The sequence below is a fragment of the Gymnogyps californianus genome, chromosome 2 (genome assembly GCF_018139145.2).
Source record: "Gymnogyps californianus isolate 813 chromosome 2, ASM1813914v2, whole genome shotgun sequence".
Taxonomy (NCBI): Eukaryota; Metazoa; Chordata; class Aves; order Accipitriformes; family Cathartidae; genus Gymnogyps; species Gymnogyps californianus.
Window position 1 is genome coordinate 74,689,787 of NC_059472.1, and position 72,089 is coordinate 74,761,875.

Below are 72,089 nucleotides of genomic sequence, written 5' to 3' on the forward strand. Positions count from 1 at the left end.
CTTCAGTGACATAGATAAGACTTCAGAAAAACATTAGATATAAAACTGCTGTATGTTATATCCCAAGTCTAGCACGATGCTGATGAAATCCATTTATATATACTTCTGTATTGCTTTTTTTTTTTAAATTCAGTATTTCTTTTTATTTTTTTCCTTATTCTTGAAGTAAACATTCTTGAGTTACATATGTGTGTTACTTATTCTCTGTAAATAGAGAACAGTTTTCTCTATTTAGTCATCAGTTAAGCATACATTAACATTACAGACAGGACAAAATATTGTCCTGAGAAGAACTTTGAAAAGAATTGATTCTTCACCAGATAAACTAACTCAGAAAACCAGTTTTCAACTGTCTTTATTCTCATTAAAGCAAGATGATATTTCAATTGTTTTTCTACCTTAAGCATATTTTAGAAAAGCAAAGCACTGTAGATTATGTAATCTGTATCTGTAGTTGTCATATATTTATAATGCATCTTCCCTGAAGTCACTCTTGTGAATGGCGCGTAATGACACTTGAACTAGGTTTAAAATGGTAGCAATGCAGGCATTCAGGACATTATCTATAGCAAGAAACAAGTGCTAAATCCCTTTTACCTTAATCACAACTGCTTTGGGATTCCTTAGGCAGAGAGTTCATAGCTCAGATATCTCCATTAGTTTAACTGCTTTCATCTTCTTCAATACAAAGATACCACCTCTGGGTTTGGAAGTCCCTGAGCTATGAACCCTTGGAGACTGGGACAATAGAATGGAGGAATATTGCTATAAGCTTGTCCTAGTCTGCTTTTCCCTAGACATGTGCTATCAGCCCCTGCTGGAGATACTGGCCTAAATGGATTTTTAGTCTGATTTAGCACAGCCATTCTTTTTTTTTTTTTCCTTCCTGCATGTTCATACCCGCCCTGGCACTCCACCTGTGCATCCTTACTTCTGGTTTTAATCTATATAAGAAACAACTTGGACTAGCTGTCTCTGGACCCTAGATCGGTAAAAACTCACCCAGTGGTACACAGTAAAATCCCTTTTTCTTGGCAGAAAAGAAGTCCCAAATGCAATGATGAGGGCAGAGAGTGGGTTTGTAGACTTAGGTCTTATTTTTAAGGATCTGATTTATCCAGCAATCAATGCTTAAGTTTCTGTGTTTTTTACTAGATGACAGACAACTCCACATAGAATCTATAGTTTTGCTCATTACAATGTATCTCAGGATTTGGCAGTTTGTGCAAGTTTGTATAGTCAATGATACCGCAAGCAGTTACCATTTTTACCTTGCTTGTATCGTCTTTTGGTAGCCTGACATTCACTCTCTTCAAATACATGAACTATGAGCCCGTCTTGCCACTGTGCTACTTGAGCTTATACCAGTGAAAATCAAGTTTGATACTTAAAATGCACTTGAAAAGTGCTTTCCTTTTTACCATCCTCCTATGTTATCTTTTCATGAGTATCACAGAACTCTTATTTTCCAAACACCTATGAGTTGTTTTTTGTGTCCTTTGCATTATTTCTAGCTCAGTTTTGCTGTTCTCCAGTCATTCATAATTTCACAGCTCAAGGACAGCCCCAAAGGAAAGCATATATTTCTGATCTCACATTAGCCAAATTCATACATGGAAAGTAGCATAAATGAGAGGGAGGGGAAAAAAGCGCCATAGATTTTCAGCTTGCCAGTCAATATTTTATGTATTTCTGTAATACCATATGAAAACGGCATATGACGTACTCAAGTATGAAACATTTCTGATCTCAGAAAGAGGCATGTAATTCCTTTATGTTTACTGCTTCAGTAGTGGTACCATAGTTATATGTAGCTGGCAATTTCCTATCAATCAAAACGTCTGTTTTGTTTGTCTGTTTGTAGAAACACATCAATTTCGACAAGAAATGCCACTGGGAAAGAGTTTTCAATACTAGGCTGAAATTTCTGGTTGTGTCTGTAAAAATAAATATTCCTGGAGGATGGTGGTTCTCCATCCCTCTTTTTCTTTTCTTCTCTTGGTTTGTTTTGTTGGTAGATTTTTGTTTATTTTGAGGAACGGGTCACTGAAAAATTAAAAACATCCTTATCTCATCCCATTGTGAACTAGAATTGCCAGTATTCTCTTATGTTTCATGGGATATGAAAACTAATTCTTAGCAAGCTACCATATTCCAATTGCAGAATTGGTTATTGTTGGGCCAAAGTGCTGTAAAGAATGACACAAGAAGCCTCAAAGACTAAAGATAACCTTTTTCTCCAAAATTTTTATACAAAAGTATTTATAGTATAATTAGTTAAATAAATTAATGGATGCTTAATTATTATGACATCTGAAGTTGGGTTACAGTAAATGTTTTTTGGTTAAAAAGACAAAAAAAGGAAACATTCAACTAATTGCACTTGAGAGAATTCAGATAGAAATGCGCTAATGGGCACTGGTATTCCTCAGTATCTTGAACAAGTATGATTGTATTGTTGGTATCACTTTTATACAAACCACAATCTTAAATAATTAACTTTCACATTTACTCACCTTAGTTTTTCCCTCAGTTTGTCATGAGTGAACAAGAACGCAGAATTTTGCAAATTCAAAATGTTTTAGCACAAGACAAAACTTGCTTCGTATATTATTGCAAGTTCTTGTTTTTTGTTGCTTGTCATAGAGTAGGGAATTACGTGAAACCACCAGAGCACGTTCCTGATAAATATCTTTTGTGGTCTTGCACCACACTCCAGTGTGAAAAAAGCCCAGTTGTTGTTTTGTTTGCTCCACCACATACACATTTCTCTTGATTATGCCCTATATTTGCTGACTAAAAGATACCATGTCAGAGCATGTGATCAGGAAGTAAACAGCAAATGATGCATTTAGATAAATATAGGTCTAACTTATTCAGTTACACCTGTAAAGGCTATCTTTAGTAATATTAAATCTCAGTATTTGTATCACTGATGCAATTTTAAAACAAAATAACTGCAGTATTTTGAACACAATTGCACAAAGAGTGTGAGAAGCACCAGCCTGAATTGCAAAGTATTTGTTCCAAACACAAGTACCAGATTGGAGTCACAACCCAGTATTTATAATTTAGAAATACAGTTTTAAAAGGCAGGCATTACTATGAAAAGCATATATACTTCAGCAGTAAATTTAGACCCTAATTCATAAAGATATTTAAGCATTCAAATACTGCAAAGTTATTTTAATCTGTTCAGCAAGAACCACTCAAGTGTTTAAAACTATTGATGTGTTTAACTATCTTGTTGAATTGGAGCATACAATGTAAATTTGAAATACCAGTAATTTGGGTTAGTAATACTTTAGAATTTGTAGAAGATAGTTAGATGTTTTTAACCTTAAAGCCAGCTATCTAGCTTTTGCCATGTCAAATAAAAAGTAACTTGATTTCAAAATTTATTTGTAATATGCTCTAACACTATCAGAAAACACATATCGTGTCTCCAGGATCCTTTAGAGTCATGAAGCCATTTTGAGAAATGTCACAAGAAGCATAGAACATAACTGATCCACAAGGTAATTTGAGTTCTACTCACTGGCTTCTGCTCTGTGTACATGGACATTCAGTGAGGGCAAAATTGAAACATGCTCTGAATACTAATATTTGTAGAAATATTATTGGGAAAGTCATCTTCTGGGAATGGTACCCATAAAGAGCTATTTCAGTAAAATGACAGAAAACAATAACATCTCATTCACTCTTATGGCAACCTTCATGAGGAGAAAAATGAAGAGAAGTATATAACTTTATCAGATGTCCTGAAAAATAGGACAATATTTTTATTTGAATTGTGTCTAGTGGTGGTGGAGGACTGATGAAAAATAGGAAAGCAGGAAATATACACGTAACAATTTTCATCTGGCTAAAGTCCTGAGTTGCAAATGTGAGAGATGCCTTAGAGAAATGCAAGGCAGCCAGATCAAGGTGACTTGTGAAGCCCTCAAGAAATCGGACGATTTGTGACAGGAAATATGAAGCTGATGTGATTGATTTAAAAACAATTGCGATGGTAGATTTAAAACTAATGTAAGTGATTTAGAAATAATTAGGAGGATGGTCATAATCAAATGATCCATATGACTGGTGTGATCAGAAGACCATAGCTATCAGCCTTAATTTTGCTTGTCCGTCCATTTTGTATCAGGGTGAAGCCTACCCACATTTGAAGGATTTACATCCTTATGATGGCTTCAGAGCACTGTCCAAACATAAATACTTATAATCGGCTACATTATATTATTTTTAAATGGTTTATTTTGTTTTCAGTTGCAGGACAAAGTCAGATTTTGCCTATGCTTACAGCTGCTGTTGCTTCAAATGGAAATTCCACCCTGATTACAAAATCAGGCCTTTCATTCCTTACAGGAAAATCATTTAAAATGTGCAATAATATTTTCACCCAAATATCTATGTTGAAAGGACTGTGATACAACATTATTCACAAACCAGCTATTGAAAAAGTTCTTGTTGGCTTCAGTCTCTCTGGGGATTTTTGCAGTACACACAAATCCTTCTTTCCCACACCATGGCTAAAAAACTGACTTAAATTTAAAATAACTTAGACTAATTGTTGTGGTTTAAGCCCAGCCGGCAACTAAACAGCACACAGTTGTTGGCTCACTCCCCCCCAGTGGGATGGGGGAGAGAATTGGAAGAGTAAAAATGAGAAAACTCATGGGTTGAGATAAAGACAGCTTAAGAGGGAAAGCAAAAGTCACGCACACAAGCAAAGTAAAACAAGAAATTCATTCACTACTTCTCATCGGCAGGCAGGTGTTCAGCCATCTCCAGGAAAGCAGGGCTCCATCAGACGTAATGGTTACTTGGGAAGACAAACATCGTCACTCTGATCCGAACGTCCCCCCCTTCCTTCTTCTTCCTCCAGCTTTATATGCTGAGCATGACGTCATATGACATGGAATATCCCTTTGGTCAGTTGGGGTCAGCTGTCCCCTCCCAACTCCTTGTGCACCCCCAGCCTCCTCACTGGTGGGGTGGTGTGAGAAGCAGGAAAGGCCTTGACTCTGTGTAAGCACTGCTCAGCAATAAGGAAAACATCTCTGTATTGTCAACACTGTTTCCAGCACAAATCCAAAACACAGCCCCATACTAGCTACTGTGAATTAACTCTACCCCAGCCAAAACCAGCACACTAATCTAAATTCTAATAACTTCAGCCTCTTGTGTTTTCTGATTCTATGTACTACCATAGCAACAAGTAGTTCTTTTATGAGGCAGAAAAATGATTTCACTCAAGCGGTAGTGTACATGTAAGTGCCTGGCAGTAAGTACATTTGTGCAGATGACCACACACATTATCTCCCCAACAGGTATTGTTCATTACTAGCTGAACAGAAACACTGCAATTGATTTTTTGCTTTTCCACCTTTCTGTAAATGGTTTCAAAATGACACCACTGTGCAGTGGCCTACCTCTGCTGCTGACCATCCTCAACAGCCACAAGCCACAGCAGAGCAGTCCCAGGACTGGAAGAACATCATGTGTTAGATCTTTTCTTCAGTGTGTTTACCAACAGTGTAGTGGAGAGGTGGGTGTGTTGCACTGCCATGATGAGCAATTACTCCTTGCTGCTCCACTACGGCTGCGTATACTAACATCATCAGAGAAACCACGGGAGTGCAATGCATAGCAGAGTGCCTAATATTGCAAAGTAATGCAACACTGCAATATGTCTCACAGTTACGACAGTGGTTCACTTTCTGTCTTAAAGGCGATATTATTTGTGTCAACAGCAATGAAATCAAGCAAATGTGCATGAAGCAAAACATATGAAGTCATCACTGTCTAGCAGTCAAAGAAATTCTGCTCCCTCAGCCCCACTGTGTCTCATTCTGGCTGTGTTGTAATGCAGAAGTGTGCCTAATCTAAGGCCATCTGACACATCAAAGCAGCCACAGTAGTGTTAGGTTCTTTCCACCAGAAAAAAATGTTGCACAACATAACTTGTGCATGACAAGGCACTTGCGTCTGCTTCAGTTCTGCTGAGCTCCTTCACCAATCTTTTCCATAGTGAGAGTGAATGGAGAAGGAGATAACTGACCTCCTCATATCAGCAAAGATTTCCAATGGAAAGGATTCCCCTCTCCACCTCTTTAGAGAACAAGCATCCCTGTCAGACTGGCATCTTTCCCATTAGTTAAAGCTCTTGGAGACTGGGAGAGAGAGAGATCATTGTCCACTGCTTAGCTACTTCAGCTGATGATGGGCAAAAAAATATACATGATAAAACATTTTTCAGTCACTGTGCTATGTCATAGTCATAACTGAAAAACTTGGGGACGGAACTGAGCAACAAGAAATTTTTCTCCCTTCCAAATGTTGCAAATATTTGAAAGCATAAAGGTTTCAAAGATCTTCCTCTTGTGCGGCTGGTCAGCTCTAAGGCTTTGTACCATGGTCAAACCACTTTCCTTGTATTGCAGACTGTGGAGTGTGAGCTTAAAGCTATTTCTTTAGTCATTGCCAAAAACATGGCTGAATTTCTTTTCCATCCTGGGCCAGGGCCATCAAAACTGTCACATTCTAATGGGGAAAAAAAGAAAATTATTTCTTCAGAATTGACCTTTTCTGTTCAGAAAAGTCAAAAGCATTTTCACTGGAATGTTTTGTCTAGCTCTGGTTTCCAGTACTGTATTTTTGTTTATAAAATATGATTTTAAAGTGTATGATAATATTGTCTTTATATTAGCAGGTTTGAGTTTTAATTCTCTAGACTTGTCAAGGGGGCTGATTTAGTTTTTCATTTCCTACAGTTCTGTGTGAGTGAGTCTCATTAAATGGAATAGCTGTTCTGCATGCAAATCAGAGAAAACAGATCTGTTAGTTTTGGTGGACTGTTCTAGCTTAGCTTAAGTTGAATACACCACCATGCTTGCTAAACACTATTGTTTGTGCAAGGAGTGCAAATGTCCATTTTGCATGTCTTTTGTTGCATTTTTTTCTGAAATGCCACCTAATCTTATCTGTCATTTTGACCAAATTACAACCTGCCTATCACTCTCTGCTTGTTTTTGCACAGGAATAATATAAATAATTCCGGTCTGATATCTGTGAGCTAAAACACTAAGCTCTTAAAATGACTCTCATCTTGACATCTCAGAAGATCTTGGCCAACCTTTCAGTAACACCAGGGAATATTATTGGCCAGAACCATTTATTTTTTTTCTTCTTTCAGAGTTTTGGTATTCTTTAAAAATGAGATCTTGTTCAACCAAACCTGCAGCGTATCATTGTGAATATGCAAATATGAGGGCGGGGGGGGGGGGGGAGTTCTTCCCTAAAATTTGGCCTGAAAGAGATTGTCAGCTGCAAAAACAGTGGAGTAGATAAGTTTGCCACAATAAATCATATCTATCCCAAAGCTAGACAGTTTGGGAGGACCTTTGCACTTATCTGTGAAAAGGGATACCAGTCACCTAACCTGATCAGAGGTAAGGCTTGCTGTTTGCTCAGTATGCCATCCTGTTCCTTGTGTGTACGCTCCTGAGGTGAAAAGGTACAGCCATATATCTGCAGCTGCTGCGTGCTCAAAATTCTCCCCTTTGAAGAAGTTCTGAAAAGGGTCATCTTCCTAAGGGTTTGATGCATATACAGCTTTACTTCATTTTATAAAACTGCTTTTACTTAGAGATCATATCAAATAACATTTAAAAAACATCCAACAAACAAGTAGAAGAAATCTGAAATGTCTTGAGATTATTTTCCCTTGTGATATCTTATTGCCTCTCCCACAATTACGGTGATCAAGTTGCCTCCACTCTGCAAGTGAAGGATGCGTTTTCTTTTACTATTGTTTAAATCATTTTGGGATGCCTTTATGACTGTAATACAGAATGACTGATCTGTGTGACAGCTCCTGAAACCTTGAGACTTCGTGGGACCTGCTTTGTTGTAATATTCAGGGTATTATTTCATCATCCTGCACTCAACAAACCATCAATCATTGTGAGCAATATATAATTATGTATTGCTTAAGAGAAAAAAATGTTTTTTAACCTCAAGGTAACGTAAAACACTTAAAAGTAATTGCAAGGGGCATGACATTTTAAATAGAGATGCTGTCTCAGATGCAAACAGTTCAACTGTAAAATAAGTAAAAGATAATAAAAACAAAGCAAAAGCAAAACTAAGTACCACTTAAATATCACCAAAGAATATGTTTAATACCACTACAAGCAGAGTGTCATGAGGTGAACAAAGCAAAGCAAAGTGCATTTATCACTTTTCCCATGGGAACAAGAATAAGGTAGGAAGTTGACATTGTACCGCTTTTATATTGTAGATGATACAACTCTTTCTGTCACTCTAGTGGTGGAAATGAGACATGAATTATTCCAGCAAAACATCTGTGTGAAGTTGGGATGTGGTTTTTGCATAGCTGTGTGTTTTCTGCTCTGATCCTGGCTCTCACCATGCCATAGGAGGCATTTTGTTATGGGCCAGAGCTGAGGAGTTTCAAGACACAGCAGTGCACAATATCCCACCTCTCCTGTGGCAATGTTAGTGCCCACAGAAGTCTATTGTAAGTGATAAAAGTTCAAAGAAGCCCTGAGGATGTTAAAAAAAGAGGTTTAAAGATGTTTTCCTCAGAGCTGGAGCTGGCTGTAGAAAGTGTAGTTGTGCTTACCTCACCTTCAATCTAAACAAAGTGTTGAAACGCAATGAAAGACTATCCAGGTTTGATTTTGCAATATGAAGAAGCAAGTTAGGCAGAACACAACTTTTTCTGAGGCATTTCGAGGTGGTCATTTTGGATACCATTTGTCTGAATTTTAATTGGCTAAAATGCAGGCATAAATCAGCTGAGGCTTGTTCCACAGCCTGTAGGGAGAGCAAAGTCCACTGTGAGGGTGCTGTTTATTTGAACAATGTAGATCTCTGCGTTAGGATGAGATGAAGTGTGCTTTAGACATCACTGTCTGGGTCTCAGTGCCGCAAAGGGGCCTTGGGTGACTTGATAAAATGCAGAGAACTGCAATCCAGACATCTTCATTCAGTAAGATGAATGGTAGTCTTGGCATCTGGTTATCATACAGGTGGAGGGAGAGGGCGATTGGAGCAATCTCTGATTTACTCCAAGACCTTTTTACAGTTGTATTGTGTCACTTTCTGCAATAGCCCTATCCTTTCACTCCCCGGGGAAGGCTAATTTACCCCATTCTGGTTCACTGTGAGTGCAAGGCTCTGGCCCCTTGTTTTGCTCTCATTGTGCTGCGCTTGTCTTTCAGCCTCTCATGATCCCCAGAGCCATATTTCCAGCTCTTCAAGTTCTGGCCTCAGTTATTTTTCTGTTTATTGTTCACCCTCCCACAGCATAGACCTACTCTGTCAGTGGAGTAAAAATCCATTTCTACGACAATATGTTGACCCCGTAACATACAATCTGTTACACTAGCAGGTATGATTAGGTATTCAGAACAAACTGACACTTCCAACGTCTGTCTTCCAGGAATAACAACATTAAGGTCTACAAAAATTTCTCACCTAGCAGTTAAGCTCTGTTCTCATTGTCTGTAAGCCACCACCTACAAAAAGAAATGCTAACTTGGATGAACCTCCTAACTTACAGATAGCAAGTCTAGCCATGAAAGACTGAATGCCAAAGGGTACACTCTTTTAGAGGCAAAATTAATGTATTCAACTGGTGCTGAGCTGTGCCAAAGAAGTTATCCTCATGTTCAATTCAACATGCCATTAAGGGAAAGAAACAAGGCATCTTGCAAGATGTGGACTATGTCCTTTCTTTCTAAACTTTCACTTTCCTCCGTTAGCTAGGAGAAGAGTGACTCTTGGAACCTGCTGATATGAATACAGGGGTAAAAGTGTTGCTTGAACTTGGCCATGAATAAATTGGGTTTGTGAGGAGAATTTCATGTTTGTGTCTATTATATTGCCAAGAAAGATGTAAACTCCCCAGTGTTTTGTCTGAAAAAAGAACTTTCTTTTTTTTTAATTAATTTTAACTTTTTCCATTTTATAAGGTTGTGTTTTGTTTGGTTGTTTTTTGTCTCATTGGAGCAGTCCATTGGGGAAAGTAAAAAAAAATAATTATACCATACCAGTTAATACCCAACCTCACAAGATCTGGAACTACTTATGTGCCAACATTTTATTGAATCTTATAAGTGCTAGGTTTCCTTGCTTTCCTTTCTCTTACTTTCTTCTTCCCTTTCCTGCCTCAGTCCTACTTCTACTTGAATTATAGTGGCTGAGGGATATAGCCTTATGAGAAGGGAGTAGTGATAAAGTAAGAATTGTGAACTGTGTTTGAAGGCTATGAAAAACACAGCCAAACTATTCTTACTGACTGAAAGGCATTATGAGTTTATCACCTTTTCTTTTATAGAGAAGAATTTGTAAACTGTTCCTCTTTTTCATCTGACAAACCCACAGCTGATGTCAACAGAAACTCAGTTAAAAGGAATTGGCATCTCTAGTCATCAAGTCTTCAGTGAATAATTCAGTTAAATAATTTTGAAATCTGAAGTCACTCAAACTATTCACCTGCTTATAGTACTTCTTTCTTCTAATTTGGGAAGTGGGGCTGCATATCTAAGTTAAAAGGCGTAGTATTTATTCTGCTATTATAGATCAGAGAGAGCTTTAAGAAAACAGAAGTACACCGAAGTTCTTGCCGTATTGATGAATACCTGTTTATTTTCTCCACTGAACGTCTATTTTCAAAATTACAGCTTCTTGAAACAATGTGAAAAACCCTGCTACTGTCCTGAAAACTCCCCATCTTTGTGCACTCAGATACAGCTTCACTTCCTTCCATTTTTGCCTAACAGACTCCTTGACACTTCTCCTTCTGCCTTTCTTTCATAAAAATATTATAGCAAAGAACTAAAAAACTCTTTTAATCTAAAATTATATTTTTAATGACATCCTAAAAAAAGGATAGTTTAGCCTTTTTTTTTTTTTCCCTTGAAGTTTGCCTGTCAGATAAGTAGAAGGAAAAATGAGAGCTTTTTGATAACATTAGTACTCTTTCTGAAATGCAGAAAAACACCTCCAACGTTTAACAAAAATCCTGTATGTGGTAACCAGCTTTCACTGACAAGCTCTAAACTGGTTCTTGCTCACTCTCCTTGGAGATGGCAGTCAAGCCACACTGCTCTAAGTAGAGCTCTCTAAGAGATGGTTTATTTCACGAGGAATCCCTCTAAGCAGAATGGAAATTTTAATATTGACTCATGATATTGCCCAGAAAGACTATAGCAGTGGCTGACAGCTGTGCAGATGTAAAATGGAAAAGAAGTGGCCTGGAACAATCTGGCCAAGAAAGAAGAGGCTATTCCTCAGTATAATTAAATTTATATGAAAATTTCCTGTAGAAAGAGAAGAATTCCCTAGAAATACTTTACAATTACTCTTCCTGAGCTTTCTGTGTTTGGAAAGGGATTTTGAAGCTGGAGAGAACAAGTAGAGGAAAAGAAAAGAAGAAAGCAAGGAAGATAGGGGGGGAAAGGGAGGAAGCAGACAAGATGCATGTTTGGAAATGAGTAATAATTTTCCATTGAGTAAGAAGACGCTAATATTTTATGAGCAGGGTGGACACTGGTGAGGAACAGAGGGTAAGCAGGGATTATAGCGTCTTTCTTGCAGCCTGGGAAAACACCTGTTTACTCTGCATCAAACACATGCTGTCTGCAAGCTGCCAGACTTTCAGCCATCATATATTCCCAGGCTGTAGATTCTGCCTTGTAGAGGAGGTCCTCCTCATGTGATCACCGAAATGATCATTCCTGGCATACGTGGATATTTCCCATGATCCCTCCGCTCCCTCCGCAGGAGCAACAGCGGCACTCCTGTGTGCGTGATGTAGCAGTGGCTCACCACTGCTCACACAAGCAGTGGCTTGTGTGGCTGTCACCCACACCGATGGTGCCAGGGACGAGGCAGCAGAGTCACCCCAGAGCCCCATTAGCTGCAGACGGTGCAGTGAGGAGTTCCTCGAGTTTGACATTACCAAGTCACAGCTGGTGGTTTACTGGTCTGAATGCCAGCCTGAAACTGAGCCCCTGGGAGCCCTCGTCGTTGCCCACTGGTGAATCATTCCGGCAGCTCCCACTTCTCTCAGCTCACAGAAAGGACTGTGTGTCAGCTTTCAGCATGTGGGGCACCCTTATAAATTTTTAGTAGGGTGAAGGAAGCAGTAAAAATAGCAAAAGTGTCTCTCCAATATCCTACACTTTTATATCTATCTAAATCAACAGTTCCTGTGCACACATACAACACATTCTGTAATGCTAACAAGCACTCAAATACACCACAAAACAGACAATAAACATTAACACAGTCTTGTTTATAGTTGCCATGCAATATAACATAAAACTAGAATTAATTCTGCCACAGTTCCATTTTTTCTTTAAAGATTAGTTAACAGGTTGCAGTAAAAAAAACCAGTGTTTTGGTGTTTGCTAATATAACAACTACAGTCAGCTGAAAAGTTCTGGTTTTCCTCTCCTTCAATTAAAGGCAAAATAAAAGGAAATCTGAAAAAAAATCATCACTCTCTCAGATTAAAGTAACACTCAGATGTCAAAGGCAAAGCACTTCTTAAAATTTATTTAGGATAAGCAAGCAGAGACTCTGCTGTGAGGCTATGGCTGTCTCCAGGGGAAAAAGAAGCAACAAATATTTTAAAAAGTCAGTCTGGTACATTACTTCACCTGTAAGAATCTTATTATGATTATATTAAAGATTACTTGATTCTTCCCTTACGTCAATCAAAGGTCAACCCAAAGCAAGTTTTCTTCCTGCTTCAAACTGACTAAGTTTCAATGGTTTGCCTGACTTATCAACCTAAAGAACTCTCTGCTTTCAGTCCAGAAAATAAGACAGTCTTCACTATTTTCTAATTATAAAAATCTATTTCAGAACACCTGCATTTAAGTATAGTCATAGAGAAGGAAGGAAGGAAGCAGGGCATCAGGGGAGACTTGTTGCAACACATGCAAAGCAAATATGCAAAAAGGAACTCTTTGAAAGAAGACAACAAAGAGCAACAATCAATTCAGGAGTCATCTTTTAAGAATGGTTAAGAAAACATTAATATAGGAATTACAAAACAAAAAACTAAGTTTAAAGAAAGGGAATTATAATTTGCATAGCATGAAAAACAAATATTCTTTTATCCAGGCACATAATTCATAATATTGTGTTTTCTCTCATATCAAAGATCAATTCTCTCATTACTCAAAGGGGAATTATATTTTAAAAATTATCTCCATATCTACTCAATTATGTCTTTTGGCAGAAATTGTTGACTGAGAGATCCAAAGTCAAATGCCCAGCCACACTGAAGTTAATTAAATGTGTTCATTGTTTTTAACAAAGTTATTATTCCATTTACCCTTGTCCCACAGAAAAAAATCGACTTTGCACTAGTAGTTTATTTTGTTCAGTACAAAATGAGACAGAACTCAAGGGACAGAGTAAGCAAGGCAGAATCATCATCTTTAACATGTTGCATGATATAGAAACCATCTTATGCTAAATTATATTGCATCATCAGAAATCTATTATATAGATTTTTGTGTTAGCATATATTCCTACAGAAGTCAGTAAATACCAAGTACTCAGCACTTCTCAGTAGATGTTTAGCAAGTTTGAGGATTAAGTCCCTTATTCCCATACCACAAGAGCATAGCATAAGTCCAGCTCACACTGGAAGTCATTAGATATCGTAGTTGAATCCCTAGTTGCTGGGATTTGCACTGTTCCAGATAACTATTGGTATTGGGTTTTTTTCTGATGACTACAGAGTTTCTATTATGAGCGCCATCTTCAGAAACAGTGTTTTGAAATTGTGGGATATTTTCTCTCCATGCAGAGTCATAGTGAGCTATTGAGCTGTGAAGGAGACGAATGCAGTGATTTACTTGTGATCCACCTGCTCAGCATCTGGGATCAAACCCAAGCTGCGCCTGTCATCATTTTAGTCTGACAGGGGAGTCAGTTGGGCATACCCATACAGCTTCACCGCTTTCCATCAGATTGATTGTAGGAGGAAGTTCTGGGGTGAGTTGCAGGAAAGAATGCTCCCTGGAGCAGAGACATTCATGAGTGAACCCCATACTCACATTTATGAGGGAAAAAATGGTTTTTACCAAAATTATGTCCCTTTTTTGAGACATAAGTATGTCTCAAATCTCTGCTCAAAAATGCTCTTTTTCTGGAGTGTGAACATAGCTTTTGGTGCTATATTTGAGTCTAAGCAGGACTATGGAGCTGCACTTGTAGCCATTGGCAGTGAGAATCAAATGGGTACTTTATCTAGTATATCTGTACGGCGGTATGAACGGAGCCGTGTATGTCTGGCTGAACAGAGCACTGCCGTCACTCCCTGAGCACTCCCCTAGAGGAGTGGACACTTCTTCCTTCTCCCTTTGGCCGACCATGGTGTCACCCATGCTTGCAGCATGTTGCACCCATTCGTACACAGAAAGCGGTGGAGGCAGAGGCCACACATGCAGGGCTTCTTCCTTGGTGACGTGTCTCTGCACTGCCCTCTGGCAAGGGTGGTAGCTCATGAGTTTCTGGCTCACCCAGAGTTTGTATTCAATACCTGAGAAAGTATAAGCTGCTTTATTCCCCTCAGTCAGCAGCCTGGAAACCCTACAGTTGCATTTACAAAGTGAAGGGGAAATTCGAGTTGTAACTGCTCAGCAGTGGTGATATGTGACCAAGGAATTATCTGGCATGGAGGGCAAGACAACCCAACTGCAGAAGGGGTTAAACTGGCTGGAAGCAGGGATGCCAGAGAGAGAAGGACTCCTTGCAAGGGAGTGAAGTTTCCATTGGTGATGAGATAAGAAACAGCCTCAGCATTGTCTTGTAGCTGTGCTGGAATGGGAGCACTTAGGGGTCCAAGCTCAGGGGACAACTTTGGGCAGCAGAGCTGGGCTGGGGGATGGACCCAAGGCTGGGCTAAGGTGGCCCATGCAACCTCTCTCAGAACTGGTGCTGGTGCAAGTTTATGTAAGGAATTGGCTCATGACACAACTTTGCAGGCTCATCATAGAATCTCTTATGGTCACAGGATTCTCTCCAATGCATTGTTCATTAATATTTTTCTTTCTATATTTAAGCACAAACATTTGTTTAATTTGCCTCAAGGGGTACAATAAAAATTCTTCTACAATGGAGTCCAGCGTTCTCCCACGGTGTTCCTAAGTATAACATTTCCATCATGACCTCAATGATTTTTCCTCTGCCAGGTATCCGATATTGCACCTTCCACCTACCTGCCCTGCCAGCACCTGCTTGTAATCTTCAAGAGTTCACATTCCTCGTGCTCTTCCACTGAAGCAAGCAAGCAACCAATCCCTGCTCATGCTCCCTCCCTTGGCTGCACTAGGGGATGTCCAGTCTTTGCTGGTCTTCTCTCTGTAACCATAAGGATGAGTCACATTCACATTTACTAACACTTAACGAAAGGGAGAAAAGAAGAATGTGATTGTAACTCCCTGAAACCTGTTTCTAACTTCATACTTTCCATTACTGATAGCAAACTAATTAAAACAAATTAAAATCAAACCAAACTCCAGAATATCCAGATTGCCATAAAGCCCATAGAAAGAAATAAATAATTTTAGAAAGTATGTAAAAATGCATATCCATGAAGCTCGATTGGTAATGTTATCTCTATTATAAGAGCAGCTTCATTTTATTCAATCAGAAGATGGGCACAACCTGATCACCAAGAACTGTATTCTGTCATTGTAATACTTTGCACCACAGGTAGTCTGATTGATTGTGTTGGCCATTAATAGCTGGCTTTTTTCTTTCGGGATGTAATAGAGTAGGCTGAAGCAAATTTATACTTTATATTTTATTATTTTTTAATTTCTTGGAAAAGCTAGGAAGCAAAGCATAAAATAGTATATAACTGAAGCATTAAAATCAAGTAAAATATATAAATATAACAGAAAACTGTACCAAATATTTCCTTCACTCACAAGGCAAAACATTTTAATGAGTGAAAGTATTTCAATCACATTGCGAAAGAGCTTTCAGAGGCTGTTTCTTCCTTGAATGTATTACTTTAGAGAACATGTAACGATTAGGAAAAGCACTTTTGAAAAAAACCCCAGACCTGAATCTGCAAAGTTCATCCAATAAAAAGTCATGCAGCCTCCAAAACAGCTGACATAATAAGAGCTGCAAAATAACAAGCAAATGATTCATATCCAGGGGAAGGAGATCTTGGTGGTTCAGGGTTTTTTTTTCCCTTTTTTTGATAAAGGTACAAATGGGAATTGCAGCCAGCACTTTACACTTCTGTTCCAACTCTGCTACAGTCCTTCCTGTGATATTGAGGCAGTCTCTTAAGAGTGCAGTTAGTCAGCACGTATTGCTTTGGTCAACTACAAAAATGTTTGCAGAACTAGTTACTTCTGGCAACATGGTGCAACTGAAAAATAGAGTTTGATTTATTTTGTCTGAAGCAAAGGTAGTGAGGGGTTTGAGATGCAAAGAAAAAGTTGAAAGCTTTTAGTTTTCTGAAGGTGAAGTTGCTTTGTTTTTTTTTTAATCTTTGGTTGCAGAAAATAGCTAATAATTTGACAGACATTTCAACAAAACTAAACTAAAGAAAAATCTTTGAGAGATTAATGCTGAGCTTTAGAAGGGACTGCCAATGTGTTAAAAAAAGAACTTCACCCCCTCACCCTTGAGGATGAAACAACTTAGGCAGCATGCCATGAAGCACAGAAAGTGTAATCCTCACTTTAGGGAATTTATAATTTAAGACCAGAGACTACAAATTACAACTTTATTATCTTACGTGTTTTTTGTTGTTTCTCTCAATCTGAGGAACCCCAGCTGAAGACCAAGATCTCAGTTTCCCTTGACACTGTGTAAACACAGCAAAGCTGTAATGGGCATAATTCAGCCCAGTTCAACTGCACCGGCTGTTAAAAACACATCCATTTCCCAAACTCTGTTCATAACATGCCTATCCCCTGTGGCATGGATATCGACAGGCCAAGACACCTCTGAAATGCATACACTACAACCCATTCCCCTTTTCAGCCCAGGGCCCCTTGTGCGCCCAGCACAGGTGAGGCAGCACTGGGATGGTATAAGGTCACTTTAGTCGCCACAACCAGCAGCAATGCTTACCAGCACGCTTGCAGCCCATCACTGCTGCTTAACGCCAACTAGACAGTGTGGAGACAAGGTGGACATGGGTGCCAGGGCACTTCAATCACAGATATGTGCAATGGCGTTCACGTGTTAATGCTATAGACGGGCAGGTCCAGCGCATGCCAACAACAACACCCAGCTGGTACTGGGTGTTTCTTAGGCATCCAGAAGATGTATAGGAAGAGTTTTAGGGAAGGATTTGAAGAGTGAGTGTAAAGTACTTTTCTTTTCCCTAAATATATCATAGGAATGTCAAAAATCACTCGATGTGGCACGTTTGCAAATGTTCCTGTGGCTTTACCAGCCCTCGGTCACTAACAGAGGTTGTCACAGATCCTGAATAACAGGAGTGGAAATCAGCCACTTGACTCTCTTTAAAATTGGGAGCATACACACACATTTCATCCAGGTTGGTGGAAAACAGGTCAGTAACAAGATTCATCTTTGATTTATTATTTGTTAAGTGGCTTTCCTCTGACCATGTCTTAAGTCTGACCAACATATTAGGGAGAAATGCACCCCCCCACAGAGAGTGCCAGCACAAGATTAAATCCTACTCCAGCATTACTGAAGTCCACAGAGTAGCTTTAAAATGTGAGGGGCTTCTGCTCCACAGTGGTGTCCATTTCACCCGGACAATCTATTTGAGCCCTGGCAGAGAGATGGCCACCATTCCCAACCCTGGAGCTGAAACTGCACGCACCACTTTCGGCTGCCGTCTGCGCGCAGCATATTTCGGGCTGAGGGGAATGGCATCCTGAATACTACTGTGTAGGCTAACATGGCTAGCCTCTACAAACAGGAATACCATTTTATTAGGATTATTAATTGGACAGCAAAAGTAGATGACATGCAGGTCTGGTTTATGTGTGGGTTTATTGCGTTCTGCATAAGCAGGAACGAATGCTGGCTTAAACTGGGATTACTGGGTGCTAGAAGTTACTACGGGGTAGCTGTTACTTTGGCCCTCCAGGGCACATTGGTTGTGGGCTTACAATATTGCTAGTAGGTTTTTTTTTTTTGGGGGGGGGGGGGTTGTCAAGAGGGCATTTCAAACTTATTATAACTCCGTGAAAAGACAGTAGGAAAAAATAAAAAATATAAAGGCTAAAACACCTTTAGGTGATGCAGAAATTCTTATTAAAAGGACAGTTTTTCATTTCTTTCTTCAAAGATTTTATAATGCATTTCTCCCTGTCTGGGCTCTTCTGATCTTTAGTTGTCCAACTCCCTCGTCTTTCACTGATCTTAGACATCTGCTCTTACCTACCATTAATTCTTGGAAGGCTGAAGCAGTGTGTATATTCATCGAGAGCTATTTCACTCCCACTCTTTTACAAATAGCGTACATCTGCTCCTTCTCCATCCACATGCCTGTAGAAGGCCCAGTCCTTTGGCTTTTCGAGTAACTGTATTAACTGGCCTGCTGTTTTTCATTTCCAACTTTCTTCACCGAGGTGCCTGGCTCTGTCATGTCATGTAATACTTTTGTCTGCATACGCGAAGTAAATACATTAATCAGTAAATAGGGGAAAAAGTAACCCAAAGCATATTAGTGATTAAAGACAGGCATATTTTCAGCAACCCGAGGTAATACTTAATGCTATGATAAAATGTCAATGTTTTAAAATTACAGACTTTCCTCTTCCCTAGTCTTAATTTTGCTCATTTAATAAAATTTGCATTCCAAACTGCTCCATCCTAAAATCACGTTTAAGGAAGAGTATACTTTTTGTAGGGTGACTTAGTATGTCTTCTAGCCAACCTCACCAATGTAAATGATATTCCTCTCCCCACGGAAATCTATCCCTGCTTTTAGTGAACTGATTTTCATCCCCCAAAATAGAAAAAATAATCTGTTTCTTGCTCTACGAGAAAGCAGTTTGACTCACCTTCTGTATAACAATCAATGCTTTGTTTTACAAATTAATTTAATATATTAATGATAAACCATTAATAAAGTAATTAATATTTCCATCTTTATACTGCATGGTTCTACACACAGTGTTGCTTGGATAGCCTGTGACAAAAAGGAGCTAATGGCAGGCTGCCTTGCTTTGTACTTATCTCAGATACTTCGTGGTTTGATCCTAGGAGCCGTATTCCTCCTTATATCTTCTTTATATTCTCCTTGAAAATAACAGTTCAGATTCTCAGCCTCTGTTGTTCCCTGAGCCTAAGAATATTTTCTTTCTTTCTGTGCAGGCATAAACTGACAATTTCTTTAATAAGGAAGATTATAAATTGGATTTTGTTTTGTTTTGTTTTGACAACAAGACATAATGTATCCTGTTGTTTCAATTTTAATCTTCCTTTTGCCCATGGGTGATTAAGCTCTTTTCAGAACTTTGTTTGTTAAATACATATTTAGCTAATTTAGAAATGAATGGTGGAAATTAATTATATTAACATATCATATATTATTTACCAGAGACATCTATTATCCTATAAATATGTATTTACTAAACACAAATTGTTTCCTCAATAATAGTAATTGTCTGGACAAACTGTAGATAGCATTCATTTTCTCATCTGAGGATCTCAGATTGTCTTTTGTATGAAGATGCATATGAAGTCTGTTAAAATCATTTGAAACATTCTTATTACTGAGAATGCATGGTTCATTTTTCATTTGACTCAGCTGCTAAAAAACCTCAATTTTTTTCTTCAAAAATAAACAAATATGTTTATACTGTGAAGAGATCATGGCCAAATCCCAAGACTTGCTCCTATTTTCTCTGAAAGGAAGAGAGAGATCAAGCGTGCCTCCTCTTATGTGTCAAGCGTTTATTTGACCATGGTGATTTTTCTTAGCACAGCAAGGTGACAGTTCCTCTGAGCTTTCACTATATTTAGTCATTGAGATTCAACTAATTGAGTCACTTACAGGAAAAGTTAGCTAGTCAAAATTTGTTAAGAGGCTGTGACTAAACTGACTTGAGAATAATAGTCAGGTATATGTATCCTGTGATATTTTCATTGCTTTCTTTCTATCCCACCCTTCTGCTTTTTCCTTCCACAGATTTTGTCACTGATGAGATACCTCTAAAACCTAACAATGCGGTATTTTGTTATTTTAGGTGATACAAATCATTAATAACATCAGAGACCATATATTCTTATATCCTGGAAAGATATACCAATTATTTTCTTTATTATTATAATTATGATTATTATTTCTTATGTTAGGAACTATCCCAATTACCAGATGGTCATGAGGCCACAAGAAAACAACATAACATACTTTACAAAATTGTCTCTTTAGTCATACTGCTGGATATGCATTTGGGCCTAACAGCGACAGAAGCAATTTAAGAAATAAATAAAACTATCTTATTTCCAAATAAGTTTCAGTAAACATTGTCATGATCTAAATCCTCCAGACTACATAAATATCATTTTTCTTGGCATCTGAATGTTTCACCAAATACCATTTTTTCTGTATTCTAACGAGGTGTGAGAACGGCATCAAATGAGGTTTTAAAAACTCCCATGATCCTGACCTATCTGAATTGTAATTCTGAAATTTTTCCTCTAGGTCTTTGGGTGAAATTCTTGACAGCAACAAAGAAATGGGTTTTTTGAGTGTTGTATAAAGCATTTAAAAATCACCTGGAATGTCTCATGGAAAGAATGCTGAATAAACTATATGACACACATGCCTGCCAGAAGTCTCAGTCTTGGTTTGAGATTAAAACCACACACAATAGAAAACTCAATAGATTTTTGGAGAAAATATCCAATTTTAGATGGAAAGCATCTGATTTTAATCTTTATCAGAATTATTCACTTGCCTGGGCCAAAATTTTGCAAGTAAACTCCAAGGTACTACGATACTCCTTGAAAATAAGGTTCCCTTTTCTTCACACCAGTTGTACACTGATGCCATTAACCTGACTCTGCAGAGTTACCCCAGGTAACAGTGTTCTTCCAAGTTTCTCTTAGAATATTTTCAGTTTTACATGGCCAGATACACAGGGATTGCTAGAAGGCAAGAGAAAAGTAAAAAACTTTTGAATGGAAGGCAGGGGCTTTCAAGAATAATTTCAATGAAAAAGAAAGGTCCGTTATATAAATTTGGGATTCAGGTGTCCTTCTGCACACAGTTGTGAGCTGGCAGCTGCCCACACTGTAAGCTGATCAGATGTGAGCCACCTCTGACTGTGAGCCACCTGAGCTTTATAAATGGTTCTTTTCATCTCAGACCAAGTTTGTGTCCATCCAGTTCAGAGTGCAGACAGATTAAGTTTATATCCACCTGCAAAGGAGCATTGAGCTAGAAAAATGGAGAGAATATGGCTCCAAAGAAGGTAAGAAGATAACAGCAATGACTTTGGGTTTGCTCTAGATATGTCTGACAGATTACTCACTGAATAGTGTTACATTTATTAAATAATCTTTCTGGGTAAGGTTGCCAAAGCAACACTCTAAAAGGATGCATTGGGAGCTGGATTGGGCCCATAACCTCATTAAAAAAAGTAAAAAAAAGAGTTTTCGTGCATATCACACCTGAAGCTATCATTCAAAGCAATTATAAAAATTAACATTTTGAAAACAAAACTCAAAGAACAACACAAGAAATTAAGCTGTTCCTTACAGTAGTGAGCTTATTGGTTGATTTATATATTCAGTTGCTAATTATATCTGTCTCCCAGGAACAGGCCTATTGAGATAGATATCTTCTTCAAGACATCCTGGGGCTAACAAGACACAAGGCACACATTTTTCCATCAGAGCATTCATCAGTATATTTTCTTAACAAAATGAAAAGACACATTTCCTGGAGCATCATGAACCTCCAGGGGCTAAAGAAATCCTTGTAGAAGAATAACCAAAGCTAAATTACACATCAAATATTATGATCACTCTTTGTGCAGTAACTTTAATGCCAAAACAATATTAGTTCTGGTTTATACGTATTGTTAGACTTTTCAACGTCATCTGAAATAGATGGAGCCAGCAAATCACAGAGACGTAATGGGTAAAAGACATTCCCCTGGCTTTAATGAATCCCACCACAGTCTTTAGAAAAGTTCACAGTATTGAGTTATCTTGTCATTATTAGTTACACAGCTAATGAAAACTTGTACACTGCTGAAGTTTGAGTTAGAAAGAAGGTAGATCCTGCAATGTTTAGGGGTATTCTGCATATATGTTTCTTTGTGATCTTCATTAACACAGCTTTTTAGACTCCAGCAGAACTTTTAAGGAGTAAATTTAAGTAAGGAGTAAATCCCAAGCCATTCCTTGGGATTTCCATATTCTCAGAGTGTTCTCATCCCTTTCCTAGCCATACCCCAATATCATGGGTGCAGAAGACAGCTGCCATTGGAGGAGACTCTACCACCTTCATCAGAGAAAATTTCATTTTTGTCAGTGTTATTCTCCATTGACTATTTCTAGCACTATAAATAAAGCAAATTTGTCTTCATGGACTGGAGAAAGTGACCATATAGGTAAAGGATTCTTAGTGTTATATTCTTTACTCTATTGCATTCCTGCAACTTACCTGTTTCAATTACATTTCCTGGATGTAAATGAGATCATGGTTTCCTACTTGATACCTTAAAATATTACTTATGCTGCTACCAAAACTTTTCATTATAAAAATAGTTGAGACATTCTACATGAACTGTATTCTCACTTCCTTGTTTTGTGCGTTGTATGGTAACACAGAACATAGGCCAAGACCATATCCTCGGCTCGTTTAAATATATTTGGCCTTGTTGACTTCATTTTAGGTCATCTGGGCATATGGCTGCTATGCCTATGTCCTTCAACAGATCCTTCAATGGGATGAATTTTTAATGTAATGAAGAACATTCTTTTTCTTTTTCTAAGACTCAGATCAACAGATATCACAGAAAAAGGTAAAATTTATCTTTTCATTGATCAATAATTGATGTTTATTTTCTTTAAACAATGTCCAGATACAAGTTAACTGCAGTTACACTGTTCATCATCTACTAAATTTCCTTTTATTAATTTTCCTGAGATTAATTCTGAAGGTTCAGATATTTAGACACTGGTGATATTTTTCCTTTTCTATCACAAAAAATCCATAGGTTTTTTTACCCCCTTTAAAACAAATTTTTTACAAACAAATTTGCTATAAACACTATTACATAGCAAAAGATAAGGTTTTTTTTATTCTATTAAAAATTCCCATTTATGTCACATTTTTGTAAAACATTATACAAAAAAGTAATTTCCCACTAACTGATGGAATTTTATCTATGTGCTGTACTTAAAAAAAAAGGTAGTTTACTTTGTGAAATAAAATTTTAAAAAGATAGGCGTCTAAGCTGCATTTTCAGATCCTTATGGAAAGCCTCCAGTTTCCAGTTCCCTAAAACTGAGGGCAGAGAACTTTCTGAAGGCAGACATAAGAACACAAAATAACACTGATATTTTTACCCTACAGTCTTTTGTAAGGAGACACTACACTTATAGAGAAACTCTGTTCTCATTGTGTATTTATGGTAACAGATTGGTTGCTCTTGCACTTCTCATACCATTGTAACAGTCATCTTTTTTAAATCTAGGGGAAACATCACAATATTCTCAGTTTTTCTATTAACATACCAATGTATTAGTATAGCAGCAATATGCCAATCCAGCTAGTCATATGGAATCATACAAAAAGAAGACTTCCATGCAAATCAATAGTTGTTGGGTGATGACTCAGCATGATTACACTAGTCCTGGCAAGGCCACCCAGTATTAGCATCTTAGAATGCAGTTTTAGTATTAAAAAATGCCCAACATTTTCACCTATGTATGACATTAAGTGTCTACCGTTTCACAGGAAGGAATGAAAATCCCTATCAGTCCTGCATCTGCTCAAATATCCCTCATTCACTAATTCCTTTTATTATTCTGATGTTAAGCTACAACATGCCTTGTATAAAATTTGCATTCCAAAAATCCCAAACAGTCCATGAGCTAGAAGATGCTGCATTTCCCAAATACATTATTCTGCTAACTCTGAAGATAAGAGATCCATCCTGACCCAAAGCCCATTGAAATCAAGGTCGCAAATCTCACTGAGTACAAGGGATACTGTGCAAAGCTTTCCTAGACAGTGTCCCTTAAATGTTACTGTCTCATTTACCATCTTTGGAGAAAAATGTGATGATGGATGAGGCATCAAGGTGATGTGCCAGCCCTATTATAAATGTATCTGTAAAGTCATGAGAGTGGTTGCTAGATGGTCCAGTTTCAGCCTTAAGAGACAGTTCAGACAAAGAAAAGCAAAAGAGGTCCCTCATCTTTCAGACCAGAGACCAGGGAGAGGGATGAAACTGTAATTTTTTGAAATTCTATAGATCATGGCAAGCTCAATTTCTCTATTTATGCATTAATACATTAGCATTACATACTGGGTACAATTTTGTTAATTATACAGAGACCTCTGAAGACAAAGTTCTAGTTTAAAGTTCTAGCACGGGGGGCTTTACCAGAATCCTAGCAATTTTTCCTGCAACATCAAACAATATTATCATCCATCAGCTTCCTTTTGCCAAGAAAAAAAAAATCATTTCAGTTGTATTTCTCACATGTCACTTTTCATTATACCTGTTATATAAGTAAGGAAGTACCATAAAAATCCCCAGAAACTAAACTAACAATAAAAAGAAAGAAATGAAATTACAAACAACATTTTAAGATTCTGCCTTAAAAACAATCTCAAAGCTATTATTTTTATTTCTTTTTTTTTCTATAGGTAAAATCTATTTTTTTTGTTGAAATTGACATTTTTTTAATTAACATTTTAAACTCCAAACTTTTTGCCCAGCTCTGCTAGAATGAGAGCAGGGCAACAAAGAAGGTTATTCCCCAGCCTGACCATTGAAAAAAGACCGCGGCTTAAAAAAAAAAAGTCCAAAAATTATTACACAAGTCAGAAGCAAAGACCACATGAAAGTACAAATGCCATCTTTCCATCCTGACCCTGAAATAATTTTTCCTTCCCTCTTTCTCAGGATTTATCTAACTAAAACAGGGAGAAGAAGAAAGTTTGGAAATGCAGTTTTTTGGTTTTGGTTTTGTTGGGTTTTTTTTCCCAACCACAAAATAGAAGTCTTTGAGGAGAAAAAAAAGCCTCACTACTTTGAATGTAAATGCTCCTATCCTTTGTATTCAACTTACTGAAATGAGTTATGCAGCTTATTGAAATACTGACAGATGCTTTTACCAAAAATCTACTTCAGTGAATATGCCAGGAGTCAACGGGTTACAAATTATTTTATTTAAAGCACTGGGATGCAGCATCTCAACTGCTTTGCACAGTCAAATGTTATACAGAGGTTTAATGTCTAAGATTCTGTCTGATTTTTTTTTAACCATTCCTATCTATTTATAACTTTGAAAGCCACTTTACCAAGACACTGAAGTCCAGATTCCACTATGAATCCCAGAGGCTGCTGTGTTGGTGATGCCATTTGATACATGACAACTTTAAAGTCACCACCATACTTTACTTATTCTTTTGCAATACCCTTTGCAGCCTGAGGACAATATAACCTTTTTTTCTGTGTTGTCTGGTGGCCCCATCTACAACTAAACTGTCATTTCAACCTAAGGCAGACCCTTCCACAGCCCTGGTTCATGGGATGCACTCCCTCACCTTTGTTCTGTATCAAAGTATGGGTTGCCCTCAGTTTCCTTTGGAAGAAAACTAGGTGGTAAATGAGAAAGAACCTACCTAACGGAGCAGGTGATTGCCGAACGATGAATACTGAGCACACTGGCCTTGCTCTGAAGAAACAGTGCAAAAGCTCCTAGCAAACATTGCAAATTGGAGCAGGCTTCTGGCTTCTCTGTAGTACACTAGAGAAATGACGTAATGAATGTGTTAGCATGTAAATCTAATTTTAGACTCAGTCATATTAACACATGAAAACATATGTTCCCAGATGTTAAACAGGAGAAGCAGACTTGTCTGAAAAAAGAGCAAGTAGGACTTGCTGGAAAGCCCTAATGATGCCTCACTGAAACTAAAATCTTGCACAAAATGTAATCAATTTCCTTGCTAGTAGTTAGAATTAAATCACCAATGGGAAATATTTTTAAATACTGAGAAAGCCCTGCACATCAACATTTTGAAAATAAACATTTTTATTTGATTTCCATTTTTAATTTTTTGTTGTTGTGGTTAGCTTTGGGATAATTTTTCATTTTCAAAATTAATGTGCCAGAAATAATGAAAAAGACAGAACAAAGAACACAGTTTCACTAACCTTAAATGATTCATATTTAATGTTTATAATTAGATTTTTTTTAATTAAAAAAGATTTTTTTACTCTGATTCAGGGAAGTTTATTTCAAAGTCTCAACATTTTTTTACTGAACCAAAAGTCTGGTTTACATCCACCTCTACAACAAACTGATCTCTATCTTTGGAAGTTATTGTTTCTAACACCTAAATAAGGAATAAAGCAGAATTATTCTAAATACACTTAAATCAGAGAGTCTGTAGAAAGTTTAAGAAATATCACAAATAATTCTTCTCCTTTCAGGGAAAACTCTTTTCAAAATATTGAAGCTAAAAATCAATCATGAGATTAAATACATGCTAAGGAAAGAGAGGATATAAGCAGCTAATGGATTAAAAGCGGAAAGAAATAGTGCACTAAGTTTACATAAATAAAAAAATAAAAACAATGATTAAATATAAACCCACACATCTATGCAACTGAAGAAAATCAAGCCATCCATTGCTGAATTTCTTTGAGTATTAAATAGTGTGTAATTAGGAAAGAAACAAATAGATGAGGAAATTGCATTTTAATGCCTTTCTGTGTTAATAAATAATAGATATGACAGTCAGAGTAACTATGGAGCTCAGACACATGGGAAAATGAAAGGCGATGACAGGAATGAAGCTGTGATGCCCTCATTATTGGCAGTGATTTTGCATATTAGCATGAGTGTGTGGGAAAGCTATACATTCTTTTTCTTTCAGCAGTGCACTTTAAAAAAGTGAGTCTGATTAGTGATTTTGTTTTAAAGTCAAGTGCAATAAAAAAGATTGAAAAGTCTTCCTGATTTTTCTCCCCTAATAAGAGAAGCCTTATATATTTACAGCAGTGGAACACAAGATTCCAGGAACTCATAGGTTGAAGGGAGGTTTTCATAGTGCCCAACTTCAGGCACCTAACTTCGGCACTTAGATTAGCATGATAGGCTTCCTAGATTCCCTGTGTAATTAATGGAGATAGACAGGCTCCTCCAGAGGGTAATTCAGAGCAAGAACCTGACCAAGGTGACCTGAATTGTTCTCCACAGGAGCATCTTTCTCTGACTACAAGAGGGAGTTCAGGTCATTTCCCAGTCAACTTCTCTGGATCATTAAGGTACCTAAAGTTAAGATCCTTGAATATCTCCCCCCCACACCCTAGATGACCAGACACTGGGCTGTAGGACAGAGGAGCAGTATGCACCTGCCTACAAACACACAAAAAGGAGCAAGAGGGCAAGGTTAGGGAAGGGATTAGAGCAAAACTTGCTGCAAGGGATCAAGTGAATTCCCAGACTAAATTGTTTTCTTTGGGTCTTCTTTTCATCCAGGAAGGAACAAACCAGAGAGATTAATTGAGGGCTGCCTTGAGATTCCTGTTGTCAGGGGGCAAGGGGAGAGGGACTGTGTTAGAAGTCAGATGCTCTACAGGGATGCCTGGGATTCCTGGAGATGGATGGCATCTGGAGGCTCAGCTGCGTGCTGCCAGCTTGCTGCGCCAAACCACCTGTGAAAGGGACATTCCTAAAAAAAATTTACCTTGGCCCATTAAATAAAATCTATGTCCCAGAGAAGGGTCTCACAGACTGTAGAATCTATTTGCTTGTGTACCCATTTAAAACACACATGTTTCCCACACTTGTAACCAAGAGTGAGGACATTTCATTTGGTAAATAAGCTTAGGCTAGATGCATTCTCTGAAACTGTTTGCAGTTTGTTCCTGTAACTATTGTAGCACGATGTTTAACTTAGGGCATCTTTAAATGCAAGTGAAGACATCCTAAAATGACCTGGGGATTTTCTTCCCTGGGAAGTATTTAAAATTTACTTGCCAAGTGCTGCAATCAGCAGCATTTTCTTTGCTCGTATATTGGTATGAAACACGGGGATAAACCAGCTCTGGCAGGGATGATGGAGCATTCTCTAGAGAAGGCATAAAATAGAAAAATCTGCTCAAATCTCACCCACCATTCCCTTTCAGTTCAATTGCAGAAGCTCCCTAGAGCACTGTAGGCCAATTCTATACTGCTACTTCAGCAGCGGCGCCAAGTTCAGATCCAGCTTTGCCAGCTAAGCAGCTTGAGACAGTTGCATCTGCATTGCCTTAGCCCGTCTCTGGCTCTCATTAGCTGTGCCCCCTCTGTGCATCAGTTGGAGCAACTTGACCTCTCCAAATATCCTACAATTCATGTCCTCTACCTGTCTGACAGGCTCTCCTAGCAGATATATGTTCCAACCTGACTTGTCCCAGGAGCCTTGCCTGCCTCAGCCTATTAGCATCCACACAAAATATGCTGCTCAGGAAGCCTGATATTTGCAGAAATGTGGAGCTGGACCGTAACAGTTATTTTAGAGCACCTGGTTGCTTCTGTGCTCAGGTCTGACACACCGGGAGTTGGAGGTCCCTTGTTTTTTTCTCTATTTTTGCCGTTAAGAACCACTGTAGTGTCCCCAGGTGGGAGACATCCTACTTAAACCGGTGACAAACCTTTAGGAAGTTGCCCCATATAACCAGATTATAGCCAGAGTCTTCTTTTAGCAGTGAGAAGGGACGGGTCTCTGCAGTCTGATCTAGCTTCCACCACTGGCAAGGCACCAGCTTGGAGAGAGGAAAGCTACTGTCAATGTCACAGTAACAGAACGAGGCAATCAGTCGTGTGCTCTTCCTATACAGAGAACATAAAATGTATTGTTATTTGTTCAGTGCAGTTGGCCTGAGGGTTGCTGCATCTCTGACAGAGCTTCTTGGAGAAGGGAAGAGCATGCTGAAGTGATTCTAAGGGATCCTGACCATCTGGCAGCTTTGTAGGCCTTTGCTAGAAATCTTCTCTCACTAACAGACTCACTGAAATCTCCTGATCTCTGTTCTTGATCTATGGAAAAAGCCTGGCTTGAGGGCTCATAAGGACACAGATTTTTGAATACCATCTTCGGAACAGTATTCCAGCATGGACTTTCTATCCAGCCCTCCTGCACCATCCTTGGGGCACAAAGTAGATGCTGTCTTCAAGGCCTGACTCTCAGGCTCTAGCGCTCAGCTATGTTTCTCTCACCTCCAATGACATCTCCTGGGGATCATGGTCTTCCTTGCTGTCTCATCAAATAAAGACAGCTGGAACACATCTGCAGTATGATAGGTCTGGCTCTTAAGGTAGGTCATCCTGAGTTTCTAACTTTTCAACACCTGTGTTCTCCCCATCTTGATCTTGACTAAGTACCGGAAGAAGATTCTTTCTCACCCTCAAGATTTTTAATGAGAACTGTGGTGTCTTTGGTGCCCACTGTAGCTGTCCAGCTCCTATAAACTAGAGTGGTCCCTGAGAAATTAAAGGCCTGGCACCTAAAGGTGGCAGAGGATGAAGTAGCTGAGCAGTGGAGGAGGAGATGCAAGGACAGTGGCATTTAGTAGGACTGCATGGCTGCAGGAGTATCTTTGGAGGAGAAACAAGCTAGTAGGGTACCAGTCACCTCTGTACTACTGATAAGGAGAAGACTGAATTAAGAGTACCGGCCAAGGGAACCAGCTTCCTCACTCCAGAGTGAAAGGGTAACACAACACATAACTTCATATCTAAGCTAATGTGATTACATAGCTATGTCAATAGGTTTCCTTCCTGGTTGCCACCCCAAGAGGCCTACTTGTAACTTCAGTTTTGAAATGTCAGAGAAAAACACTCTTCCACTGTGACTATTGACTAAACTGATAATTTTTTTGGATGTCACATCTTTATCTTGCCTTCACTCTCTTAAAACATAAGCCCTTCATAGCAGAGAACTGCCTACCTTTTATTTCTTCTTCCCTTTTTTCCCCCCCTGCATTTTTCCCACTGCAGGTGAGACAGAAACAATATAGATAATTGTGGTGGGTTAGCCTTTGCAAACAAATGCACACCCAGCTGCTCACTCACTCCCCCTTCTCAGTGGGGTAGGGGGAGAAAAAAAGATAAGAAAGCTCATAGGTCGAGATAAAGACAGGAATATCACTTACCAATTACCATCATGGGCAAAACAGACTCAACTTGTGGAAAAATAATTTAATTTATTGCCAATTTAAATTGAGTCCATTGTGGAGCCAGCTGGAACTGGCTATGTCCGCCACAGGGCAGCCCCTAACCTCATCCCGCAGAGGTGATCTCTGCAGCCCCTCTGGTACCAAAACCTTGCCACATAAACCCCATACAATAGTACTAAAATAAGAATTAACACTGCAACTTGCATGTTAAGTTGAATGCATTCAGGTCTGATATACCTACCTAGATGCACCTACCTTAGGGTTTTAATTTAGATTATCTGCTGATCTAAGAAAATCTCCATCTGGTTCCCACACTATTTTTTGGTGTGCATCACAGACTGGTATCAGAGAACATGAACTGGATTCCTTTTGGATGAGACTGAACTGAAATATGATCTTTAGCAGCAAAAAAAATACACTCCAGCTGCAAGTGGGCATTCAGTCTATGCAAACAGTCCAGAGCTGGTCTGAAGGAAAAATGTCCTGAAAGATATATAGTGCAGGAATCAAATCTCCAGCACCAACTCTCTTGTCCTCCACATCTGCTCTTACTAGCCTACACTACTTGACAATGTAGGTATAGCCTATGTTGTGTGCTATGTGTAATATATTATTATTATTATTAATATTTTAAAGTTTATTTCTAATCTTTTGGCTTTAGCTTTTCCCTTATCACAGTATTTTGAGACTGTTATTTCCCTCTCTCACCTATATAAACAGAACAGCCTCTATGAGTTTACTCAAGAGTCACACTGCAGGAAATTTAAACAGGATGCTTCTCTCTTCTTTGTTTATAATACATGTCATTGTCACATCTGTGTCGACCAGGCATATGCATTGGAAGTTAGGAAATGGAGGTACTAGGAAATCGGTAATACAATTTAAATTATGTTTCCTAGTCATTACTGTAGGAGAGAGACAGACACTGCTGAGGAAGGAAATTTCCTTCTGCACTAGAACACACTAGAATTCCCTATACATCTTTCCCTAAAACTATAGCATAGTGTAGCATTTAGGGAGTGATGGATCAATATTCTCATTATGCTCCACATGTATGTACAGGAGACATCCACAGTCCATGGAAGAGACTAAATTAGTTTGCTAAGTAAATGAGTGTTTATAATACAATAGCACCTGGAGGTCTCTCTAATTATCTCTCTTAATTATCTCTGTTGTGTTACGCACTGTATGAACTCACTGTAAAACACAGTTCTTATCTTAAATACCTTAAAGGAAGATTCTGCAGCATCTTTTCTGTTGTCTTAATTTCTCTTCCACTCAAGCTGGAAGGCACAGAAGTAAGCCAAAACTAAATTCTGAAAATCTGACCCTGTGCCTTCTCTAATAAAAAGAAAAGAAAAAGGAAAAATTATCAAAATTGTCAGAAACCCTTGTGTCCTGTCTCCCAGTACTAATACTGTAGCCATCAACTCAGAGTAGGGCATTTCACAATAAGAAAAGTGGTATGAATACTTTGTAGGCAGAGGTTTCCTGAGAAGGCTTTTCAAAGGCTTTTTCATTCGATACAGTCTTTAGCTTTCCTGGATAAAAAGACATTTATGTTACAGAAGCATTTTAATGAATTGCAAAGATACTCCATCTTTGAATGAAGAGACTGTTTAGCAATGTCCAAAAGGGATGGGAACTAGATGTGAGATATAGAAATGATCCTAATTCTCTGTTTTGTATAGTGACATGTTTTGTTCAAGGGATACCTAGAAACCCCTGAAAGCACTGCTGCTGCTCCTGTCAGTGAAACAACCAAACCAACTGAAACCAAAACAAGTTGCCTACAGGAAAAAAATAAATGTGGAGTACATGAATGCATAACAAAATATATGGCAATAATTACCTGACTATCTAAAGATGAGGAAAGGAAAAGTATTCACAGCTGCAGATGCTGACAAATCTAGTCAAAACAAATTCAAATCATCGTTGTCTGTAATGGACTCATCGCTAGCCTCGAATTAAGCCTTTTATTATCCCAGTTTCTATTTCACATTTAAACTCATTTATAAAACCTGGTGTGTTCTGACACTTTCCCCACACTAAACCAGCAACCTGCTCTGCCTGTAGCCCTTGCTGTAAGCTTCCCTCCCCTGCCAGGGGTTTGGCAGTCCTGGGCTCCCAGAGAGGCCAGGAGCCTTTCAGGAGCAGCATAATGGGAAGATGGGTCACTTCAGCACGGCTGCTGGTGGCCGCTGATGCCACCAGGAAATCTTGGGAGTGCTGAACAATTTTCCAGTACAGTGTATGGGATTTTCTTCACAGTCAAGGGATTTTCTCTGCATGGTGATTCCCAGGCTGGAGACAGAAAAAGGATTCGACCTTTTGTTGGGAAGTGATGCAAGAGAACCTTTTAACATTTTAAGGCACTTTAATTTTAGTCAAAAGGAAAAGAAGGGGAAAACAGCCATCTGTGTCTACTACATTGCGTAGAACATCATTTTCAGAGAGGCTTCTTAAAGAGCTCACTCTTCCCATCAGAAATTTGAATCCAAGGTTAAATAACATTCTAAATTTAAAAGGTCTTTTATGTCTTACTAAGGCAGGCAGCCTTTCTTGGCCTATGTTTTTGAGTGGTATAGCCCTTAGTGGGTTCAGACAGAACTCTTTCATTAGTCTCCAGCTCTAGTATCCCAATTAGACCTAAAAGTTAGGCGAAAAGTAAAAGGAATACTGGTCCTCCCTTTGCAGAAACCCTTTCTTTAAAATCCTCTGCTAAGAATATAAACACACTTGGATTTCCTGATAATTAAGGGTTTTTTTGTTTGGTTTTTTTTTTTTACAAAAGGGCTGCAACACACCTCTGCTCCCATTCCTCTTACAGCAAGCATTTTACTTTTTCTTAAGTCAAAATAAAAACCAGGGAGAGCTGGACCACAACCTCAAAGACAGGGCCTATAATTTCTCGCATATATGGATCATTTATGTCTAGACCTGTACCAAACATGTACATTTCAAAGCAGTTGGTGAGACTTTGTGAGCTTAAGCACAAAGATGGACGCCCAGGCAAGCAAGTCTTTCTCATACAGGAAAAAAAAAAAAATTGCTGAAAATCAAGTAGAGAAAGTTGGTCATTATGAAGAATTTTTACAGGAGACATGAATATAAGAATATGACAAGAGCCATTAACACACTTCACACATGAATTACTCCACAAGGTAACTCAATATAATACAGTTGATTTCAGCAGAGTTATGCTAGGTTATGACAGCTGCAGAGTCAGCCCTGCAGGTTGGCTTACCAACTCAGTGCAAATGATAACCTTATCAGAAACATGATAATGCATTTAGAGAGATATAATAATCATTTAGGGACATAATCCTTCTCTCCTTCAGTGAAGGAAATGCAAGTCCTGGGAGCTTTCTGAAGCCAGGATATTGAGGGAGGGCAGCAGAGCCAATGCGATGGAAAGCTGTGAGATGACACTGGTGGCATCATGGCATTAACATTTTACATTAGCTTACAGCAACAAAACTATTGTTAGTCAGTGTATAAAGGCTTGGGCAGACTGCTCAGAATTGTACCTTTATATTATCCATTGCATTTGTCAGATAGCGAGTGTCCAAGATCTTTGCTATTTTGAGAGTAAGTGGAAACATAATGATGGGCAAATGGGACACTAGGACAGCATGGATATGGTATATTAGAGCTTTATTTTGATGTACTTATTCATCTTCTATCTTTGGCATATTACTGGAAACAAGCAAGACAGCGCTATGATGGTATCATAGCAGCACAGGAGCAGAGAGTTCACTGCAGGTTGCGGATTAATGATTGGGGAAAGGGAGGAGAACAAATGTGTATCACTCACACAACTGACAGAGCAGAAATGCAGACCTTAGCCAAAACTTGAAGGCAAGACCAAGTAGGTGAGTCAGTATAGTGTAATCTGAGCACAGCATATGCTGATGTCCTCTGGATTCTTCAGAGGTGGCAGATGTCTTTTGTCTAGGTCAAGCAAATACCACTAGGGCAACAAGAAAGGACTCAGATGGAAAAAAGGCAAAATTTAGTTACGTTTTATTGCTTATACACTATTTCTTTGTTTTACAGCTTTTATTCTGCACCTCAGTATTCCTTCATGTTTTCCTTTGTGTGTCATAGCAAATAACTCATGTACTTCAAAATGCTTACATTTCGTTATCTGTGTGGTTTATTTTGTGATCTAAAGTGAAGAGGAAGCATTAAAGTATCACTGCTACATGCAATTTTTCAATGATAAAAAAAGATAAATTCAAAAAATGGCGAAACCACTGCTTCAGATAAAAAAAAAATTCAGAAATATAAAACCACGAGGCTGGAAGAATTTACTTTAAGCTCATGGCTATCTATATTCTGTAAGACATCATCTTCCCTCCAAAATCAAGTAATCAGTGGTGCCTAGTGCAGCGCTACTACTCCCATGTAGTTATAAATGATGTTCCCTTACTAAAAAATCCCTCCCCATGCCCTATAAGTCATCTGCGCATCCTCAAAAAGGGATGAGGATGCATTCTATTACATTGTTACATGGAATTTAGAACTCCTTATTGGTGAAATGCATGAACTATGATGCTTGCAGCTATGATAGAGAATAGAAACTATATGACTAAAAGGGAAAATAAACTGAAGGCTAATACAAATTTATTGCAAGTAAGTTGCAACATATTCTATTCCATCTTGTTTTGAAAACTTGACCAGAGTTTCTACCAAGGAAGCAGAATGCATAGAAGACATCTGATTGTTCAAGCCTGGACAGTGTTTTCCATGAGGAAAAGAAACTTCAACATTTTACACATACTTTTGGGATATGTGTATCATTACCTAGATTTGTCCAATCAAATACCTAGGACCTGATAAACATGTATATAGGCTTTGGCCCAATTTCCCAGAAAACCAAACCAAACCAAACCAAAACAAAACAAAACAAAACAAACCAAAACAAAACAAAACAAATCAAACAGCTTCCTTCTTTCCCTAAAAACAACAGCAACAAGCAAGACAGATTTTTGTCAAAATAATCAAAGTGCCAAAAATGACAATAGATCATATTGACATTCTGATAGTTTTAAAGAATTTCTTTCAGATATCAGTTTACACTAGATGTGTTTTGGCAATAGATTATAGGTTTGCTTTGGAAATATTTAAGCATATGAATGTGTCTACCTGAATAACTACAAAGAAGAGGAATGATCAGGAGACCACACACTTAAAAGTACTGTGCAGATGACTAGGCAGGCCTATCATGCAGATGACGAGTTAATTGCTACTAGTTGAATCAGATTATAGATTTTGACACAGGCACTTGTCACTTCTCCTGAGTGGTAAGGGCCAATGAGTATACAAAATTAACATCTCTTGAAACTTGTGTTGTCAGTAGTGACAACTAAAGAACATGTCAAAAGTTGCCTATCAGAATAGAAGTTTCCTGTATATGCTTCATATAGACGCAGCTAACACTTCAATGAAGGCATTCAAGAAGCAGACCCAAAATGCTGGATTTTACCAAATGTATAGTAAATTGAATCCTAAAAGAAAAAGTTGCTAAAGAATCCACTATCTTCATTATTTTAACTAACATTGTTAGCTATTATTACAATATTTTAGAGTACCCCATCAAGTGCTGGCATACTGGTGGAAAGAAGTAGTTATATACCAGATAATACTACTGTTTCCTGATATGGCACTTGGCGTTAACAACATGCCACCAGATGGCATGGGACAAAAACATACAGGTGTGGTTTTGATAGCTTTGGTTGCAGAACTCAAGATGGGCTGTGCACACACTTTTTCTGCATTAGAAGACATTGGTGAAGCTCAGAGGTTGTTAGAAGCTTGGAAAACAGTTTTGTTTTGCTTTCTGTAGTTGTGAAGGCAGCAATCTCAATCCAATTCTGCTGGTGAAATTATTATAAAAACCCAACAACAACAAACTAAAAGACTTGGCTCTGCAAAGAAAATCATCCACTTTGTTAAAACTGAATCTCCAAATGTTCTGAGTCTATTGCTTCTCTATTTCTCTTACAGAGGGATGAATGAAGCACACAAGTACTGATGATTGGCTGGACTTGTTTGCAACAGCTGCAGGAGGAGTTGCCAAATCTGGTTTCATATAAGATAGCCTAAGTGCCTGATAAGCATTAAAATTCATTTCCATTCTTTAGCACACATAAAAGTACACTATTGCCATAGAAAATATGACTAAATCCTTAAATGCAGTATGCTTTTCTTGGTCAACTTGCTTCATGCTGCAGCAAGAGCTTAATCGACGAATGTCACCTCCTTTGTGGCTCACTTGACCTTACTGTCAGATATTTTCCATGAACAATTGCCAACATTTTTTTTTCATAATATGCTGCTAGAATCCTTCAAAAGCTCAGTGGTAAATACATCTAAATGTGTATGGTAGTGGAATAATACTTTCTTTTGAATACAATCTTCCATAGAAATCCCTCTCAGAATTAAAACTGAAAAAAAAAAACCCTCACCTCAAACTAAATGCTCAGCTAAGAGGAAGATTGTATCGCAGCTGTTATTTCCCTGTTTTATTCACCATTGCTTTTCTCCCTTCAGCCAACTGCTCTTCCTTTAGGGTAGAAAAATCTACTATTGAAAGATGGCCATTTCTGTCTTTGAAACTGAGGGCCAAACAACAGCACTTAACCCCTTGGCAGGAAGCCCATGAGCTGCTGTCTATTAAGACATAGGAGCCAGAGCTATTGTTCTTTGTTCTTGCTCTATAAAAAGAAAGAAAATGCAGGCTGTGTAACACTTTGCATGACGCAGCCTTCTCCCACCTAAATGCCAATACAATCCGCTGTTCTTTTCCCACATGCTTCGGAGTACATTGTATTTTTCAGGCATTCAAACAGGGTCATTCAGAGCAAGCAAACTTGTCAGATGGTAAAGATGTCTGAGAACCCTTTATGTCCTATTCTGATTCTTTCACCGCATTTTTCATTGTAGTAGCTGAATGCTTCCCAGTACTGTATGAAGAGATACGATGAACTTTTTTTTTACTCCTATCCAGTGTATAGAGCGTGTTGGATTTTTCTTTGAACATGATGTATACACACACCTACATCCACCCACATGTATGATATCAGAGAAGATAAAATCAAGGAAATGTGCCTTTCACTTAAAGCAGAAGATAAGCTGCAAAAGTCCTTATTTCTTGCAGAAGGCCTTTGCAGTACCCCACAAAGGAAAAATCCCTACTGTAGAAAGTTTCTTTCTTCTAGGGGAAAGAAATTTGTCACTGTGGTTCACTATCCTGGTTAACTATTTCGGTGCCTTAGTTCTTCAGTTAGGCAATCTGAACATAAGGTTTTGAGTGTTTTGAATGAGGAGTGGAGGGCTGGGCATAACCTGGTGCTCTGCAGGATGCTGTTCTGGGAGGCAGAAGACAAAACCTCCATGTCTGAGTTTCTGAGAAGAGCTACGTGTTTCCTATGCTCTAGGCTTCCTGCCTGAGTATGCTAGAGTCATTCTGTTCTCCACTGTTGCCTGCTCAAATGCTGCTAATTCAGAGATAATTCCCTTTTACATGTTTCTCCATCACTAGCTCCCTGGATATTTCCATGAAAGTTGAACTGCTGTTGCTAGGGAGATAATCCATTTCTGCTGATTAGTCACCCTCTGCCGTCATAAGTGACTTTAGAGCTAAGTAGTTCACCTGGCTGCAGGTTCTGATGTCACAAGGACTGGGGCCCCATAGCAGAGCAAGTTGAAATCAAGCAAAACAACAGTGCCCATAAAAACAAGACAATTCTTTCAAAATTATGGTGAATTCTTTGGGAAAATAAGTGTAGAAATAAAAAAATGGGATTTTTAAAAAATCTCTGAGTCATTTAACGATTTTTTAAACTAAATCCAACCTTTACTGACATTTAAAAGCACTAAGGAAATGAATTCATTTTTTGGATGGGTAGAATCCTTTCTATGGTACAAATTATTTTTCGGACTGATTTTCTATTAACACACTCTCACAAAATGAATTTCTAGTTTTATTTTAAAATCTATTCAGTTTTGAATGAGTCACTCAGTGCCTACACATAAGGGAATCTTGCAGTCCAAATACTATTTAAGACTCGAAATGAAACCATATTTTATGTCTGAATAGTGAACTATAATTACCTCAGTTTATAACTGTCAAGAAAAAAAAAAAAGAAAAAGGAAAGGAAAAGCAAAGCAAAGCAAAGCAGCAGACTTTATTCATCCACACAGCGGATACTATTCACCCTGTGTTTGGAAATATACAGACTGACCCCCAAAACTAAACAGGAAATCCAGAATTCAGGAATGACAAGACAGCAGAAGATGGAAGCACATTCTGCTTCCCACAGACAACATCATTCATGCTTTTATGAACTCATTTAACAAGTTTAGCTATAGGGTATATGTTACTCTCTGTGTTAGACTATATATCTGGATCTCTGTCTCATTTAGACAGACAGAACGAGGTGACCTGTAAACTAAGAAATCATTTTTCTCCAAACCAGACAAATTAATTTCAATAACCTGACAGCAATGCGTTTATACAGTGTAGTGTTTTACAAGAATCCACATGTGCATGGTGAGTAGAAGGTAAATAGAAATATGATAAATCTCAGGGCATAAGTATTGCTTTGGTCAAGAGTAAAGTATTTTCCTTTTACCTTGTTTGTAATTCTGGGAATTTTCAGTTCAACCCCTTTTTACAAAGTAAAAAACGTGTTTTTATTAATTTTATTATTTGTAATCCCATCATAACTTTCTGCTCTCCTAAGACAAAGGGCAGCAGAATATAACCCTCACTGTAGAGATGCTGTTATATTAAGCAGAAGTATTACTTTGCTAGGTGAAGGATAGGATTCTTCACAGTACTGAGAATGTTGCCCTAAGATTTCTAGATTGATCTATTTTATCCATCCTTTTGGTATTTTAGGAAAAGTTCACAGGGATCAGCATCTACCCAGCAGGTAAGATGTTTAGGAGTTTAGCATATGTAGCTTTGCTTTAAAGCCATCTTATAGTCCCTGGAAAGCAATATGCATATCACTTTCCTCTCCGTATCGATCTGATGTTAAACTCCATTGACAGCAGTAGGAATAGCTACAGAAATATCTGTTCTTCTGCTTTATTTAGGTGCCCTTGCATTGACATTTAATCTTAGTCAATCAAATGGGATAAGGAAAAATTTCATATGGAAGACACTTGTGACAATTGCTCCACAATGAGGTTAAAGTAAAACAGATGACACATTTTCCTAGTGAAGCATGATGCCATGTTTTATGATAATCCATTTTGCCACATTTCTTTTTCATACGGAACAGTATGAATAGAAAGTCTTAATTTTTTAATCTCCTTCCACTTTAGCCATGTACACTGACAGAAAGAAGCATATTTGATGATTTTTTACAAAATAATAATTAAGCAAGAGGGAAAATGTGTTTATATTTTTTATGCCTAGTCTGAGAAAGCCAGTTAGATAAAGTCAGCATTTAAAGCTTCAGTAAGCGTATATGTGAGATATCAAGAACGCATTTGCAGACAGGCATGTCAGTTTACACAGTTAGTAATGATTACAGTATTTCTTCAGAGTCAGGAAAAAAAATTGTGACAGGAAAAGAGAACACTTCATTAAACATTAGAGGAGGAGGTATGACAAAGCTTAGGAGGTCTGTGTAGTAGTGACACACTACAAACAAGAAAGGGTTAATTCTGATTAAATACAAATAATAGAGCCTTATTGCCTGCCAGTAATTCTAGTCCTGTTAAGAAGATGCTGGAATTGTTTCTTAACCCTTTGACTTTATCTGCCATTTCAAAGTGCATGTATATAATAGACTGGAAGAATGATCTAGCTTATTTCTATATGTTTTGCCAGGACAAACATAAAGCGATTACTTGAAGGAACAGAAAGAAATGCCTGCTATGTAAGTCTTAAAGGATATTTTTTTCTGATTAAAAAGAAAACAAGACTGAGAAATATTGGCAGGGGAAGATGTGTTCAAGTGATGTGTTCAAGTAATGTGTTTAATTTCTGTTTCCCCAGCTCAAACGACTGTGCATTTTAAACACTGTTAGGAGGTCCATCAGCGTGACATTGGAATTCAGTGTAATGAGTGAAGGTTTCCAGTGCTGTCCCCATGAATGACCTCCATTATCACCTTAGGCGAGTTCCCACCTCCCATCATTTATCTGGCCAATTAATAAACCATACAGGCCAGGGACCGTCTCTCACTCTGTGTGCCTACTACGAGGGGGCCCTGTCTCAGTGGGAGGCAATATATCTTACTGGAATACAAATGACAATAATTCAATAAAAAACAGTTGAAGAAGCAAAGGGAAACACTTATCTGACAAGACTGTGAACAGATTCTTGAATGGTTTATTTGCAAAAAAGCCACTTTACATCAGGTAAACCGGTTGGCAAATTTGGATCAAATTTAACAGATAGTACCAGCCGATTATTGAAAAAGAAGAAACTATACTGAAATTTTCAAGTATGGGGAACATTTCATTTACTGGGAAAACTGTCAGGGAAATTCATGTGTCATTCATAAGTCCAGGGGAAATTCGTCCTTTTCACTAGCTTATGAATTCACAATGGATGTGGGAGGCCCCAGTTCCAATATATAAATTTCCAGAGTGAATTTACAGCAACTTGAACCACAAACCCTAGTCTTGCATGAAGTAACAGGACGCTCCTTAAGGGAGTTATGGACAATGCTTGTGAATATATATATATATGCTCTTATTTAAAAGGGACAAAAATAAAATTAAAAGTTTATTTCTTGAAAAAAAATTGTGTTGCTTATCAAGGTATCATTCAAAATTTGTTGATTTTCAAATTGACAAGCTATCAATTTTTATTTGTTTATTGTTGTTGTTATTGTTTTTGAACAGGGAAACTAGGAAATCCCCAAGAACAAAATTTTTCCCAATTTTTTCAAACACATGCAAAAATAAAAACATTGATAGAAAGAATCTTTGAATTTGTTATCATTTTTAATTGCATGTGAAAGACTTACAGTTGGGTGATTTCTACTCTTTTCATGGAAATCATACTATCTTTCCCATTTTTGTATAACTTTGTAAAGTAGTGACAGTGACAATTTTTATTGACTTCACTTCTGTTTTAAAATGGACTGTGTTTGAATTTTTCCCTTGATCATCCCAACTTATTTGACTTTGGTTCATATCATGGAAAGATGTTGGAGCATGCCACAGGATTAATTTTGGATGAAATTGCACATCAAGATGTGCCCCTGGAGCATGCTTACTTCTGCTAGCAATCCTATCCATGGATTCAAACTAGAGCTAGTCCAAAGCTAAGCGCCAAGGCATGGTATGGATGCTGCATTCTCAGCACTGACTGTTATACGATCCTAGTAGGTAACATGACTTGTCACTGTAAACATAAGCATAGATGATTGTTACAAATAAATAATCCTAAATCATAAGATTTTAATATAACTGACATTGTTATGAATAACTGTAGGAAGGCTGCTGGAGAAAACTATGAAACATGAGGACTAGCACCTTATGTAGTGCTAATCACAGCTGCAATAATGGTACAACTGCAATAGCATACTTACAATATTAACTTCAACAAAATATTTGCAATCTTAATACTAAAGTAAAATAAAAATTAAAATTACTAATACCTGCATGGATTTTAATACTTTTTGTGATATTTTCCTAAATACAAATTGAAATGAAGACTGTAGTGACTTAGTAGAGACCGTAGGATAGGTGACAACCTGAAAGTGAAAGTGAAAGTTTACTCAAAACCCCAAGAAATGAATCAGCTGAGTGTCTTGAGGCTCCCCTTTCCATATCTCAATGGATGAAACTAATCTCCCTTTAAAATGTCAATAGTCCAACTCTCCCCTGTCTTCAGCTTTGTGAATCCTTTATATCTCCACAAAGTGAACAGGACCCTTAAGCCTGTCATGACTCATTTGTGCTGCTCTAGCAGTGCAGAAATGCCATAAAGGATTCCCCTTTTTCCAGTACAGTTTAGAAGTTTTGATGTTCCCCAATGCATGTATTTGAACCTTTCCAGTTCTTCTTTGTAGAATGTTTACCTTTGTAAAACCTTAAAAATTATGGAATTGCCCTTATATTATGAAGGGGGTCTGAGTTATACAGTCTATTATACCATTTGGGATTTTGGCGCTCTCTTCTGTTCCCAGTCATGCATGTAAAAGAAGCAGGGAGCAAGAGGCTCTGTAAAACATTACAGATTCTACCTGTTCGACAAAGCATCTCTTTGAAGGGGCACACATAGCTAACATAATGACTATCAGTGTATGACATCATGCCAGGCTACGTTATAGATACAGATCATTGTTAACCTTAAGAATCCTGCAACATCACAGCAAAAGCTACATGAAATCACTTTGAATTTGCCTGTAATTAGCTAAAGGACACAGATGAGTACACAGAAGAATAACTACTTGTTCTTTTTTTAACATCTGGTAATTAAGTGCAGAAAAGCAGTGGTTTCTTGTGGGAAAATAATTTACCCATTAATCTTAACCACAGTAACCTAGTCACAGCATTTGGATCAAATCGCAGAAAGGATGAAAAGCACTGGCAGCATTTTATTTTACATACTGATATCCAACCTGCATTTATTTTTCTGCATAACGTTCTTCATAGCCTCATGAGGGCTTTAGTACAGGGAGAGAATAGGGTTACAAAGACAGAATGCATTGCAAGGACATACGGTAAATGCATACTCACTTACACTGAGACTGGAAGAGGGGGAAAATGAACTGAAACACAATCTTATTGGAATCCACATGTGAAATTTCACTCTTCCGCTGCCTTTTTTTTAATCTCCCCCTCCCCCCCCTGCCCAGTACAATACAAAACTCTTCGTTTCAGCTATACCCCACTTTTAACTTAGAAGTCAAATTCTTAGCCCTACGAAATTCTCATATGGTTTTATTCTTTCTATAAAAAGAAATGCTAGGGCATTAAATACAGTATATATGTGTATAAACTGTGTTTTGCCACTATAATAGGCAGTTAGGTGGTAAAAGACTGAAATTAAGAGAGTTGCATCAGCGTGAAGCTGGTGTAATGTACAGGGAATCAGTCCCATTCTGCATTCATATTAATGCACAATATGAAAAAGAGAGACAAGAATAAAGGCATGTTTATGGCTTGCTGATATAACCAGCACCTCCTACTGCATATAACTTCATTTTAGCAAATGCAAATGATTTATTCAGATACAGTACCTACATCTTTCTAGCAAATTCTTTTATAGTAATTCCATTTGAATGCAGACATCTGCTGAGAAACCATAAAGTATCAATTAAGCTTTCTCTATGTGTCATTTAACTGAAGTGTTTTCATCATGGACATGACCATTGCCCAATTCAGGATCAATTTGTATGCAAACCAAACCAATTTTTAAGTATTTGGAATCAATCACTTGAATATTGAAAGCTCCCCATATTTGAAATATTGAAGTTACCCATTCAATGAGCTCCATTTATGCTGTGCACTGAATAAGGCAGGAGCTTTGTGAAAAAATGCTGTATGATTATGTAATTAATTCCAATGCAGATGCACAAAGGGAGCACTGGTAATCTTCATTACAGCTTTTCCTTACTCTGAGCAGCTGGCTTTGCAATCGTACCTTTCATTTAGCAATGCAGTGCTGCTAGTTTAATACACTTGCCTAGGATTTTTCTTTTTTTTTAACGAGCAAAATAATACCTAAAAATTCCAGTATATGGATGCATATTGTCTCCCATATTGATTAACAAGATTTATCCTGGAACAAGTTAGAAAACTTATTTCTTCTGTATTTTCTCTGCACAGAAAAAGTCCATTTTTTTCATTAGACTCCCCGATAGATTTATTTTTTTTCCAAAGCAAACAGACATTTCCTGTGACCCTTTTTATTTTCCAAGTGAAATGCACAGGCCTTTGCCACTTGAGCTAAAGTACTTGCAAGTCATCCCTTGACTACGCCTCCCTATGGAAGAGACAGTGGAGAGAGAGGTAATGCAGCACTCTGCTAGACCACTGTGTGGTCCCTCAACTCTTGCTCACACCAACACATTACCTAGATAAATAAGACAGACAGTTGTGCTCCCAGCCTCTGCACATCAGCCTGACCTAGCCTAGAAGCCAAGTCACCCTAAGTACAGTTTTATCCTATAGGTAATACATCCTGTGACTTTACAGCTTCTGCATTAAACCTGGCTTCACACAAAAGCACCGACAGCATACAGCTGTCTGCACTTGTTTGTACGTGTAGGCATACATGATTCCTACACTTTGCTATATGCTATGCAAATTATACCTTGCTAATGCATTTCACAGAAGTTTGTGACAGTAGAGGAAAACAGATCCAAGCATTCGCTTGGATCAGAAAAGGAAAATGCTGTAGTAATTATAAACTTCTCTATTGTTCTCCACAACTGCTTTTTGATTTCTTCTCTTTTTCCTTCACAGCTGAAGTCCTGTCATGTTCTCCTTCTGCTCCTGTGTATCCCCAGATCACGCTTTCTCAGATCCAACTTTGTCTCTCCATTGCCATTCCCTTAATCCCTCTCCTCTCTTTTCTCGTAACAAATGCCCAAGTATGATTTTCAGAAGCTTGTGACTTTGATCTTCTGGAGGAGAGTTTCACAGGAATTTTTCTCTCCCACATAAGCTTTCCATCTAGTAAGACAGGCACTGAGTGCTGAGAAGGTACTACGTGCTTAAGTAAAACATCTGCGGCTGGCTTGCAGGGCTGACTCATCCTGTCCTTGCAACCTCCCTCTCACTCAAGTGTCCACATCCCAGCCAGTGTTTTCAGAGGAACCCCCAGCGGTTCTGTCAGAAAGTGAACAAAGACATATAGCTGCAATACACTGGCAGTGCTGGGAAGATCTGAAGCTGTTTCTTCCGCTTTTCCTTTCTTTTGGCAGCATTTATGCTTCACTTCCTTCCCCTGTGCAGTGTGAGACGGTGAGAAGTTGCAGGACACTCCTGAAAAATAGACAGGATGATAAGGAGTGAAAGTTTTCCTGGTCAGTCTGGCTACTAATCTCCTACTAATCTCCTGCTCTGACCGGGGCTGAGTGGGGGAAGAAGGAGCCATGAGTAATCTTCACGCCTGATACCTGAAGCATAAAACTGCATGTTTAAAATTAAACAATTTCTCGGCAATGTGCCCAACGATGTTCCTACCGGTAAGGAGTTGCTTAAGTTCCGTGAAACTTAAGCTTGTGTTTAGCTGAAAGGACAGGTATTTTATAGAAGTGGCATTTGAACCAGGATAATTTTCTGGGTAATTTAGTACAACATTTCACATTTTGAAACAGATTAATATTTACCAAGTGGCTTTTAGCAGGATTTGCAAAGCTAGGCTGCGAGTGCTTCCTGTCAAGCTGCCACACAAACAAAGACTGGACTTTTTCCCATTGAGAACCGCTCCTCCGAAACATGGCCTTTGGATGAGAAGCAAACATTTTTCTGTTACTCACACGTGTTCTGAATTTCATCAAAATAAACCAGAAATTATTACAGAGAATTGAAATATTTCCCACCTCATACCTATGTTCTCACTGCATCAGACTGCAGTCTGGTTATGATAATCACGTTCAGGGATGAAGAAGTGCTCCGGCTTCCTTCACATTTCCACGCAAGCTGCTTGTTGGGATGATGGGTGGGTGCAGAGCTGCTGCTCTCTTCTGAGCAAGTAGCTGCGGTGAGCTGGAGAGCAGCTTGCCCCCAGGCTGATGCTTTGGGAGAGACAACTTTCTGGGTGACCACCCTGTGTTTCTGAAACAGGTCAGCAACATGATGGTTTTGAGACCGAAGCACGTTGTCAAAGTTTATATTCTCTTCCTCCGTCAAGAGATTAAAAGCACTTATTTAATGGATCATTGAGTTCAGAGACTATGCAAGATGCCTCTTTCATATTTTTCTCTATAGAGTAAGGAAAGCTTCTGGTAATAAAAGTTGTAAAACATGTAAAATTGATGAACAAGCATCTTTTTTTTGCTAGAGAAAGTACATCCATTTTTAAACAAAGTGTATATCTGCTTTTCCTAAGAGAATGAGTCTGGAGTTCTAGTAGTTTATTGTTTTGTCTTCTAAAATAATTATATGATAGGCCAAAGACCTCAGATTTATATTCTTGTTCTGGAAATGTAAGTAATATTTTTTTAGATCTGACAATTTGCACTTTCTTCAAACTTTTTTCTTTTTTAAAGTGATTGAGACTCAGCCCCACTAAAACAACTTGTACCTGATTGACCAAGTTGTTTGTTTTCAATAAAAGTCCTTAAAAGCTCCCACAGTCTTGCTTAAACTTTTAAAATTAAGTATTTTGTTTTAAAATAAAAAATAAGCTTGCTCTTTTAAAGAACATTGAAGTTACTTAAAATTGAATTAAAAGTTTTATTTCAAGATGAAATTCTCACAAAATGACTGATTTTTTTTCTGCCAACTCGGCTCTTCTCAAGAGTTTAACTTGTAGAAACCTCAGATTAAATATGTTCAGCATTAGTTTATCTCTGCTTCTACTGAACTGGTAGAAATTTTACAATCAACATTAGTGGGAAAAGACCAATCTTTTAAAAAAATATTTAATCTGAAAGTATTAATTTGAAATCTGTCCCACTAGAAATCCAACAGATCAAAAATTTTTGGAGAGTGAGATTTTTTTCCTCAGGGCACAAGAATAAGCTTTTAATTGTCATGCCTAAACCTGGGTAACGTTTATTCTGCTGTATTGCAGGGAATGGAAGGAACTGACCTCAATGGCATGGTTAGGTGTGTTCAGTAGATGTTTTCTAAAAGTATATATCACCTCAGTTCTTTGGGATAAAAGGCAATAGCTGATAAGAAAGTACAGTCCAGAAAACTGCTATTGTTCTGAATGAGCATTAAAAGCCATGAAGATTTTATTTTCCGTATTTATCTTTTCTTCTGTGATATCTTACATACTTATGTTAGTTCTGTTTTATGAAAGAATTGTGTAAAGAAATTCTTTAACCACATTAAATGTATTTTATTTTACATAACTAAAGATTTGGAGAAAGCAGAATGGTCTTGTCCTAATGATGCCAAAATATACCCTCACACTAATCCCAAGGAAGCTCCAGAGCTTTAGGCCTGTGCCTAAAATGATACAATGGATACAGAGGATACAGTGCAAAATATGGACTGTAGAGTGACAGTAACCAGAAAGACCATAATGCATTAGGGGAAATTGCATTAGAGCCAGCCAGAGATACTTCCAGCCTGCATACACAGCAGAAAGTGGGACATGAAAAACCCAGAACTGCAGAGGCCATCATGTACCTCAGAAGTTAGCTAGACATCAAAATTAGCACTGACACAAAACTAAATACTTCATGTTACTACCAAAGTTCATTTTATTATTAAAAAAAGAAAGAAAAAGATATAAAACTTATGACACTACTGAAATATTTTTTCCTAATTTTTTTTGTTCTGGCCACTACTTCTTCAATGATGCTATAAATGTATTTATAGCTTGCTTTTTTGTCCTGAGTAAGCTGGACAACATAGAAGACAAATGCTGAAATATCCAAGTAATCAAATATTCATTGCTTAGTAAGACTTTGGGGGGGGGGCTTAACTCATTTAATTTGGTGCAGAGGCACAAATCCAGATTCTCTGGATCAGCTCTGTCTCTTCTAATTTGCTTCAGTTGCAATATATTTAATTTTTTTAGCTACTTGTCCTTCTTACCAGTCATTGATTATACAGGAAGTACAGCAATATTACCTTCCTAACTGGGCCACAAAATTTAGACACTTGAAACTTAGATGTTTAAAATTAGGTGGTGTGGCTAATGCATTAGTCTCAGTTTGGATAAAAAAAGCAACAAGTGTTACTACAGGATGGACTTTATCACAGAAAACTGTGTAACTCTGTTTAGGAAATTGTAAGTCCTATCTGGTGATCTCCCACTCAAGCTACATGCTATTTATGCTTTTATTCCCTCTGTTGAAGGTATAGACAAGCATAAAAAAAATGAATGAAAAGGAATACTTTTCTGACCACAGCTGTAACTCTTTATCTTTCTGCATCTTAAACTCAAAAGCCAACAGGCCTCAAAGTCAAAAGTATATTTTGAATATAACAAGGCTGGTAAAGATAGAAAATATATAAAAGCAGCCAAGGGGCTTGCTAAGAGATGCAAGGGAGGAGAAGCAAAAGAGAATACAACATAATAGGATTAAGAGGGAAAAGCTGATTTCCGACAGAATTGTAAGAATTGAAATTCAGAATTGAGCACTGTGATCATGGTTTCACATGCGTTTAGTGTAAATCAGGGACAACACTTCTGAAGTTCCTGGAACAGGGTAAGTGTAAATGAAGGGGAGACCTAGCCATTGGACTTTGCAAACAACTGATTGTTGTGGTTTAACCCCAGCTGGCAGCTAAGCACTACACAGCTGCTCACTCCCTCCCTCCCGGAGGGATGGGGGAGAGAATTGGAAGAGTAAAAGTGAGAAAACTCATGGGTTGAGATAAAGACAGCTTAAGAGGGAAAGTAAAAGCCGCACATGCAAGCAAAGCAAAACAAGGAATTCATTCACTACTTCCCATCGGCAGGCAGGGGTTCAGCCATCTCCAGGAAAGCAGGGCTCCATCACGCATAATGGTTACTTGGGAAGACCACCACCATCACTCCGAACGTCCCCTCCTTCCTTCTTCTTCCCCCAGCTTTATCTGCTGAGCATGATATCATATGGTATGGAATATCCCTTTGGTCAGCTGGGGTCAGCTGTCCCAGCTGTGTCCCCTCCCAACCTCTTGTGCACCCCCAGCCTCCTCACTGGTGGGGTGGTGTGAGAAGCAGAAAAGGCCTTGACTCTGTGTAAGCACTGCTCAGCAATAAGGAAAACATCTCTGTATTATCAACACTGTTTCCAGCACAAATCCAGAACATAGCCCCATCCTAGCTACTATGAAGAAAATTAACTCTACCCCAGCCAAAACCAGCACACTGATAAAAGTTTTTTATTTCGTAACTATGCAAAGCTATATGAAACTATGACCAAAAAAAATTTTAAAAAAGTCAGAGGATCTGTTGGCTTAAAGTTATTGATAGTTGAAGGTATTTTCTTCATTGTCTCCATTCATTTCATGTGTCTGAGGAGTATATCATATAAGCCTGTGATTATAATGTAAGAGGGATCATATCCATTATCACCACTCCTACACAGTAAGGTGGTAACAATTTAACAATTTCACTGCTGACTGTCTCAGCAAGAGACTCTGAACTAAGCAGGAGGACAAACTAGAAAATCAGTCCCTCCACAACACATAGTGCTTAAGTAAGCATGTAGGTGTCTGCATGTGTAAAAACAACTTTTCCATATTGGAGAAAGGCTGTGGTACTATTCTTTCCGCTTTATTATCCCTTGAAGGAAACTTCAGTCACCAGGACTGACAGTCTGACACTTTGAATTTAATTTAATGGCCACAAAATCAAATCAAGTTTTGTCATCAATGATGCAACTTCAAGTGTAGACATATTTTTTCCCTCTCACTCTCTTCTGAAAATAGATGTACATATGACTGTAAATTGCTAATTAGCTGTGGGAGTTCCTTATACCCATGAGCAGAACAGAGGCACTTGGGATATGCATTAATATGAATAACATACTGAGTGGCTCCTGTATAAATTCAAGCATAACCCTACAGTGCTGAAGGGATAAGACTCCCTTAGGTAGCTAGTTGTCTTTTCACAAGGTGCCCCTTGTGACATACCCAGAGGTAGTGCCATCACCGGCAGCACCTTGGAGTGATGTAGGCCCATTGCGGTTATCAGCAGCATAACATCCATCAGCCTCTAAAGAAGCACTTCTAGAAAATGCATAATCAACACTAGTTTTGCCTAGAGGTGGGAAAGGAACTTGTCACATGAAGCATGAGATTGTTTCATGCTGTAACCTATGCTGCTCTGAGAAGAAGAGGCAGCTTTTTTACATAATCAACAGTAACGAACAGTAAAAGGGCTTTTTCCCCCTTCTAGGTGTTTGTGAGCTGAGCTCCCCTCTCTACACAGTGAACAGTCAGTCCACTTCAGGACAAATAATTTACAGTTATCCCTTCTGACTTTGAGTGCTGAGCTTGAGAGCACTGAAGCCCTAGGTTCCCTACGTGAGCCATGGAAAGAAAAGGGACACTGCCAGGGGAAATTTAGGACACTGCAACTCTGACCTAATTTCCAGTAGTGCTTAACTCTCTACTGCCTAAATAAGGCTGGAGGCAACTGCACTCTAAGTCTGGTGCTTCTGCTGGGTGGGATATATGGAGGCCCAGCCACTTGCACATTCACAGGAAAAATCTGGGACTTAATCATAAAGTTAGGGTCCAGTTTCAAGCCATTTAGTGTTAACCACCTTCAAGTTCCGTTATATTCCACAGCATCTGAAAGTCCTCAGAAGCTCAGAGGAAGGAAATGCTCTGCGCCTGGCAGAGCTGGGTCTGCTATTGCATTAAAGTAATGTTCAGTGAAGATGTTTTGGTTTCTCTATAATTTTTTTCCCGTGTAAAATAATCCCTAGCAGCTATCCTGTACTACGACAACCAAAAGCAGCCTGCTTTACAAGTTTTCTTGTCACAGTTTTGACTTGACAGTACTTCTTCATAAAGAGTTAATTGTTTACAAGCCATTCTAACATATGGGGTTTGTTTCTTTCTTTTTTTTAACAATGGAATAAAAGGCAGGCTGATTCAGTGCAATATCTGATATTGCACCATGGCATCTTGACTTTTCAATCATCCTTTAAAGCTGTAATATGCTTGCCTTGATTCATATTTAAAATCTATAAAAATTTAAATGTTGAGTCTTTTCTCAGATATTTGATACCGAGATTATTGCAGTGATAACCTTGTAATTTAAACACAGTCAGGTGGGGGAAGAGGTGAAAAAAGAACAATCTCCAATTATTGTGATGTCCTCTTTGTATGTATACACAGACATTAAATCAGAACGCCAACATTTAGCTTAGTCTACCGTGATGCATATTCCATTATATAATCAAATCTTTCAAACCTAATTAAACAAACATTCCACCATTCCTAGGAATATTATTCCTTCTGCCTTGCAAAGGCTCCTGAAATGGGCCTATAGTCTGTGTATGCAAACTAATGAGATTGTATAAAACATTGCATAATTTAAGCAGGCTCAGCTTTTTGCAGTTTCCTTGATCGTTCAACTATCCTGCTGAGCTCTGTTTGTTTGGCAGTATTGCATCTCTTTTAAACTGCAGATGCAAATAACTAAAACTGAATTTTCTATATCATTTTCTGGTGCCAAATCTCCTTTCTAGCTCTTGAATCTGTAAGGATGCAAAGTTTCCTCCTTACATTTTTTTTGGAAGCATTTTTCTATCTGGGTTTTGTAAATCCCTTGAAGTGTAGCATGGAGCCCCTTTGGAAATTAGTTTATGCATATAAAAACATTTCCCAGTAAGCAGTTGGATGCAAAATATGGAAATGCTACAACTTATTTATCTTCCATATACCTCCGAGCCCCTCCCGTGACACCCAGAATATTTTAGCAAAGTGTGCAGTTCAGTCCAGAAACACTAAATTTTGCTTCCACATTCAGGGGAAGCAGAATCAGCCCCACTATCAGAACTGAAAGCACGTACCCTGTACAGTAACTGAACAAAAATTTTCTAAATCTTGAACTTGAGTCACCACCACTGAATAAACTTCTGTTTAATATCAGTGTAAGTCCATTGATATGAATAAATTCAGACATAGAAGGTTGACACTGAAAAAGCCTGGAGTAAACATGCCCACTGCTTTATGTAATGATGCATCGCAGTGCTGCCAGTGGTATTACTGAATGGACACAAACAGACTACTACGTTCTTGTGCTAATGCTACTTCATTTTAGCTCATTTCTTGTTCAATGCAATCATACCATTAATCTTATTAATGATGCTAGTTCTTATACATAGCTTCTTACTAATTGATCTTAAAATTCCTTACAGGGAGGTCAGTGCCACAGTTTACAAAAGGGGACATGGAAAAGGTGGAGGAGTGATGATAGGGAGAAAGGATAGTGAAGCACATAACTCCCACCAAAACTCTTTCAAATGTAGTTGAGGGTGACCTTCCCAATATTACACTGCAGGACACCAGGAGAAAAGGACACAGAACCCGCATTTCTAGTGCCCAAGAGCAGTGCTCCCACCACAAAACTTCTTGCCTGCAAACTTTAAATGATCTTTGTTTCTTAGCAGGTAACATTGCCATGTGCTGGCATTGCCAAATCTATATACAACAAGGAGAAGAGCTTTAAATAAGGGATGATGAACATCATTGACTATTTTTCATTTTGCTATATTAAAGCAAAAATACTTTTCCATATGGAAATGCCAATAACTATGTGGCACTGCACATTGATTAGCAGTGTCCTGGCAGTTTTCAGCAAAGCATGCGCTCACTCTCTTATCCACAGCTGTACTCTTCAATGCCAGTGATAATTTTTTTTAATAAACCTTATTGCCAATAATGACACAGATACTGGACACTTTGTTAAAATTATGAAAGAGTAGATACTCAGGGGTCACACCCAAGCGTTAGCTTTCACATGGTACATGAATAACAAGTTATAAAACTCTTCTTAAAGTTAATGAGAGTTGAATCTTCTGTAAAATCTTAAGCTGTGCACTGAAAATGTACTCCCTGTTGTCAAAAATGTATACAAACTACTCGATAGAAAGATATTTCTGCTTAGATTTTATGAAAAAGCTTATTTATGCTCTTGAACTTCTATTCTAATATTTTGTGGAGAGGAGAACTTTTAGAGCACAAAGAAAATTGTGCTTTCATTATTTACGGTTTTAAAGAGGCTCAATGTCACAAAAGAAATGAAACTCAGTGGGACAGATGAGTTCTCAACAACAAAAGTTAAAAATACCCACCATTAAGTGTATTTCAACAGCGGCATAATGCCTTCAAAGATTTCTCGGCAGGTAGCTGAGGCAGGCGCCCTGCTACATGCCTTTGTTGTTTACAGTTTGCCTTTGTCCTGCCCCACAGATGCCAGGCAGCCGTCCTCAGAGTTTGAGCCACATTCAGACTCTGGTTGCATCGCTGAAAGGTGTTTAAATTATGGCTTAATCAGGTGCATAGTCTTTAAGCACATTTATTTGCAGTTAGCTATCTTACAGCATTAAGGACAGAAGGATATAGAGCGAGCAATCCTTTGTTCTCATCATGTAAAAGGGTGGACTTATGTCTGATCTTTTGTTGTTGAAGAGGGAAAACCCAATATGCGTTCATTGCAACATACATCTCTGCAGAGGACAGGAAGGTCAGCCAGAAGTGTCTGGGGGTAATACTTGCCTTAAAAGGGGAACTGGATTTCCAGCACATACTGACTGACCGTTAGAGCATCTTGGAATGAGGATGCTTTTTGTAATATTAAAAATTTAAAAAGTGGTATATTTTTTATCACCTCTTCCACCTCTTTAGAGGCTCCCTTTTGAGATAGGTACTATTACTTATGAGATTTCATAGGCAGGAAATCCAGGTATGCAGGTCAAATGTAGTTTACCCAAGTTCATACTTAGAAAGGACAAACTTAGAAATGGCCTGGAAAGGGCAAGCTTAGGACCTGAATCTCTAGATACAAGAAGAGCAGGAGGTTGTCGTGAGTGAGATTGACAGAGGATCTCTTGACAGTTCACAAGAGGATATCTTGCAATAGCTCTTTGCCACTGTTTACCTCTATGAATAAAACCTTATTTATTTTTTTAAAAAGAGAAACATGAATGCACTATACTGAATATACTGTCACATGAGATAATGGATTCTCAATTACAAATTCATAAGAAAACAACCAAGCTTTTTGAATTATGAAGAGTTACAGGAAATCTGAAAAGACATCTCCCTTCCCTCCCTCTTCCCAAAGTATTATTTTATTAATTAGGAAATGCATCAGTGCCTATTTCTTATACAGTGCAGTTCACAGATGACTGGTAGATGGAACATAACAAGGATTTAACTAATTGACATTAGCTTTCATTAGTCTCTAATGACTCAAATAAGGTAATATGAGAGTGAAATAAATTTAGACTAATGTAATAACCAATTAGGATATAATCCAAGGTAGATATTTCACTGTTTGAATATTCTTTCCTTCATTGATCCCTCCTGATGATATCTGCCCTGCATTCCTCAGCAGTACATTAAGGGGATAGTGCACTTTCACAGGAAGAACAGGAGAATTTCACAAGGCAGAATGAGGTACCATGTTTATTTAATCAGGTCAGTATGATCAACAGCCCCATGAGATATATTTTATTTATTTAACATGAGATGTCTTTATTTTTGCATAGCTCAGATGTTAACTTCTCTCTTTTCATCTTTAAAATTCCTCTTCCACCAATATTCCAGTGGAACTAGAGCCACAGCAAGATGGACATAATTCAACCAGTCTCAGTCTCACAGTAAGTATCACTCAAGTATGCTCAGGCAAAGAAACTCTCTTTAAATTTGAAGGTTCCCTCACTGATTTTTTTCAGTTTCCAGGCCTACACAGACAACGAATACAAATACAGTCAAGATCTACTGACCTGTCTCAGCTATATTTGTTGTAATATCCAAGATCTAATGCAGCATTCAGAGAGAAGGTTAAAAACTAATTTTTATAATTTGAAAGCAGTTGGCATGAGGTGTCTCCAACTTAAATGGAAATTACAATGAGACGGCCTGGATATCAGTGAAGATACAGAAGATTTATGGTAGTACATTTTAAAGGAACAAGCGGCTGAGTATATTTAAGCCACTAAATATTAGTTTATGTATTGCTCAGGATAGAAATATGTGTTAAATTCTAAAGCACAGAAGTTATTTTACAAACAGCATTCATGGTCCATTTAGTTCTATATATTTTATCTAGAGCCAATATCAGACTCCTTAAAGTTCTTAAACCAGAACCTCGGAGATTCTGCTGTACAATTCAGTCTCCTGTTCTAATAAAAAATCTCTAGTTTTGAAGCAAAGGACTTATTTCCACATTTCATTTTTTTAATCCAATGGGACAAATGCAAACTTGGCCTTACTCCATTGTCCAGAAGGGAGTTATTCTGAGAATGGTACAACCTATTTGCCTGTCTTATGCTGTCCTATACGGTTAATCTATTTTGTAAAAGCCATACCCAGAATTTTGTTTTGGTTTTCTGTCAATAATACTGTTGATATAGTCATTAATGAATACCTTGGTTTTTTTCCAGAGTCAAAACTTGTTTGAAACTGCAGTACAGCAAGAGGTAGTGGCCCTTAATTTCAAAGTCTGCGGAAAGATTGGCAATGGACACCACACCTGAACTTTGGCATTACACAGTCCATTGACTCAGAAGCTGTCTCCCTTCTAAAAGGTCAGGATGCAGAATACTAAATTCAGGTGCAATAGAGGCTCAAACTCTATGTGTATAATAGAAAACACAGGGCTAAATTGAAGAAAGCTTTCAGAAGAAAAGTGTAGGGCAAAGCTCTCACTTAGCATAGGCAGGATTTCCATGATACATACTTTTTTTTTCCTGAGGTTAAATCTTACCCCCAAACTTAAGTAAGGAACTAAGCAGTCTCCTCTTTGAAATGAGAAGAAAAACTAGCACAGCAGATATGTCCATAATAAAGACAGTAGTACTTGAAGTCATTCATTATTTTTTTGCAAATTGACTGTATCAACTAGGGTACACCTTGACATTTTTGAAAAGTATAAAATAACTGAATTGGTCTTAATTCAAAATGTCAGTGGACTTACTGCTCATGTAGTCTAATATCTTAGCATTATGCTACTCCTGTTATACTCTTCCCATTTATCTCCTCTAATTCCTTCTTCCTGTTACTTTTTAATCTCTACTTACTCTTTTTTGTTTGTGCATGTTTTCCCACTCTTCACAACATACTCCCCTCTTTTTTCCACACTTCTCCAGTTATTTTCTGGCTGTGATCTTTGCTTCTTTCTCTTAAACCTGTGGGGTTTCATTATTCCACTCAGGCATACAAAGGGCAGTGCAGACCCACTGCTGCCCCCGGGGCATGGGGTATGGGCTGGGGGGTGTTCTACTTAAGACTGTTCTGTTCAACTTGCTGCAGCTCAGCATTGAAAACTTAATCTCGCCCAACATCTATGGTCAAGAAAGGGCAAGGAAAGGAAACTTTGTTCTCAGACTTCCTGTATTTACAAATAGAAGTATCACAGAAAATTATTTTTGTGATTGCACCATCAGAACTGTTATTAAGTTTCAACATTAATAGGTCCATTATACTTAAAAAGACATAGAAATGAACTAATAAAACTATTAATGGCACTGTCATTTGCACTGTAGTAATTTAATGCTGGTAATTTTTACTAGTCATTGTCTTCACACGGACAGAGTGTGTGAAAAGAAGCTTAATAAGTGAAGAGCACTTTGCTGTTCTGTCCTGGTTTCAGCTGGGATAGAGTTCATTTTCTTCTTAGTAGCTGGTACAGTGCTGTGTTTTGGATTTAGTGTGAGAATACTGTTGAAAACACACTGATGGTTTAGTTGTTGCTAAGCAGCGCTTATCCTAAGTTAAGGACTTTTCAGTCTCCCATGCTCTGCCAGCAAGCAGGTGTGCAAGAAGCTGGGAGGGAGCATAGCCAGGGCAGCTGACCTGAACTAGTCAAAGGGATATTACATACCATAGAATGTCATGCCCAGTATATAAGCAGGGGGGAGTTGGCCAGGAGGGGCAGATTGCTGCTCGGGCATTGGTCAGCAGGTGGTAAGCAATTGCATTGTGCATCACCTGTCTTTTCTTGGGTGTTATTTCTTTTTTTTTTGTTTTATTCCTTTTCATTACAATTATTATTATTATAGTAGTAGTAGTAGTAGTTAGTAGTGTATTTTATTTTACTTTAGGTGTTAAACTGTTCTTATCTCAACCCACGAGTTTTACTTTTTTTTTCTTCCTCCTCCCCACCCCACTAGGAGGGGGGAGGGGGAAGCAACTGCGTGGTGCTGAGTTGCTGGCTGGGGTTAAACCATGACATGTTCATTAAATGTTTCCCTTTTTTCAAAATGCTTATAGTTATATTTTCTTTACAGTGTGATTAAATCAAATTAAATTAAAACATTACTGGTGATGTTGAGTTCTTTCAGATCCAGAATTATTAATTATTGCTTATGCTGTCATAGTTTGGAGTAAATCCTGTAGATTTTATCTGTGAGTGATAACTTCTATATGGATGGTTTCTAAGCCAGCCAATAGCACTTTTTAGATACGATGCTCTTAGGTGACCTCCTGTGGGTTTCTAGAAAAAGTACTATAAAATTACTCCTTTAGAAGAGCTTCTGAAAGTTTGTATGTTTTTCCAAGTTTTATTGGATGGTCTAACAACAGATGCTACCTCTGCCTTCTAGCTTTGTCTTGCTAATAAGATTTGTTTAATCCTCATTACATTGTATAAGTCTTTTCCAGAAAACTGTTTCTGTGGAGCTAGATTCCCATGGGAAACTTAGGCTCAGCTTCACAATGCCTTGCTTCTTTCTGGGATTCACACCCTCAGGTGCAGCACCTACATTCTGTGTAAAATGCCTAGTGATCTTTAGGTGTTTTAACTGTAGGACTCATTAGGGCTGCACTGCTGAAAAGGGAGATAGCAAGTAAGTGACTGGAAAATGCTGAGGAGATGCTTATACTCCACCCATCAATTGTGGTTCAATCCAAGCAAAAAGCCACTGTACCCCACCACACGCCTGAGAATAACATGCACTTTTCATTACCATGTAATTGACATCAGGACAGCTTCTAACCATGAAGGTTGTGACTGCACCAACAAGTTCTAGACACATCAACAGAATCACGGATGTGCACATTCGTCTGTGTGGGTATGGATTATGGTTTTGGGCTATAGAAGGTGACAATGCTATGCTGGAATTCTCCCATTTTTTTCAAGTGCAATTCGTACAGATGATGGTTTGCCTATCTTTGATTCCAGGTCTTCTGAATAAACAAGTGTCCTAAAAATACAGTATGTGGTACTACCCAGATCTCTTGCTAAAGGTGCTTCGCTTCCCAGTATGATTGGTTCCCAAGACAAAAAGGAAGGTTGAAACTCTGGTGTAAAGCCTTAGAGAATATGACAAGGTCCAGAAACAGCTGAAGCAGGCAAACTGTAGCCCAGTAAAATATAACTTCGCTATTATTTCTTAAAGACCACAAGTTTTTTGTTAGTCTGACAAGTGCAGGGTCTCTAGACCTGTCTAGGCTTCTCTCATTCAGCTGTGATAGCAATTGATCTAGCAATCAGATAACTATTGTCGAAATTTATTTTAGTTTAGCCTTAATTTATAGCAATAACAGGTGTTTACTCTGTGTACATTGAATGACTCTAGAATAAAATGTGGTGTGGAAGAGTACAGACATACGGTGATACTAAAGGTCTTGTACTGGAAACACAAATCACAATAACCAAAGGTCACTACAGGAGTACAACCTGGAATTGTTCAGGTAAAAACATGTTTTTAGAGATAACAAAGAGAATAAATAAACTAAATAATTGGAAACCAGTGAAGAGAAAGAGCATGTAGGCAGACCAAGTTAACAGAACGTATAAAAATGAACCGAAGCATACCCAAGGCTGAGGAGGAAGATGCCATCTACATCAACATCATGTGATTCCTGGCAAAGAGGAGAAAGAAACCCCAACCCTAACATCATTTTCCTCTCAGCGGAGACCTCAGAATGCTCACCTGACCTCCCCAAATTCTGCTTGAGTTATAATAAAGCACTCACTCTTAGGACCCAGAGGAACTTTAGAAAGGTGAGTTTAACACCAAAGAAACAGGGATAGATTTTTTTTCTTTAAAATGTAACTGTAGTATTAAAGTTTTTATGTATTAATTTGGAACATGAATGTATATTATTATAATCAGAGTAATAGTCTGCAATATTAGGTCTGTCTGACTGCTGAGGGGCACTGCTGAAGGATGTTCCAGTGGGCCTTTTGGACATTTTGAAGCCCCTCCTGTTATTGCTGCTCCATTATAGCTAAGGGAATTCCTTCTGGGTTTCACATCATCCATCATCCTTGTTAAGAGAACAGGGAAAACCACTGGGATCTGTACTTATCCTCCTTCTGTGTGCTGCTACTTCTGATGGCCAAAGACATTCAAATCCATTTGAATGTTTTAAGAGGTGAAAAACATGCAGAATTTGAATTAAACTGAAAAGGGAAGATGCATGTGCTCAGCACCTTGGGAAAAAAAAAAAAAAACACAAACAAACAGAACCCACCTATTGTATTTCTTTGGCCTGACAGATACAGAGGTAACTACTTAAAATGTAAGCTGAAAATGTTTGACACCTGGTAAAAGCAACCGCACCTCATAAGGTGAGGCTCTTAGTTTGTATGCTTGCAACACAGCGCATCACTATAAGAAACACAGTGATTTAAAACTTTACTATCAAAAAGAAGTACCAATTTAAGAATACTAAAACAGCTATATCTTGTACTGGAGGGTTGTCATAGTCATAGTACTCTCAGTGTCAGAATCTAGTGGAAGATTACAGCTTTTGAAAACCTTATACCCCCTCTGCCTCAGATGCATAACTAAAATCAAGAATGGGAGAAAACAGATGCTATAAACCACAGCCATTATGCATCTGCACTAGAAAAGTCTGACAAGCATGAAAGGATAAGTTAACACCACACAGACCATGTTGTATGGGCATGGTCCTCTGTGCAGTCAATGCTTTTGTGATTGAAATAAGATATCTTGTGTGGACAGAATGCCCTTTTGCCACCTGCCTCTAGTCTGTTGCTATGCTCATCTCTAGTTTAGATGAGGCCATACAGTCTAAGGAGACATGCTGGAAGAAGTGATCATATTTTACTGAAAATTGTATGTGGCAACGTCTGAAAATGCCTTCTGGAGATTAAAGTTAATCTCCAGAGAGATTAGCAGAGATTAAGAAGTAAACTTAAAAAAAGGTACTTCTTATCCATCTGGAGTTAAAATATTTACAAGAAGCATCACTGAGTTTCCACTTTTTTTTTATAAAGAAGCTTTAGATTTAATACTATTCAATCTTTATTTCTAGATAAAGAAATAGGTCCAGATTTAAAAAGATGTTCAGTGGCCTTGATATGAGGATAGGTATCTAGTGATATTTTTAAAGGCCTATGTGCTGTGGCCTTTTCTATAAAACCTTGCAGGGTGCCTATATTCTTCACTAGATACAGAAATACCTCTGGCTGTTGCAGCCAAACTGATTTTCCACACTGGGTGCTTCCTCTACACTTCTCTTACCTTTCACAAACAGAACTGAGAAGCTTCACTGCAAACTAGAGAAGTTTGGAAAGATTAGACATTTTCCGATTAGAACAATGTTAGTATTTTTCAGATTAAAAACTCTGCTATGACACCATCATTCTTCTGCCAGTTAATCTCAAAATAATTCTATGTACAACAGTACCTTCTGCAATAGCTGCACTGTCTAGAGTTTGCGTGGCAAGGTTTTTGTCTTGGGGGGGCTACAGTGGTGTCTTCTGTGAGAAGCTGCTAGAAGCTTCCCCTATGTCCAATAAAGTTAATGCCAGCAGGTTCCAAGACGGACCTGCCGCTGGCCAAGGCCAAGTCCATCAGTGATGGTGGTAGGGCCTCTGGGATAACATATTTAAGAAGAAGGGGAAAAAAACTGCGCAACAAACTGCAGCTGACGAGAGGAGTGAGAATATGAGAGGAACAACTCTGCAGACACCAAGGTCAGGGAAGAAGGAGGGGGAGGAGGTGCTCCAGGTGCCGGAGCAGAGATTCCCCTGCAGCCCGTGGGGAAGACCATGGTGAGGCAGGCTGTCCCCTGCAGCCCATGGAGGTTAACAGTGGAGCAGATATCCACCTGCAGCCCATGCAGGACCCCACACCGGAGCAGGTGGATGCCCGAAGGAGGCTGTGACCCCATGGGAAGCCCATGCTGGAGCAGGCTCCTGGCAGCACCTGTGGACCCGTGGAGAGAGGAGCCCACGCTGGAGCAGGTTTGCTGGCAGGACTTGTGACCCTGTGGGGGACCCACGCTGGAGCAGTCTGTTCCTGAAGGACTGCACCCCGTGGAAGGGACCCATGTTGGAGCAGTTCATGAAGAACTGTAGCCCATGGGAAGGACTCACATTGGAGAAGTTCGTGGAGAACTGTCTCCCATGTGAGGGACCCCATGCTGGAGCAGGGGAAGAGTGTGAGGAGTCCTCCCCCTGAGGAGGAAGGAGCAGCAGAGACAACGTGTGATGAACTGACTGCAACCCCCATTCCCCGTCCCCCTGTGCTGCTCAGCAGGAGGAGGTAGAGAAAATCCGGAATAAAGTTAAGCCCAGGAAGAAGGGACGGATGGGAGGAAGGTGTTTTTAAGATTTAGTTTTATTTCTCATTATCCTGCTCTGATTTGACTAGTAATAAATTAAACTAATTTCCCCAAGTTGAATCTGTTTTGCCCATGACAGTAACTGGTGACTGATCTCTCCCTGTCCTTATCTCAACCCACGAACCTTTCATTATATTTTCTCTCCCCTGTCCAGCTGAGGAGGGGAGTGATAGAGCGGCTTAGGTGGGCACCTGGCATCCAGCCAGGGTCAACCCACCACACTGCACTAAGGTCTTTTTTCCGTTCAAATGGCTCTCATCCGTCAGGGAAGATGGACATGCCTTGACTTTTAATTGCACCTGATATTTTACTAAAAGTGACTTCAAAAACTGCTTAACATTGTGGATCAAATTCCAAATTACTTAGAAACTACCATTCAAATTATTTAACTGTATTCAACATAGTTTTAGGAACAGCACGACTCTTTTTACTGAAGGAATAAATTATCTTCATGTACAGAGGTTTTCATTATACAAATTCATTAGCATGTGGCTAATTTTACTATCAGAAATTTTCCTACTTTAGATGTCAGAACAACAAACACTTTTGTACACATTGAATTTTAGGCATGTGCGCAATCTTAAGGACATGATTCTAATACAAGATCAAATGGAGATGCACATATTTATTGTTACTAGATAGTAGTTAGTCCGTGTTATTTCTGGGTATTCCTATTTCATAGTTTAAAAAGCTAAAATGTTCATTATAGTGATAAGATCAGAATTATGACAGGCAGAGGAATGAGGGCATTGCATAATTTGTAAATTCCCATTACTGAATGGTCAGTAATTAGTAGAATGGCAATTGGCAGGTACTTAAAGAAGTAGAAATCACTTGTAAAGGTTATCCTAATGTCACTATTTTGACAGTTCCACACATATTAAAATAATTCCTTCCTACGATGATCTTTAGTGGTGAAATAGGTATGCAACAGCAAACAGATTCATAGAGAAATAACTCTTGACTGAGTAAACCTTAGTCATACTATTTGGAATATTTGTTAAACCTGAATATTGCTAATAGTAGTGATGTAACAGCTCTGGTTCCAATTTGTAGAAAAGAGAATGTTCTGAATAAAAAACTGAAAAATACATCATTTTAAAGATCTTATGTGCTGGGCAGGTCTGCTGGTTTTGGCTGGGGTAGAGTTAATTTTCTTCATAGTAGCTAGGATGCGGCTATGTTCTGGATTTGTGCTGGAAACAGTGTTGATAATACAGGGATGTTTTAGTTATTGCTGAGCAGTGCTTACACAGAGTCAAGGCCTTTTCTGCTTCTCACACCACCCCACCAGTGAGGAGGCTGGGGCTGCACAAGAAGTTGGGAGGAGACACAGCCGGGACAGCTGACCCCAACTGACCAAAGGGATATTCCATACCATAGGACGTCATGCTCAGCATATAAAGCTGGAGGAAGAAGGAAGGAGGGGATGTTCAGAGTGAAGGTGTTTGTCTTCCCAAGTAACCGTTACACGTGATGGAGCCCTGCTTTCCTGGAGATGGCTGAACACCTGCCTGCTGATGGGAAGCAGCAAATGAATCTCTTATTTTGCTTTGCTTGCATGCGTGACTTTTGCTTTCCCTTTTAAGCTGTCTTTATCTCAATCCATGAGTTTTCTCACTTTTACTCTTCCGATTCTCTCCCCCATCCCACCCGGGGGGGAGTGAGCGAGCGGCTGTGTGGTGCTTAGTTGCTGGCTGGGGTTAAACCATGACAGCAGGAAGAACAGGGTCTATATGAAAGCAAAGGCAAAATCTAAAGTAAAACAAACAGGGAAAACAGTTAATTGGCCCTTCTGTATCCAGACCATGACTCTATTTTTGTGGTTCAATGAAAATGCCTTTATAATACATGTTAATGACTAATCCTCTGCAGTATCTCTAGGATTTTACGGCTCTGTCTTGCCCACATTTTTCCTTATGTTATCATGTCAACTGTAGATGGTTCTCAGAGCCTTCGAAAGAATAACTCTTTTACAAACTCTCAAACATTTACATTATCAAGCACTGATGTACTTCTACATCAATCAATATAAATTAAAATTCAAAAATATATGACTCTCAGAGAGATCTTAAAAATGTATCATGTGGTGGTAAAGATGTCTGGCCATACTAAGCATAGCATATCCTTTCAATTTTTTTTTCCCCTATAGGCAAAGGAGAATACTGCTTTCAAAGGTTACTTTAAGGTCAGAATTTCAGTATGTGATAAAAGGAGCTCATTCTTTATGTTGTAATGAGCTCAGTAGGCCCATTTGATGTAGACCAAATGGTCAAAATGAAATCTTTCATCTCTTTGACATTCATGCAGACTTTCTCGGCTTAGTTTTTAGCTATCTCCATTTTTTTTTTTTACCCAAATGAGCACCAATAATATGCAATATGCATTTTGCTTTGAGGTATTTAGCTATTATTCCCAGCATTTACCAGATACCTGCCATTGTTTCCCAAGCAGTGACTTGATTTAACAACACAGATGATACTTTTTAAACTGTTTCACTTGGTGTATGAATATAGTCCACTGTTTTGGTGATCAAAATGAATGACAAATCTATTATGAAATGTTAAGTTAATAATATGTCTGTGTTTAACACCTGTTGTTTCCGCATGTTGGTTTCTAAGATCAGCCAGTTGATATTTCTGTCATGAGACACATCTTTTCCTCAAGTACACAGCTTCTTCAAGTACACAGATAACTCTACATCATATGCCTTCCTGAAAGAAGTTATCCACCCAAATAATAACAGGCAAAATATTGTACACCGAATCATCATAGGACAGTGAGAATGGCATTTCCCTGATGAAAATGAACTCTTCGTTCCTTCTACCACTGTCTCTTTCAACACTATGCATTTCCTAATGCTGATGCACTTCTGTCAATCCTCATTTGGCACACACCATATTGTTCACATCACTGGCCTCCAAATTTAACATACAGGCAAGAATTTTCATGTTGGAAGCTTTACGCTTTCCAAATCTGATTGGACTTTGCTGACACTGTTGAATAATGATTAGTCTCAAGGCATTGTCCAATATATGTGTAACTAAAATTCTCTAATCCCACACAGCAGCTAGCAAAGCTTTCTTGGAGACTAAGCATTTCTCATCTTTCAGTCATTCAGTTATTTACTGTTCTGAGCTGTAACTGGGTTCTTATTGCTGTGACTGTTTTGTGCACTCAGTGTTATGAGCTAGCCCATCTTGAACACAGAAGAATTTTCCCATTATGCAGAAAGGCTAAGCAAGAATTACACCACTTGTTTTTCACTTCACTTCTTTCACTCTGTTCCAACTTTCAAAACTGTAGCCAGTCTCAGTCTCTGAATTTAATTCAATGGCTGTGCCATTCCAGAGTACCTTGTGATCAGTTAAAAACATTTTTTTTTTCTTTTTCTTTTCTCTTATTCCAATTGTATGGCTGATCTTTAATCACAGATGGTTTGAACCATTCACCCTAACTTATGCTCTCCTTGGCAAATACTGAACAATACTTTTAAAAAATTACTCACGGTTTTGGCCTTTTCTCTTCTATTTGTGCAGTGACATTTCTTGGGCAATTTTGCCATCTGTAGAACAAAATTAAAAGGAGAGGAGAAAGGGTGAAATCTCTATCCTCTATTCTGAAATATCAGTTATCCTATTACCTAGTATTTATCCGGGATTGTCTTTCTGCATCTTTTCAAACAACCTTGGCTCTGTACCTTTTATTGTCCTGACTTGGAACAGAAAAATATTTAATTTGGGGAAAAAAAGGCATTTGTTAGATGAACATTTATAGTGGCTTCCACATTTTTACAAAATCTAAACTGAGACAAGGTGCTTTTGCAGTGTTAGAGACACGAAAGCAAACTCACACAAGTTGTTTGTCAGCACATCGTAAATTTCAACATAGGCATGAACAGGAATTAGTTTCAGTGGATTATCATCTAATAGAACATAAATGTTTGTAAAGAAGAAAAAGGACCTGCTTAGGCTTTGCCAAAATGAGTTAAAACTGGACATCCCTTTATTTGCCGTAAAATACCTGTTTAGAAATTTTTTAAATTCTCTTCTGATTTACCTCAACACTAAAAAGAAAAAAAATAATACAAATGTAGAGCTGAAATAGTAACATAAGACATGGTACCCACAGTATTCAGATCCAGTGTGCTGACTATCTTTTGCTCCCATGCTCAAAATATGAGTCATCAACTTTTAAGCTAGAACAAGTCTTCATCTCAAAAAATTCACTGTAGCTATTAGTCTCATTAACACACACAGTTTTCCCAGTCAGCCTTTCAAAATCCTAATCAATGAACAGAGGTGGTTAAAATGCTTGCCATCTTTTCTCAATGGAATAAATGCTGCCATCTTGATTTCAGTTTCTGCCCATGTTATTCAAATACTGAGGCTGAAGCCAAAAAGCACCCCTCCCAAACAAACAAACAAACAAGCAATCCCCCAAATCCCCAAATCCCAAGATAAATCTATCTTAAATTTCTGCAAAACATTTGGAAATGGTGAAATTACATCACCTTCCATATGGCCATGAAATTTAGTGCCAGTTTGGCAGAAAATAGTGTTCTTCTGACAACAGAATGGCCACAAATAAAGCAAAATCTGAGATGACCTTATGATCATACAATATTGTATTTTAATTGATTGTCTTTACCTTATTACAAAGAACACAGCCCAGACTGGCAGGCCTAGTGCCTTTTATCTTTTATTCTTTATGAGCTCTGCAAAAGTATGCAAAACACTAATAAATCATAGAGCTGTAAGGGTGCTCCCCGCTTTTTCTTTCACTTTCTCCCTGATGGTCTTCTAGCAAGCCTTGAGAACATGTTTTCCCTGCATCCCTTTTCCAAAGCAAATGGCAACTTGTACTTCCGTTATACCACTGCTAACTCCTTATTCAAGTATCATCCAAGGCTGTGTTCAGTTTAGCAAATCACATAGGTAAGACTGACTCCTTCAACGCATCATAACAGTGTGCAACAGCATAGGAATCAAGGGTCAGTTGTTATCAACATGGCATCAATAAAAAGCACTAATCTAGCATATATTGTGTGTAGACCCTGCCTTAAATCCTGCAATTGTTTTGAGGATATGAAGGGGCAATCCAAAGACAAAGTATTTCTCCAGTATCTTTATAAGGAAAACACTCATGGTCACACTGACTAGATATGTGGGAACTGTGTGGTCCCTTTAGTATGTAAAGATGGATGACCTAGCCAAATTTTTAAAAGCTTTGTGCCTTTCCTGACAATCCCCAACTGGGATAATCTACTGTTCATTAAATGAATCATTCTAAAAGGATTGAGCTTTGGGGAAGAAGGAATATTTCTTGTCTATGTCTTTTTGAATGGAAAACTGATGGAGCACCTCCACCGCAGAATTTCCTAAACGTCCAGAAAAGACTCCAGGTAGTCATCTACTCTACTGCTCTTCCTGAAGATGAATTACGGTTAGGATATTTCTGATAGTAAAGAAAGTGTAACAAAGTAGATACATTTCTGAATTTAGTTAGCTTCTGTTTAGTGGCCTGTGAAAAGGAGAGTCAAATCTGTTGAAGAGCTGGATAAAAGAGGCTGGAATAGCATAGAGGAAGACAAGGATTATGAGAAGTAATGTCCTCAGAAAAACAGACTGGATTTCAAGAAGGCAAAATGCAAGGTCTTATGCTACGGACTAAAAGCAACAGGATGAACCATGTTAAGATAAACCAGCTATTTGTGCAAAAGATAATGTTGGCAAAATGACCAATGGGAATGAACCAGCCATGAAAGCATTTATGATGGAAATGAGGGGGCTTCAGCCATCAGAAAAACATGTTGGAGTGGCTTCCCAATAAGAATAGCGTGGGGAAAAAAATGAACTAGTTTTAAGCTTGATCAGTTTGGGAAATGGATTATATGCCCAGGCTGCCAGCAGTAGCAGCAGGTGGAACGGAGGAACCAAATGGTTCCTTTCCATCTATGCTCCACAGAGTAAATCTGGCTCAAACAACTGGCATTTTTACTTAGTAAAGAGAACAGAAGGAAACTCAGGCCCTAAGAGAGACTTAGAATTCAAAATAGTTTTGTTACAGAAGCCAAGACAAAGACATGGAAGGGTCTTAACTATACCGTCTAGGAAAGAAATATATCAACCATTTAAGTAGGTTTCATCTAGCACAACTTAGACGTCTTAAATTTATGTTCTTGAACTTGTTTCAGGTAACTTGAACTCTCTCTTTTTAATCAAGGGAGAGAAAAAGGTAGTGCTAGAAAGTGATTTACTGGATCTATCTTAAAAGTCTATCAGTACAAATTCAATTTTTTATCACCCTTTGGAAGCACCAGCTTGTCAATGTCATAATTTTATTTAGAAGTTATCTTTTCCACTTTATAGACAAACATACCATTTAAGGTTACTTTTATTCATCTCACAAAAGCTTCTTTATGAAAAAAATAGGTTGAACTCTCCTTTATTAAATATAAATTAATACTTAATGGAATTAATCAGAAAACCCAGATTTGCCATTATAACAATGTAAAACATGATTTAAACAAATTTCTGATTACTTTATTAATAAGAAAGAAACCATCTATCCTCATGCTGACCTGAGATTTGGTGAAATAATTTTCTTCAAAATAAAGGCAAGTGAGAAAACTAAAAAGAACAGAAAGGTGTGAAATGGTTGTTCTGTTACCCTCAGGCATGATGGTATGTCTGTTATATCAGGTTAAGATTACATTAATTTATAGATGGGCAGAGCACTTCACTGAATGGTCATGTCCGATTATAAACTTGTGAACTGGTGATGAAGTAAATTCAGTAGATGGCTTTTTTCTTTGCTTTACTGACAGAATCCAATTAACAGCACCAAATACACAGCCAGTGTCTAATGTGTTGCTAAAACATGCCTTTAAAATTCAAAAGATCAATTTACCTTAATTTAAGTAAGCTCAGTACTCAGTAAAAACACAACTTAAGACAGAAAATAAGAAATACAGACGTATATGTCTAAAAGGCCACTCAACCAAACCCATCAGAACAGTTAGACTTTCTGAAGAAAATAGCTAGACATCCTGGTATTTCTTCTTTGTAAACAGTTTCTACACCTACCAGCTGTGAATTCCAAAAGAAGAAGAAAGGAAGGAAGGAAAGAAGGAGGGAAGGAAGGAAGGAGGGAAGGAGGGAAGGAAGGAAGAGAGAGAAAGAAAGAAAGAAAAAAAGAAAAAAGGAAGAAAGAAGAAAAGAAAGAAAGAAAAAAGAAAGAAAGGAAGACTAGATAGGGCTCTCAGAGAAAAATTTTCTTAGCAGACTGAAAGAAAACCAAAATTCCTGACAAACTGTCTGCAGTATTCCAGCCCGAACACATTGTATTTTTTTCTGTACAGCCTGTTTACGCTAGCAAAAGTAACTTGTTTAATTAACCAGATGATCCACGTATACTAGTGGTTATTGATCAGACTTGTGGTGAATTAAAGTTTAAATTGTTTAGCCTTCACTGACAACACACAAACTGTTATTCACATAGGTAGCTCAGCTGAATTAATTAGGACTCTTCATGTGAAGAATAGTTGTAAGAGATTAATATTCTGGTCTGAGGTAGGTTTTTGTTGCCTGGAGAGCATGTGTGCCCTGCTCTACCCTCTGCAGCAGGCACTGGGGCTCAGGAGAAGAAGGGGGCGAATGAGGTGTATCATTCTTGCAGAATTCTGCAAGCAACATAGCCTGGTCAAGCAATTTGGGCTAATCTCATATGGTTTTCACATGTGGTTGCCCAACATGAGAGAACAAGAGAGCTTTTTGACTCACAGCACCTTGTAGACACTGTGTTTATAACTGACTGAGAGGCTCCAGTCTGCCAGTACCCTGTTACGACAATACCCTTAGAATTTGCTATTGAACCAGACTGTGTTGCTTTTCAGGACTCACAGGGCTTCCTTTTGTTACTGTGTCTGCAATATTATTTGGCAAGCTCTATCTGTTATCTATCTGGCTCTTTATACTTTCTTCTTTTCACACCAGGAAAGTACTCAGATTTATTCCTAATATTATTTGTATGCTGTGTTTATGAGAATATTCGAATTTTGGAGAAGAGTCTGGATCTAGCTCTTACCAAACAAATGCAGTGTTGACTTTTTCCTTATCAGAGGGATTAATCCCTTAGTTTAGGGACTTCTACTGGAAGGCTTTAAGCATTTTCCATAAGGCTGGGCCCTGCATTCCACTGACATCAATAGGAACTCTGCAACCTAGGCTCCTCCAGTATTAAACTGGATGTTTTACTTGATGAGTTGCACATTGTTTCTGAGCCTCAGAACTTAATTAATATTTGGAGTGCTGGTATTCTAGCAACACAGATTAGCTTTAATTCGATAGGTTTTTTCCTTGCATTGATTCCTAGGAAGATTTAAACACACAGCTTCCAGTAATAGTAATAGGAGGTGCATTTCTTAATTCTTTGGTCTTCAGTGGGAGAACAAGCCACCAAGAAAGCAAAAACCACTATGCAGTATTCAAGGAAGCTAAGTGATTCTGAACAAAAATTTAAGCAGTACAGGACAGTCTTCCTGATAGCGTTTGCTTGCCATCATGGATTTTAATACTGGTCACTGAAACAATAAAAGGAGTAAATAGTAGGAATTAAATCATGGTCTGTTCTTACCCTTGAGGTAAATACTTTTAAATAATATAAATACAATAAAAATAATGCCATTCCTGATGCAGACAGCAAAAAAAGTATATACTTTTCAATGTTATGTCAACTAAGGCTTCCAGAAAGAGCTCTTATCACTGTAATATAAAGAAAAAAAGCTGGAGGCCTGGCTAACATCACAGCTTCCAGTATTTCTAAAATGGGTGGAGACTTGCTAATTCTAGTTCAGCTCTATTATATTCAGTTCAGTTATATTTTGTGTAAGCAAATGCCTGAGGGCAAAACAATAGTAGTAGCAGAGATAGAGTACCAAAGTCTTTGAGATAACACAACAGCACATTAAGACACATTGACTGACATACACTGTTTTAAAAATATTAAGACCAAACAGAGGGGTTTATATTCTTTGGCACGTCTCTGACATTACCTGCTGTTTTTCTTGTTAGTGCTGTTTGTTTAATCTATTATAAATGTTTATTTTACTTTTCAAAGGGAATAGCTTTCTGAGAAATTTACTGGACATTTATTTCACTTTACTAACTAAAAAATCCATTTAGAAATAGAGCTCTCAGTGAGATTGCATTTGATAAAGCCATATTGGTCTAGACTCCGTCCTGAGTTACTACTTGAATTCAGTGGGGTTACAAAGGTATAACTGAGGCTTGAATGCAGTCCTGCATATCATGTCAAGAGCATAAGGTCCTACTGTTAAAAATACAGCTGTGAAAGCTGACAGTAAATAAAAAATACCCAGGTTTTCCCATGGTGCCAATGGCTAGAACAGATACACCAATTTCAGCTCCCTGTAGGCATATAGAAAGTCACTGTCTCAGTGGGGTTGCCCCACATGCTCCACACCTGACCTGGTCCTGGACACTGATAGGAATTGATACAGACTCTCTCACCTCATCTCAGAAGTTTTCTATGGGTACTTTCAGCACTCCTCAGGTAAAAATGCTAACCACATAATTACTGATGACTTTCTGTTTCTCCATTAGTCTGTATTTGCCCTCTTCATACTTTATCCATAATGGGATTTTAAGGAGAAAACTCTTCCTCAGCCTGCACCTGGTATGCTCTTATCCGCTACCATGTGAAATATGGACTTCATGCTGCTTCATGATGCTTTCTGTCTTATACAGGACTAAAAGAAGACCCGTTTGTGTCCCAGTGTTTTATCAGATACTTATATACTACCCTGTGTCACAGCAGTATTAATCGCTATGTGAAATTACATGGGCACATAAGCTTCAGTTCCCTCGTCCCTTCCTGTTTTATTTATTTTGTGCCAGTGTGATCCTGGCCAAGAAAAGGGCTAGAAGATATTGAGGAGCAGAATAGGCTCTCATGAAGCAGCTGAAGTGAGATTGCAAGTTTAATACAACACACACAAATCTGGCTAGGCGCTGAAAGGGACTGGCACTAAAATCCAAATCAAAGATGTTTCTGTATTGCCACGGTTTATATTGCCTGGTGTTAAAACTGGAGTTTCAGTTGATAGCTGGGACTTGACACTACAGATGTTAGGGTTTCCTGCTGTACTTAAGGAAGCCCAAGTGAGTTATCATCATTAACTGTCAAATTCACACAGCATAATGTTCTTTGTTACCACTTCTCAGGAGAGAAGATATTGCAGCTGTCTGT